The 72,089-nt window shown below is 39.6% G+C and overlaps 1 protein-coding gene across 12 annotated transcripts; it reads left to right on the top strand.

Annotated features, from left to right (window-relative positions):
- Positions 1 to 12,229: 12,229 nt before the first annotated feature.
- LOC148026158 (uncharacterized) lies at positions 12,230 to 58,238 on the top strand. Of its 12 annotated transcripts, none has more exons than XM_087693432.1 (6): positions 12,230 to 14,092; positions 14,175 to 14,326; positions 14,419 to 14,578; positions 19,537 to 19,626; positions 23,651 to 23,725; positions 42,346 to 42,589. In XM_087693432.1, exons 2-3 carry the CDS (start codon positions 14,255 to 14,257, stop codon positions 14,509 to 14,511), a joined length of 165 nt encoding a protein of 54 aa, XP_087549558.1. In that variant the 5' UTR covers positions 12,230 to 14,092; positions 14,175 to 14,254; the 3' UTR covers positions 14,512 to 14,578; positions 19,537 to 19,626; positions 23,651 to 23,725; positions 42,346 to 42,589. The 12 variants fall into 12 exon arrangements, with proteins under 12 accessions (XP_087549558.1, XP_087549562.1, XP_087549557.1 ...); XM_087693436.1 differs by having other exon boundaries at positions 12,230 to 12,773; XM_087693431.1 differs by lacking the exon at positions 23,651 to 23,725.
- The last annotated feature ends 13,851 nt before the right edge of the window (positions 58,239 to 72,089 follow it).

Consider the following 72,089-nt stretch of genomic DNA (forward strand, 5'->3'; position numbering starts at 1 on the left):
CCCCTAGGAAATTACACCACCCCTTGGAACGGTCCAAGTAGCAAATGGAGAGGAAGAAATCAACACACATGTATGACCCATAGTTCCTTTACGCTTGGCTAAAAATTATGTGGCATTGGTTGATCTAATTGCCTTAGATATGGGCCCCACTTGGGTTGTGATTGGCTAAAACAATTTGGGAAAGTTATTGTGGCATTTTCTCAGCTTTACATGGAGTTTGTTATGTATGAACATCTCATCCGCTTAGAGAGAATTCAAGATCATGCTGATTTTCAACTCATTACATCAAAGCAACTCAAATGGGAGTTTAAGAAATCCTCATAGATCTTTATATTGCAACTGAATAAGAAAAAATTAGGTCAACCCTATGAAGTATCCAAGGATTCAGCCTTGCAGGCCCTACTTGAGGAGTACATTGATATATTTCAGATGCCTACAACCCTTTCCCCTAGGAGGCAAGTGGACCATCCACTTGATTTAAAGTCCCGTTCCAAGCTAGTAAAGAAGCCACCTTACAAATTCTCCAAGTGTGAACGTGAAGAGGTTGCAAAGCAAGTTAAGGAGTTGCTAGAGATGGGTTTTATTGAACCGAGTTCTTCCCCTTATGCATCCCTTGTCCTAGTAGTCAAGAAGAAAGATGGCTCTTTTCACATGTGCATCAACTATAGAGACTTAACAAAAGCATAGTGAAGAACCGCTACCCCATCCCACGAATTGATGACTTGCTGGATGAGTTGAAAGGGGCATGCTTTTTCACTAAGATTGATTTGCAGTCTTGCTACCATCAGATCTGTATGAGGAAGGGAGATGAGATCAAAATGGCCTTGAGGACTGATCATGGGCCTTATCATTTTCTAGTGATGCCTTTTGGGTTGACTAATGCCCCTGCCATATTTCAGAGCCTCATGAGTAAAATTCTTCAACCCTTTTTGTTCAAGTTTGAGCTCGTTTTCTTTGACGAAATCCTCATTTACCGCAAGTCACAAGAAGACTACTTGGCACATGTCAGAAGGGTATTTGACATATTGAAAGAGCATTGAATCTTTGCTAAGGAGAGAAAATGTATCTTCATGTAGACATCTGTGGAGTACTTGGGACAAATTGTCTAAACAAAATGGCATACAGGGTGACCCTAAGAAGGTAGAATGTGCTAGGGACTCTCCCACCTCACCCATCACCACTTCATTACATAGCTTCCTTGGTCTCTGTTCATTTTATAGACACTTCATTAAGCACTATGCCACCATTGCAACACCTTTGACTAATTGATTAAAAAAGGAATCATTCTTTTGGGATGCCACTATTGATCACAACTTCAAATAGTTGAAGAAAATACTTAATTTTACCCCCATCCTCATCTGCCCACTCTAATTTCTCTAAGATGTTTACAATCCACTGTGATGCAATTGGCAGGGTATTGGTGCATTATTGCTACAAGAGCATGGTGTGATTGCATTTAAGAGCCGCAAGCTTGATGATAAGGGGATGTAGATGAATGTGTATAACCAGGAGATGTTGGCCATCCTCCACGCTCTCAAGAAATGACATCACTATTTGTATGGCAACCACTTTCAAGTAAAAAGTGACCATCGAGTCCTCCAGTTCTTCCAAACTCTATCCACTTTGACTTCTGAGAAAAGGTGATAGGTTGCAACATTGCAAAACTATGACTTTGACATTTTTCACACTTGGGGCAACGATAATATAATGGTTGGCTAATTCACTCTCTCAGATGTGGGCATGCAAAGTGTCCTCTATTTTAGAGTTGCATTGTGATTGGATTGAAGAGCTTCAAGATGCTTATTTGTTAGATGATAACTTCAGCCACATCTTTCACAAATTACAGCATGGGTTCATAGCTAAAAACTCCCAATATCAGCTCAAGAATGGGTTTATTTTGTCCCATGGCAAGATTGTCATCCCAAACATTTCTCCCTTCACATAAAAGATCATGGAAGAGATACAATCTTGTCCCAATGCTGATCACTTTCCTATTTTCAAAACATATGATAGGATTTCCAAGAGCTTTCATTGGAAAGGCTTATGAAGGGATGCCAATAGAACAAGGACATCACACTCAGGCCCACTGGGCTCTTACAGCCTCTCCCTGTTCTTGAAGGGAAATGGACTCATATCACAATGGACTTCATCAATCGCCTCCCCATGAACAAGAAAGGTTGGAACAATATATATGTGGTAGTTGATAGTCTCATCAAAGCTTCCCATTTTATCCCCACTTAGACACAATACATTTCCTCTCAACAGGTGGTCACCAAGTTTATGGAATATGTTTTCAAGTTGCATGGCTTACCACACATCATAGTACATGATTGAGATGCTATGTTTATGAGCAAATTTTGGCTGACAGTTAGATGTGCTATGGTTATCAAGCTTACTACATCCACAACTGCATACCACCCCCTAACTTATGGCCAGACTGAAAGAGTAAACACATAGTTTGAGACATATTTGTGGCACTTTTTCCACAATGCAATTCGAGATGTAGGGGATCAATTCCTAGTGGTGGTTGATGTCCTGGAGGGGCTAGAGTAATATTTGGGAGGTTGTAGGGGTTGAAATCCATGGTAGCTTGCATAAGAAGAGAGAATAGGAGGGATGAGGCAAAAAGTAACTGAGATTTTTGCCCTCTTCTAACTCCTAAGTCCCTAAACTTGGCCTGGAATCCATAAAATTTTCATGAAAATAAGTGAGAACCTACTATTTTGGCCATTTTACCTCCAGATATGTCTAAGTCTCTAGCCATTAGCTCCTGCTTGTTCCAAAAAGCAGAGACTAATTGTAGTCCCTCCTACTGTACATGTACCTATAACCTGAGTAACTAGGATTTTGGGATTTGAAAAGGGAGAAAGCAGAAAGAGAAAAAGGACAAAAGCAGCTTGATGATCTGATATCACTTGTAATGAATGAAGGTGAGAGGAGAGAGGAGAATGAGTTGAAGAGAGAGGAAGAGAGAAAGAAGAGGAGAATGAGATACAAAAAAGAGGGGAGAGAGGAGGAAGCCATGGAAGTTGAAGATGAAGGTGAAGAGTAAGCTCTTGATAATCACTTGTTTCCTAAACTGGGACTTTTACACCGTATATACACTGATCAGTGTGATTGGGTGTCTAACCCCTAGCTTCTATGTATCCTAGTCATTACTATGGACTGGTTCTAGGAGTCCAATCATGTTCAAAAAACAAGGGAGTATCCATGGGAAGAATGTTTTCATTCTAGTAGACAATGGAAACACTCCAATAGATTGAAGTGTTTATTCACTGAGTTTAAGCATTCAATAAAGGTGCAAGTAGCAAATGGGGATGAGGAAATTAGTACTCCAAATGTGCTTGCAGGTCTACCTATGACTTGCTAAAAATTAGGAAGTACATGTGACTTGATTGTGCTAGAAATGTGCCCTATTGAGATTTTCCTAGGATGCAATTTTGATGAAGCAATTGGGCAAGATCAGACTAGACTTCTCTCAATTGTACATGGCATTTATAAGTGATGGACAACTAGCACACTTAGAGGGGACTCAATGAATATTAGATTTTCAGCTTTTCACCACTAAGAAGTTCAAGAAAGAGTTCAAGAAGTGGTCCCAAATATTTGAATTTCATCTCCATAAGGAATCACAAATTAGCCTAAGAATCTAATAAGGAATGTATCCCTAAAAGCTCTATTGGAAGAGTACAAGAACTTGTTTCAGGTTCCCACAACTCTTCCTCCAAAAAGAGCAGTTGATTATCCTATTGATTTAGAGTCAACTCAAAGGTTATTATAATAAACCCCCTTATAGGCTTTCAAAGTGTGAAAGAGAAGAAGTGGCCAAGTAGATCAAGGACTAAGGAGACAAAATGCGATTTCATTTAGACTAAACTGTACCATAGCTCCTGCCTTGACCAAGGATAACCCAAATAAAGTATGGTGTGTTTGAGATCTTGACCAAGGAGACAAAATGCACTTTCATTTAGATTGAACTAGAGTACTTAGGATACATTGTGAGTAAAGAGTGGATAAAGGCTAACTCAAAGGAAGTATGGTGTGTTCGAGATTGGCCAACACCTACTAATACCACATGCCTCTGGATTCCTAGGTCTATCCTCTTTCTATCAAAGATTTATTAGACACTATGTGACTATTGTAGCACCACTATCAGATAGGCATCTATTTAAATTAGTTGGGGCATTACTTATTAAGCCCCTTTTCCCATATACCTCTTAGCCTCCTTTCATATCTTCTCTAGTATTATTTTTGAAGGCTACTCATGTGTGCCCAAGAAGAGCGTGAAAGCCATTGTTTCCACATAGGAAGTTAACATTTATTATTATATATTTTAGAGCATTGTTCACAGGCATGAAATTTCACTCTATGGGAGTTCTAAAGGCATATTCGTGTACACCAGTTATTTTCTATTATGTTAGGTCCTTCAAAGATGAAAGAAGTAAACATAGTTGATGTTGCTATAAATACATATTGAAGATTTGCAATAATTTTCACACTTTATCAAAGGAACCTACATAAGATCCCGTCGCATCATCGATCTTGTAACTCTTCATATAGCCTTTCACATCGGGCTCACTAAATATCACGCATTTAAGTGAAAGGCCTTAGTCACAAGGATTCAATAAGAAGAGTCACAAAGAAGAGAGAGAAGAAATCTCTAAAAGAAAAAAATATATTTTGCAATATAGAAGTACAAAATATTAAAGACTTACCTATAGAATAGTCTTTGATTCATATCTTGTACAACATACATGAATTTAATTTGAGACAATAGCTCAAGATAAATTCATTGAGACAATAGCTCAACTTGAGACAATAGCTCAGAAGTACCCTATATGCAAAGTATATGCATCAATTCAATTGTTGTACACATGATCCAAAATCAATATAAAGATCCCTTTACTAGGAAAAAAATCCACATATGCACATATTTTATTCAATACAAAGTAGCATGCATAAATCCAAAGGCTTTGTGCTTGAGGTTTCAAAAAGATACTTGTTTCTTCCCAAAATAACCATTACATCAATAACTTCATGATTCAATCAAGAAAACTTCAAATCTTTCCATACTATGTCTCATCTTCGGAAAAGCTAGAGGTACAAGAATGCACCCAAATCAAGAGAGCTCTGACTACTAAAGCTATGGGATGTGGTAGTAAACCTATATAACCTCTATTACATTAGTGAACTATTGAAGAGCAGTCCACAAAAGACCTCTACTTCATTACCTTTCATTGTTTCATTGGCACATACTTATCTAGCCCCTTTGTTCCATTAGGTTCCTTATCATAACACAAACTACTAACCACATATCCAACTATCCTAACTTTCCTTCCAAACTTTTTTAATTATGGAAATGAATATGACTTTATACTGCATGTGCTTGTCTTTAGTCTGAAGAAGGACACACTTCTAAACTTCCAAAAGAATAGAATCCTTATAGAAAGATCTAAGAGAATACACTCCTTAAATTTGTATGTTATACAAATTTAAATCCATAGTTACATGATCCCCCTTACTTTAAGGACCTGTGAATGTGAACCATATTCCACAACCGTGTCCTTGGCATACCACAAGACATTTTACAACCTAAAAAACTGGGAGGCGTTAAAGTTTTCCAACAAAACAGATAGAGTAAATTTGGCTTACATGCTGGTACTCGAAATACATCCTCAACTAATACTCGAGTCCTATGAAACTAGTGTGCCATCGCACAGCTTGTTTTGCTGGCTCCATGACAATCAGTTGACATCGACCTTTAACATATTGTGATGCTTTGTCACATCAAGACAGCCGCGCCTACTGACAAATATGGTGATACAGGCTGCTTCCTGTATATATATATTCTGCAATTATCATTCACAGCTGCCTTCAGAGCATTGACTGGCTGGAAGGCATTACAGAAGATGCCGCCTGGCTTGTGTTGAAGATCACTCTTCTGCTGATCTCGTCAATCACATGAGGTGGAAAAGCGATGATGAGAGAGAGAGTCATATCGAGGACGACGTACTTGGCATCGATCACCTTACAGCTTCGTTATCGGCCTCTCATCTGCAATAGTATAGTGCTCGCTAGCAGCTTCCGCAATCAGCCTGACAGCCATCGACGCTGCTCGACTTCTGCTTTGGTTTTTTGGCTGGCGGCTTGAATCTGCAGCATATTTGTTTTCCCCCCACTCGCTCACAAGTCTGCCTTGTGTAGATGTTGCTGAATTAATGAACACTGTAGCCTTCTCAAGGCAGGCATTGCAAAGAACTCAGTCCCCCTTTGTCTTCTTTCATGCTCCAGCTCCTACCAAAAATTGGTCTCCTCCTGACTGTACTCCTGCTCAGATTCTCCCCTTGAGCATGGCCCCCCTCAAGCTAACTAGATCTCAGATGCTGCTGCTTCTAAAATTCATTTTCTTCTCTCTCAATGGATGGCGGCCTGTGCACGATGAAGATGGAGCTCCCCCGTGCATGGCGTCTTCAGACTGCAGAGTAGAGCTCAAAAACTCATGAAAGAGAACGTCACTTGCAAGTGCTGTTTCCCCGAACTCGCTTTTAGGAAGGCCGTGCGGTTGATCTTAGTCTTTCTGCAAAGCAGCCTGAAGAGGCCTGGTCCAATGGTGTCTGCTCCGCCCCCTCATACGAAGTTTCCTTTGACTTTCTTCACGTGCTGCCTGCATTGCCTTTTTAGGTCTTGGAGATAAGATCTTCCTAGCGCCTTTTTAGGTCATGGAGATAAGGGCTTCGTAGCTCTTGTTCATATACAAGAACAAGCAAGCTCATATAGGTAACCACATATGCACACGACACATACACATATATAACTTATACACAAGAAACTCTAAACCACTTACTATATAGAAAGTTCACATTATAACTAGGAAGATTACTAACCAAACTAGGAAGAATGTAGAATTTTCTAGTTATAACTAGATAATTTTGCCATCACTAGTCTCTTCTAACTAGTAACATCCTTTTCCTAGATAGTATCTAGAAAATTGAAGCCCTATCTAGCAACATTATCTAGCAAGTTATTGTATAACTAGTAATAATATCAACCTAATTAGAAAATTTTACCTTTTACTAGTCATAACTAGCAAGTACTATCCTCTAACTAGGGAATTATAGATATTCTATCAAGTTAACTTGGAACTCATGATTTTTCTAGGTATAATTAGTAAATAAATATTCATTGATTAGACATTTACATTTGTATAATACTTACTCACAAGCTAAGCTTTTCACATTGACACAAAAGCAAGACCACAATTGTTGAAAGGTAATCACAATAACAAAAAAGAAAATTAAAAGAAAGATGTTTAGTACACATGAATAACACAAACTGTGTGGCCCTAACAATAGAGTCATTGCATTTAGCAACAATAACACTTACAATGTTGAGCAAAGTACATGGCCACATTGACCAAGCATATATCATGGCCATGACATCCATCTTATTGCAAAGCTCATGATTATATTAGTGAGAAAAAAGCATATTGCACCAATGGATTAAATAGAAACTCCACACACTAACATAATATTCCCTACTGTCCAAATGAGCAACAAGAGAAAACATTCAAAGTGCATGGCAAGAAAACCACAGAATCATATATACCCCATCATGAAAATTAGATAGCCGTATTAAAAAGGAAAGCACATTACCAAGTGCATGACTATATTGGTCATGGAAGTGCACATGGAAAAAAAAGAACCACCAAGGCAAAGCGCGTAGCCATATTGAGAAAAAGCTAAATTGCATTGCCCAAAACATGTGGCTATAGAAAATAAAGCAAACTACATTGCTAGTTGTATGATGAAATATTATCACCTTTCAAACTAGCACTAAACTTATAAACTTCATGTCTTAACACAAAAATATAAGTACCAAGGATTCTAGTGATTGCCAACTATTGTAGCTAGCTCTATGTGGAAGCTTGCAACATGATAGATGGGAAGCTACTTTAAGGTTCACTATGAGGTGACTTGAATAACAAGAAGGCTACACCTAAATAGCCTTACAAGGGTGGAAGTATATTACCTTTACAAAGAACTAGTGCTCCAAAACAAAGAAATCCTCATCGGATATTCTCATTTTATTAGGGTTTGAAGTTGAGAAATTCCATAGAAAAGTATCGATGGGAGCATATCAAATTCTCACCAATCTCAAAGGTAGGTGAAATAATTCAAACAATGTAGAAACTCTTGCAAATTCTCAATGGAACATTGAAAGTGCATCATAATAAAAGGAAAACACAAGAGGAAAAGAAAAACAAATTAAGATTGGAAAAATTTTGAATTTATCTTTTGAGAAAAAATAAGAGAGCTAAAAGAAAGGCATGCTTTTTGTGCTAAGAACATGCTCAACAAGGCCAATATTAAAATAGAGTACTATAAAAAGCAAGGAGGGGAGGAAAGCATGTTGGGCTATTCTCTCCTATACATCTTAAACCTTCCATGTTGGGTAAAAACCCATAGGTTTGAATCTCTAAAAGAGAGGCTGAACCCCTAGAGGATCTTAATGTACTCTCCGTGACGATTTCAATCATGCTATGCATTTGGCAATTCAAAAATTATTATGTGTGCAATCTTGTGTAGCAACTTCTCCTATAGGCACCTATTTGGCTAGTATCATTTTGTGGTCACAACAAGCATCAAGTGTAACATCCATGACAAGTCTATTTATGCTACCCTCTAATCCCTCCTAACTTGCTCTAGCCCTTTTTCCTATAAGTCAAGCCTTAGAGGTAATTCAAAGCTCCCAAAAATCTTGGAACAACTCAAGAAATTTCATGAGCACTATCATATCCCTTCTCTACCCTTAGAAATAATAGACACATGAATTTTTAGCAAGACCATTCATATATACTTGTGAATATCATATCCCAATGACTATATTTATGGCCCCAAAAAACATTATTACGAAGATTTTAAAATTACTCTATGAAATTATCATTTTGTCTAATTATAACAAATATTTTGAAATTATTCTCTAAATTATTATTTTTCATGGAACAATCTGACAGTATTTTTATCATTGTAGTTCAAGCCATTGGCATTTCCATCCCAATATGCCTTAACATCCTATAAGATGCCAAAATACTCACTAGTGGATTGGGATCCCATGATCTTTTAGGACATAGGTGTTTTTGATTACATGAGTGCTTGAGAAGGCAAAAGGCCAAGTGACCCTATTATATAGGATACCTTTAATGCTGAGGGAAGCTTATCATGGCTCTAAGTTAATAAGTTCCATACTGTGTGTTGTTGACAGAAGTAGTGTAATCACATACAACCCAATCTTATGGGGTTGGAAGCTCACATCCTAGGCTAGACAATTGTTATCTCTATAGGGAGATGGATTTTATACTACTTCATGGAATGGTGTTTTTATATATTATCTTTTGTGCAATAGAATGTTGTTTTCCAAAGTGTTTGTCATGTGCTAGATGTTGTGTTAATGGACCCTATGTAACATGATAATAAAAGGAAGCTGCTTTTTTATGTTGTAATAGTATGGTACCTTTGCTAATTAGATAAGTAAAATAAATCCCATCAAGGAATGTGAGAATACCTCAATCCTGATAACCAATCATCTATGGCTAGATGGACCTAATAATTTGGGTAGCTTTTCTAAACATTAGATGGAGTTATTAATATATGATCCTCCAAATTCAGTAGGACATATATGAGGCTCAACTTCATTTTTGGGGGGCTAATGTGAGATGATGCCTTATCCGCAAGGGGATCAACATTTTATTCTCTTCCACTTTTCACTCTCTTTGAACCAAGTGCCAAGGTCATTCACCTTCTTATGTGCAACCAGATGGTGCGAAGCTACAGAGCAAGAAGGATGCAGTTCCTGCTGTATATGTTGATTGCCTCCAAATTGCTGAGCTGTGCAACCTCATCCAGAGTTTGGAACATACCATACATCCATGAGCCTGTTGACAACAGATTATTCAATGGCAACACAGGTTGGTTGTATCTTTTGAGAAACTCTGCTACAATCTTCACGCTCAAGGTGTGCCACGGCCACGAGGAGGAGGATGATGCCCACCTCAACGAGCTCCCCCACAAGGAACTTTAGACACTAAACTAGATGGTAAATAGCTTTATATCTAGTAAATGCACAATTTTTTCTAGTTAGTAACTAGGATTTTTTAAATTGGAACTAGGTTTTTAATTTTACTAGATAGATATAAAGCTATAACTAGTAAAATAAGTGTCTATATGGTAAAGCATGGCAAATTTCTATATATCACCTAATATAGCCATGTTTATTGGACAAAATTATGAAGCTATGGATCATAGGATAATGTGCATGCACAGTAAATCAAAACAAATTTGTATATAACATCTAATATAGTCAAGCTTATATAGTCATGTTAAGTAATAACACATCACAATTGATAGGCTTAACCATTAGCCATGTAGTCAATCTCAAATAAGACAATGTCAATACACACTTGCAATGGATATGTTTATACACATCCAAAATGTACATGTGTTGTAAGATACATTTGTGCATTTTGATAACTTTTAATTCTTAGTCACATAGCACAAATCGTTTACACATCCACAAATAAAATATCATTTTTAACAATATAAATATTTCCTTATCACATTAAAACAAAGAAGAATCTCAATTCAACTCAATGACATAGCTCTAAATCTTGAAATTCCCCTCAAATCCCCCCTGACGTGTGGGATATACCTAGCATCCATACAAGCACAAATGGTTATCAAAAGTTATTTGAGCCCCTTACAAACTAGATGAGTTTAGAAGGAGAAAGAAATGGAAGCCCCTCTCTTTCAACAGCTCCTTTCTAGATTTAAGGGAAGGATTCAACCTATAGCTAAAGGATGCTTGGAAACAAACCAACAATCCAATGGATAATCCAATGTAGAACTAGATGAGATCCATAGATACCATCATTGAGATTATCAATATGTATGGCAAAAATCAGGATTGACTTTAAAGAGGGTTGCATGTTAGTAGTTAGCAATGTAGGGAGCATATTATTACGACTCTTACTAAGTGTTCTAGTAATGGGATGTTTTATCAACTTCTCAAAGACGTGGAGCATTACATGGAGGATTTGCAAAAACATAAAGGTGAAGTTGCCAAAACTTAGTCTAAGGGAAATGGTATCCTATGGGGTTGGTGCTTCAACTAATTGATTTTATAAATTGATGAAGTAAAAGAAGCAACAAGAGTTCATCACTATGATAGATGATCAAGGAGGAATCGTGGAATTTTTGTGGATGTTTCAATCTCTTTAGAATGTATTTGTAAATGGTCTATGCTTAGGTCCATTTGAGGTAAAGAGGTCGATGTGAAAGGGTGTCTCATTGCCCCATTACTCTTTGCCACCATAATCACCAACCATTAAGAAAACACTTGGTCTCCCAATTCTTTGCCAATAATAACTAACCAATATTGTGAAAGTAGAGAAGCATCTAGTAGATGTAGTTGATGAAAGTGTATGAAAGTTTTCTAGAGCTATCTAGGGTTGTAACTAATGTGAGCAAAATCAAGTTTATTTACGTAGGATTGAATGAGTTAGCAAAGTTGCTAAGGGAGCCAGGCTTCCAAGTAGCATAATTGAAGCTGTAGTTGCTTGATTCTAAATAATTTGGGTGAGGGCAGGTGTGCATCTAGATGACTTTACATTACTATCTTTTCTATCTGCTTGCAGCCGTGCTGGTCTTGTTGTTGAAGGGCAAGGGGATTTGAGAGGCTTTGCTCCTCTAAAAGGATGAAAGAATTAATGAGGAAGCTACTTAGGTTCATGGATAAATATATTTATCCAAATGAACCATTTTTTACTTCTCATGCTCAGGCAAAAAATGGGCTGGACAGTGCATTCGTTAGAAGAGAAACTTCAATACTTGGCCAAAGGGGAAGGCTTATGGAACTTATGGATTCCTATCAATAGTGCAGCACTAGCATCAAAAATATTTTCTGGTAGTGTCTGTTCTCATGCAGAGAACGACAGACTACTTGGAGCTGGCTTGAGTAATCTGGAGTATGCACATCTTTGTGAAATAATGGGCCGCTCTTTATTTGCGCCTCAAATTTTCAACTGTAATGCTCCAGAAATTGTTATTGGTAAAAAGGGGCTTTTTGAATGCATAAAAGCTACAAAAACTGAGAATAGTAAGATAAACACATATAGAAAACAATGGTAAAAGGCTAAGAAAAGGGGGAAGAAAAAGCAACGAATGAGAAAAACAGGGGAAGAGGTTCGAATGTTGGAGGGAGAACTACAAATTAGATGCAACGAGCGGAAGTTGTAGAGGAGACAGAAGGAATCGAAGAGGTGATACAACGGAGGTAGGGAGGGGACGAAGAGGAAGCTGTGAAGTCGAAGAACGCGGCAGCCTTTTAAGGATCATCAAGTGCTGCTTTGAGGGACGTCCAGGTTCATGCTTCTTTGTTGCCAGACTGATCTACAATTCAGTGATGATTACCAACTTTTCTCGGCAGCGTTAAACTAGATTTTCGTGTGATCAGCTGATCATCATCGCGTTGATGACTGCGTGTGGTAGCATCTCCCTTCCTGTGGGTCGCCCACTTCGCAATCATAGCAGACTGCTGGTGCTTCTGTATCAGCATGTTGGCCTTTGCCCCTTGTGCTGTGGATCTGCACTTTTGCTTCGCGCTGCACACTGTAAGACGGGGGAAACACAGACTCAGACATGGATCCGCTGAGGAAGCACCACAAAGTTTGAAGCAGAAGTGATTGACATTCCTCCAACTCCGAGTCATGGTGAAGGAAAGTATGCTGCCTTTCCCTTCTCGAACATTGGGGTTTTGCTCCTTAACAAGTACCTATTGAGCATCTATGGCTACAAGTACCCCATATTTTTTACCATGCTTCACATGTGCGTATGTGCTGTATACAGTTATGTTGCAATAGCATGGCTAGAGATTGTGCCAATGCAGTATATCTTGTCAAAGTAGCAGCTTTTGAAGATTATTGCTCTTAGTGTCATCTTTTCATTTTCTGTAGTGTGTGGCAACACATCCCTGAGGTACTTGCCGGTATCTTTTAACGAGGTCAGGTTTACCAGGTTGGGAAAACAGGTTCAGCTTTCTGAGGGAGAGATTAGGCAGCTTTGCCAGTATTCCAGAGACATCTTTCAAAAACCAAGTTGTTGAGTCCTGTGATACAAGAAGTTTCTTTTGGAGCTGCTTTTGTAGAGCTCTTGGAAGTCTTCAAATGAACAGTCAGATTTGTTTTTCGGGAAAGTAGATATTACATATTCAATTTGTGGAGTCCTATATTAATGATGCAATACAGTTCTGTTTGTTGGTCATGGATGGTGATGCACAATCAGATCATTATTTGGAGTCCTCTGAAAAATTCTTCAGCTAGCTGCTGTTTAGAATCACTTCCAGAGTGGGCTTTCTTGCTTCTTGGAGTTTCATCCAAGCAATGCTTTTGGGTCCTACATCCAAGTAGATACGATCCAAAGCAGGAATGTGCCCCAGCTCTCTTTACAACGATTTTCACTACAGTTGCATTTATATTGGGAGCTTTGACGTCCATAGTGTCGGGATTTTTGGGCATGATGATCGCAACATATACGAATTCTCGCACAACTTTGGAAGCCAGAAAAGGGATAGGCAAAGTATTCAAAATCGCCTTCCAATCAGGTTCGGTGATGGGTTTCTTACTTGCTGCTAATGGCCTCATAGTTTTATACATCACTATAAAACTGTTCCAGCTTTATTACAAGAATGATTGGGAGGGCCTTTTTGAGGCCATCACTAGCTATGGGCTTGGATGCTCATCCGTGGCTCTATTTGAAAGGGTTGGAGGTGGAATCTATACCAAAACTGCGGATTCTTACTTGTGGTAATACTTGGCATGAAGCCCATGATGCAGGGATTCTTACTCTGAGATTTGGAGTTGTGGCCCTCATGGGTGCTAACATTAATGCCATTCAAATTCCCCTTTTGGAATTTGGTGGTAGAGACTGTCTTGTATATATATATGATGTTTGCAGCTATTGTGACTTGTACATTCATAGTCTGTCATTCCTTTGTCAACATGGTGGTCATTTAATTCACTTTCAAAGTCCATGTTTTGGAGGTAGATATATTTTTTTTCTTATGCTATTGAAGAGTTTGTCTTATAGAGTACTTCTTTGAGCACGCTTGATTTTTGAATTTAGGTACTTACCTATAGATCAGTGGTGTTTTGCAACATAGAGGCAACAACAATGGGATCAAGAGTACACATTATCATCAAGAAATGGCTTCTCGTGGCATAGTTTATGATATGGATATTGATCCATACAACAAGATAGCAGTAACTGTTGGACAGGTTGGAAGTTCTTTTCATGGAAGGTTACCACAAGTTTTATATTGAAACATGATTGGCTAATATGTTAAGTTATTTGTCTTGTATGGTTTCAGGATAAGAAGCTGAATATGCTCAATCTTGCTAGTGGGAAGTCTGTAAGATGCTTCAAACCAGAAGGAGAAGTTGGTGAGCCCATAAAAGTATGAACAATGAATTCCTTGTTTTCACCTGCTCAATTTACTGTCAGATGGTGTAAAGAACAGGGAAAAAAAGGTATGTGTGTTTTGATGTTTTACGAATGGTGCATAAGATCAAATTGATGTTTTTTTTAAAAGGATTTCTACTCTCTTCAAATAAGAAAGCTCAATATAATAAGGATTGAACCTTGTTCTTCTTAAGGTTGACCACTTGAAGATAATTGGCAAAGCCACATCTCTTTATATCTCACTTTTTCTATCTGTAGATTTGCTACTTTTGATCTTTAAGACATTGGGTTTGTGTACAATATTTGTCATCATAGTTTCCGATGTCTTTTGCCCCTTTCTATGGTAGGTTCGCATTGATCCTAGTGGGTCATAAGTAGTTTGATCACATTCTTATAAGAGCATGCACATGTATGACATATCAAATGGAAGCATTTTATCCCTGGGGCAAGGTCATGCTAAACTAATAACAGGGATAGCTTTCATGCCTGATTGCAAGCGGCTAATATTGATAAGTTTAAGGTGGCCTTTAGAGTTGTATATATGCTGACCTTGGCTTCTTTACTATAACTTTTTCACTTGGTGATGCTAATTTATGGTTTTCAAAGAGTTCAATGGAGAGAGTTGCATATTTGTTTGGAGGCTTCCTAATCTTATGACTAAGATGATGTGGAAGTGCTATAGTTCTGACTCAAAAGGGCAACTAAACAATACTTCTTTAAACCCCTTGAGACGTGACAAGTCTCAGACACAAGAGTTGGATGCTTCTGGTACTCTTGTTACTACTGGACCTCAGCTTCCAAGCAATACAACTCCTGCATTTAAGTTTAGTGTGTCCCTGTTGCCGCATTGGGCACATGCCAAGGTTGCAGAGACCATTCTAGAAAATGATGAGGGTGAATCAGAAGATTTAAGTTTTTGTTCTTTTGAATCAATATGGGAGACCAAAGTTTGTAGTGCAACATGTTTTTGAAATACTAACATCAACATATACGTTAATAGGAATAAATATGGAAACTCCAGCTGAATTTTTATGATGCCTTTGGTGCCCAAGAAAACATCTTGCTTCAATATGATGGTTTAGTTTGCCTCTAGGATTTCCATATGATGGTTTAGTTTGCCTCTGGGATTTCAAGTCTGCAGCATTGATAGCCAAAGTCAGAGCAACAACTATATCCATGCCGAAAGTGGGATTCATGTTGCTTCAGATGGAAGTTTTTTTGTTACAGCAGGTGCTAATCACTTGAAACATTGGACTATCAGGTCAAATGCAGGACATCAATGATCTGGAATAGGCTCAGGTCTTGTCGTAGATGGGAGAAATGTTAATCTTGGTAGTCTGTGTGAAAATTCTTTTGCGGTAGTAACATCTTGAGAAGATTCATGAGATGGAGATGTCCAACCGGTTTATGCCTTGACCTGCACAGGCATGCCCAAGTAGGCTTTAACGAACTTTTTCTATTTGGCACTGTTCTCAATTCTGCTACTAATTTAGTATAATTAGTGAATTGAGGATTGTGGTTGACACATATGATGTTCAACAAGAATAGTATGCCTTCTACATTGTGAACTTGCATTGAAAAAATGGGTTAATCTTAAGGTATCCTCTGATATGCAAGCAAGGATCTCTCTGTGGTTGCCTATCTGCAAACATAAACAATAGTTTCAGCTACTTGTTGCAGGTTCGACAAGGCCATGGTTTAGCCATTTCAAGTTTGCACATTGCTTTTGCATGCAATGATGGTATTGTGTAGATTTTCATGCTTGAGTCTCTTGCATTTACTGCAACTTTTCCTTGACCAGTGCCATTTGGATTCCATGACTTGACAGATACAAACACATGCTCCTGAGTCCTACCTTGCCACACATAATGTAAATGGGATCTCATATCCTGATGCTGTTGCTTGTCAACTTGCAACATCGCACAAGCTTGATAAGTTTTATTTTGAGATAGCATTAGTGAGTCCTTACATTGAGAAGAAACTTAAAGCTGTTAGGTGTAAAGTGCTTCATTTTTTGTAATACATTAGTCAGGTTTCTCTTCAATCACTATTTTTACATCAAATATTTTGGTTCTTCCAGTTGTTGTATATGTTGATCATAGTTTCTTTGTTTGGGATATTGAGAACTTTTCAAAGGTCAAGACCTCTATTCCGTATTGTTCAGGCCTATGCTTCTTAGAAGTTGTTAAGTTCTCTATTGAGTGGAAGATTAATGGTATCTGTAGCCTCTTTAACACTGTCTCTTTTGTGACCTTGGGAGGGTTTGTAGTGCTATTAAAGAACTTGTAAGTAACAACTTAAAAATGCTTGGGACATCAGAGGACATATTTGAATGCATTGCATGTATCCTCTTTGTCATAGGTTAGATCTGGCATGATACATAGCATGTATCACTTCTCTATTGCTGAAGTATTTTTGAAAAAGGCCATGGTAGTTATGCATCGTAGTTCAAAAGAATCATACTCTATCCTCTGATATGGTCATGTGGGGAATCTCCCCTAGCACACTCTACCCCCCTCCCTTGTTGCTTATAAGCACATATCCCACTCATGTGTTGATGAGTCACCTCCTTCCTTGAAGGAAACAGGGAGTGGAAAGGAATCACCTCATATTTAGACCTAGTCCCACCCTCCCGATTGATCAATGCCAAGTTTGGATTAGTTTTGGGTTGCATGAAAGTGTATCTTCCATGTTGGGTTGTTTTTCACCCATTTTGGGTTGTTTGGGGGCAGATCTGAAGGATAACTTAGTTGTGAGTAAGGGATAGGTGCTGAAGCTCTAGGATAGCAGGGCAACTTGATGTTGAGTAGATTCTAGGGCTGCAAATGACAGGATGCCCTAAAAACGAGGTTATTGACAAGTGTTGGTGCAGAAATTAGGGTTTCAGACAATAGAACCCTAATAACCAGCAAGTGACCTTATTTTTTATCTTTGAAACAACAGAGGTTGCTGTTACAACACTTTCTTGGTAGCATATTGAATTTCTCTCTCTCCTCTACTATGTTCTGCCTCATCTTAGCAAATTTGAAGATATTCAACATTGTTTTGCTGAAATCAAGCCTTATTACTGCTGTAATTAGGGTTTTTTGTTGTCTCAAGAAGTGCACCATTGAATATTGGCCATTCTCAGTTTTGCTCACCTGTTTGAAGGTGGACAACTCTTATATGCTCTTAGAGGTTTGGCAACAATGATGGGTTAGTGGCTTCTTTTGCTTGGCTGGCAAGCATTGGAGAAATATAATCTTCAAGTTTCACTTAGTGTATAGTGGCTCATGGTGCAAAAACAAGTTATAATAAAATATATAGTCATTGGAAGATTAAGCCTAGATAATGTTCATGTAGTAGAATAGGGACAATTTGGATTTCACATTATAGTTTGCTACTTAATTGGCAAAAATTCTATTATTCACTTTTACTTTATTAAAATCACTTTTTAAATAAAGTATTTTTCTATTATTATTTATATAAAAAATATTAAAATGACATTCTATGAGATTTGATTATGTCATTATATGCCTCCTATATGCTAAGTTTATATAATAAAGTTACTACATAAATGTGATATGTTATAATTTCTTATATGGTAACTTTTTCGATGAAGTTACTATATAGATAATGTCTATTTCTGAAGTTACTATATAGTAATTTTTTAAATAAAGTTACTATATAGATAGTTATGATAATAAACTTCCTATATAGTAAGTTAACCAAAAAAAGCTTTCTATATGGTAAGTTAACTAGAAAAATGTTTCTATATTGGAAACTATGTTTCTAGATTGGCAATCTAGTAAAGTTTGATTTTTCCTATATTAGACTCTTTCTAGTTATGTGGAAATCTAACTAGCAAATTCTCTTTTTTTTCCTATATAGTAAGTGGTTTAGAGTTTCTTGTGATAGATCTATAAGACCCACAATAGTCTTCCACCCATACGCAATATATGATCCCACTGATATCACATCACATACATCATGTTTAACACAACAAAAATAAACCACCTAAATACCCACCATGCACTCAAGATTGCAATCACGTCGAGCACATCTTATACGCTATCTACGTACTAGTCACATGTAATACGCCCAAACAAAAAACATGAATTGAAGATATTACTTTAGATGTTACTCTAGCACAATAGGCAACATATGTTTAGATATCCCCCACATATAAAAAAATAAATTACCACTCATCCTTTCCTCAGAGATTGAAGAAGAAGTTACACTCCACCTTCCATCCTCTCAGCTTTCATTGATCAATGGAATTTTATGCCTTGTGCCTCACATTAGTGGCCACTGCACTGGCTCCATCACAATCCCCTATGCTTGTAAATCAAGAAAATGATCATATGCCGTTGATGTACAAATGCTCAAACACTCATGCTCAGAAGAGTATGTAGTTTGTTTGATCTTGCTATGCATATCATACACACCATGCTCATGAGGAAAAGATAAATGCAAAGGCAAACTTGTGTCTCACCTATACTATTGTGCTTTGTGCTAAATGCATATATGCACACACAGTTCCTTTTGGATTAGTTTATGTCCATTACACTTAGGGCCTCTCCCCTCATTCAAAAGAACTATACTCTCTGTCCCCCACTCTCAGCAATACTCAACATAATCATGATAGATTCAATAAAATTATAGAACCCATCTCGCAATGATGGAGACCTACATCACTCTCACAAGCACTCAAGATAATCACAATAGTTTCAATAAATTGTAGAATCCCTCTTGAAACCGATGGAGACCTACAAAGCCCTCAACTCACCCTCACTATAAGGAGATAGGGGCATAACAACGATCGTTTGCGACACAGATCGATGACGTTGCAATTTGTGTCGCAAATGTGACGTAAATAGTGACAGTACTCTAAGAAAAAAAATGCGGGTGAAACCTGAGTGTGGCATTTTGCCGCGCAAAGAGTTTGAGAGAGCGAAAGAGATCATGGCTTTGGGAGGGAGAGGGAGAGGAAGAGAGAAAGAGAGATAAGGAGAGCTTCTCACCACTGTTGTCGCCATTGCCGCAGATCGCAAAGAAGTGGAGGAAGTGCATGAAGGAAGAAGAGGGACCGTCGCGAAGAGGAGACAAAGAATCTATCCTCGGGCCATTGCAATGAGTACATTGTCTCCTCTTGGATTGTTCTTATTCTTTTTTCTTTTCTTTTGTTTGTTTTTCTTGAGAATCAGGTGCATTGAGGGAGAGAGAGGAAATGAGAGAGAAAGAAGAAATAAAAAGGGAGAGAGAGAGAGAGAGAGGGAGAGAGAATAAAGATGAAAGATAACAAAGAAAGAGAGAAAGAGAGACAGAGAGAGAGAGGGAGGGAGAGAGGAGAATGAGTTAGAAAACACGAAGGGATGGAGAGAAACAAAGAGAGGGACCGTCGCGAAGAGGAGACAAAGAATCTATCCTCCTCTTGGTTTGTTCTTGTTCTTTCTTCTTTTTTTTGTTTATTTTTCTTAAGAATGAGGTACATTGAGGGAGAAAGAGAGAAAATGAGAGAGGGAGAAGAAGAAAGGAAAAGAGAGAGAGAGAGAGAGAGAGAGAGAGAGAGAGAGAGAGAGAGAGAGAGAGAGAGAGAGAGAGAGAGAGAGAGAGAGAGAGAGAGAGAAGGAGGGAGAGAGAGAATAAACGTAAAAGATAACAAAGAAAGAGAGAAAAAGAGAGAGAGAGAAGGAGGGAGAGAGGAGAATGAGTGAGAAAACACGAGGGGATTAAGAGAAATAAAGAGAGGGGCAACAAAGAAAGAGAGAGAGAGAGAAAGAAAGAGAAGGGGAGAGAACATAAAATGAAGAGCACAAAGAGAGGTGGATAAATTATGCTAGGGTAGTTACAAAACTGAAGCTACTCTTAAAGGGAAGGGGGTGTTTAAAATTGCCCATGGATTTTTTATACAGCAAAGTGGTCATGGTTGGCCAAGAGAATTCCATTAAAAATCTAAAATGCTAGATTAGTCAAGTTAGGAATGATCGAATGTCAACTATCCTATTGCATCATCCTAGATCCAAATCAATGTTATTTTAGGAGGCCTAAGTTGAGACTATACCTTATTAATAAAGTGATTGATGCATATTACACCCTGTAAAATATTACATGGCACAGCGAACAGAATCTGAGAAAGAGATAGAGAGTACACAACAGATAAGAGGAGAATTAGTAAATTCTTTAACTTCAAACAACTGATACAAAGATGGCTCTGTCCACCCGTGAGTTTTCACTGTGTGAAGCTTAGATGGTGATCTAGACAGAAGATAGATGAAGAGCTTAAGGCTAGCTGGAAGAACAACTCTGAATGGGTGAAAGATGAGTGAGAGATGGCTACGAAGGGGTTTAGCTTTTATAGCCTGCGAGAGTCGTGAGGTTGGCCTGACGGACCTACCATATAAGCCTCCACTAGTTGGCCAGGGAATATTCCCTTTACCATCGGGCCGAGGGCACCGCAACTCGATGCAATGCGCCTCGAGTTGCTACCAGCTTAACCACTCCATCTAGCCCAAAGATTAGACTCACAACGGTCACCTTTTTGCCATTCGGTCACATAGACCTCATCTGATATACAAGTCAGGACTCAACTAATGTCCGGGCTCACATTTGGCTTCTCCTCATAATGGGGGCCTTACAACTTTGAGCACCATGGATCATTGGTAGCACCTAATGAGGGTGGGGCATTGATCATATCTAACACCTCCCCTCAATGTCCACCCATAGGTGAACTATCTCCTCGGCCCAATGCCGAGTCTCTGAAGATGAACTTGAAGCAGATCCTTCGTAAGTGCTTTGGTAAAGATATCCGCTCCATTCTCCTCTGTTGGACAATAGACCAGTTCCACTATCCCATCCTCCATCAAATCACGCACATAGTGATACTGGATCTCTATATGTTTGGTGCGTGCATGAAACACTGGATTTTTGGCAATGGCGATGCAACTCTGATTGTCACATCTCAGCATAGTTGGTTCTTCATCCTGCACTCCCATATGCCATGGAATCCTTCTCAACCATACTGCTTCACATGCAGCAAAACAAGCTGCCTTGTACTCTGCTTCGGTAGAAGACAATGCCACTGTTGGCTGCTTCTTACTAATCCAAGAGAAAATTCCTAAACCCAAAGAGAAACAATAACCAGAAACTGACTTCCTGGAATCACTGTCTCCTGCCCAATCTGAGTCACAGTTCCCCACAAGAGAAGTTTCGAAACTGGATGTGATACCATAGTCAAGATTTTTCTTCAAGTATCTAAGCATCCGCATCCCAGCCTTCCAATGACTCTCATGAGGTTTGTTTGAGAACCTGCTCAAAATACCAACAACAAAACTGATATCTGGTCTGGTGTTACACAAGTAGATCAGACCGCCGACCAACCTCCTATACCTCCCAATGTCTGCCAGTGCTGATGTATCCTCGACGGATAACTTTGCATTCACCTCCATAGGTGTAGCTATCTCCTTGCACTCAGTCATGCCAAATGCCTTCAAGATCTCCCATGCATACTTCTTCTGAGAGATGAAGATCTTTCCTGGCTCTTGCCAGACTTCAATCCCCAAACAATAGTGCAGCAAGCCCAAGTCTATCATTTCAAACTCAGAACTCAAAGCCTTTCGAGTTTGGTTGATCATATCTTCATAGTCACATGTAATAAGAAGGTCGTCCACATATAGGACAATCACTACAGACTTTTTACCATCCCTGTAAAGATACAAGTTAGCATCTGAGGCACATCTTTTGAAGTTTAGGTTTAAAAAGAACTTATCTATCCTATTGGTACCATGCTCTGGGGGCTTGTTTTAGCCCATATAATGCCTTCTTCAGCTTACACACTTTGTTCTCAGAATGGGGGGCCTCAAACCCTAGTGGCTGAGCCATGTACACCTCCTCCTTGAGGTCACCATTTAAGAACACTGACTTAACATCCATTTGGTACACTGGCCACTTCTTGTGGGCAGCCACTGCAAGTACCGTGCGAATAGTGGTCATTCTGGCAGTTGGGGCAAATGACTCTTGAAAATCAAACCCTTTAACTTGTGAAAATCCTTGGGCAGCCATTCTAGCTTTGTACTTTTCTAAGGTACCATCAGCCTTGTACTTTACCTTCCAGATCCACTTGGTGCCAATAACCTTCCGCTTTGCTGGTCGATCCACTAGCTCCCAAGTGTCATTCTTCATTTTGCTGTCATACTCTGCCTGCATAGCAGCCTTCCATGATGGATCTGCAAAGTGCGTCTTCTAAGTCAGTTGGCTCCTTTACTTCTCTCATAATCTCAACCATCAAGGCTATATTGACTATGTGAGTAGAAGCCCTCCTTTGCTCCTCTATTCTTTGAGACCTCCTTGGTCCATCTGCCTTCTCCTCAACAGATGCAGGCATATACTCTCAAAGACAATTTAATCAACTACAAGAGATTCACATCTAGTCTAACTTCACAAAGAGAGCTTGCCAAATCGAATTTATGAAATTTTGTATCTCTAAAATCTATAATCAATCCTTTGGACTACATTAATTTCAACCTTTGCACATTTGCATGTCCAATAGTTCATGCCATATTTCAATGTTTGCAACTACTCCTTTTCATTTAGCATACATAGTAGCATTCATAGCAAGAATTCCAACATCTAAAGTAAACATGCATCCAAATCTATTTCCTCTCTTATATGTGATTTTGAACATGTAATTTTCAATCTAAACCCCCAACAACCTGGATGGTAGTATGTTGCGCCTTCAGCCCCCCAAAGTGCTAGAGTGTATGATGAAAGCAATGTTCCCATCATAGATGAGGACTGTATGCAAATAAAGGGGTCAATATTGCAAGGGATGGAGGTCGGGAGCATGTAGAGGAGGCAGAATCAGGTAACGATGAAAAAAAGATAGGAGGCCAGGAATTCTTTAAGAACAAGGTGAAATCATCCTTTTGTGGTGAACTGTCTATCGACCTTCCAGTGTATGCGGAGTTGTGCCAGGAAATTGATATGCGACCATAGGCTACATCATACTTGCAACATCCACCTACTCAATTCGTTGATGAATCACTTATAAGGGTACTCTAGAATATGCATTTTAAGTAACATCATTTTTTCTAGAGTTATATTACTATGTTTTTCTTGAATCTTTATATTGATTATGCTAACATCACTTTCTATCTCTGCAGGTGATCTTTGATGATATTTGGGGAGCACGATGAGTCAAAGGATGAGCAACAAGGAGTTACAGGAGATATTCACATGTATGTCTTCAAATCAGATGGCTCAATTTAGAGTTATGGTAGACTAGGAGTTGTCTTAGACACCATCAGACCATTTTGTTAGATCTACTTCGGCATGTTTTCATGCTTTAGTTCTAGTAGATGAGTTGAATACTCCACACTTGGACCGAATGAAGGGAGTGGTTCAAGGGGATGCTACGGAGACGTGCATGCGGTGAGCTCCTAGTCGGTGGGCTTGAGATACAAGTGCTACTCCTCGCTCTTGTGCAAGGTTCGAGAGAGGGTGGCTCATTTGGTTATTGTGGAGGCACCGATGCAATGTCTCTATCTCGTCCTTCTTGCATAGACAACGTGAGAAGGTGGTAGAGATACGCATGGTTATATTCTAGGAGGAGCCACGTGCTCCTGCACAGCCAGTTGGACAGCATGCAGTAGCAGTTGGTAAACATGGCTAGGGTATTGGACCCGACCGTAGAGCCTACCGTGAGATGGGGTCTACTAGAGATAGATGTCCACCTGATATATTTGAGCCCTCGATGCATTATGTCTTGGTTACAGATGCAGGAGATCCTCTTACCTATGATGAGGCTATGCGAAATTAGAAAGACCTTCTTCACAGACTTCAAAAGGATGGCAATGGTATCTTCATCATGAATGGGTGTTTGAACGGAGGCCAACTATGCCATAAGCCCCTTCATATGTGAAATAAACTTGGTGAGATCTTCTCCCTATTTATACTCCAAGCTAAAAAACTCAATCTCTAGAAAGATCTTGAAGTTCTTCCCTGTAGCTCCGTAGAGCCTTTCAAGTTCATCCCACTTCTCCTTAACAGTGAAGAGTTGTTCAATATGATGAATTAAAGTTTCATGCAAATGAATTATGATGATGACCTAAGCTCTTTCATCATCTTCTACATCAAGGGGATTGGATGGGTCAATTACTTTGGTCCCTTTTATGAAGGGTCAGTAGCCTCGTTCCATCATTTTATATTTTACGAGAACTTGCCAGGGATGGAAATCTTTTCCATTGAGCTCACAAATTTGAGGCCTTACATCTGCATAGGCCATGGCCATTATAGGAAGGTCTTACCTATTGCCTTAAGCAATGGCGGTGTCTAGTCCTTTACAGGGGGCCAAGTACAACCGGATAGCAAAACTGATAGCCTTACAAATTATAGCCAACTTTTAAAGTTGTAGAGTTGAAAAAGGTTGGAAATCATACATATGCAATATCTCAAGATAGGATTTAGGAGGTCATGTTCTTCAAACAACCCTTGATTTAAGCTTTACTGTTTTCCTAGGTTTCAATAAGAAAGGTGAGAAGGATCGAAGCTTGCACTAGAGAGCTATGGCGGGAGAGCAAGAGCAAGAAAGAGAGAGACAACAAATGGAAAATCCAACAGTCACAATGTGTGACCGGGCCTTCCTTTATTCAAACTGTCACTAAAATAATAAAGAATAAAGTGACAATGATGGGCGCCCGCCGCCACCTGTAGTGTGCAATGACAGTGACTATCAGTGTAGTAATACACGGACGGCTAGGCGAAGGTGCCTTTACCCCCCAACAATCTCCCACTTAAAGGTGAATCTGCCATAGTGAGGAGTGAAAAGAAAAAAGAAAAAGACAGTACAACATGTACACATGTACAACAGGATAAGGAAGGGCATCATCTCATCCCACGCCCATCAACCTCCTAAGGAAGGCAAAGCGCTCTGTAGAGAGGCTTTTTGTGAGCAGATCTATAGGATTCTGATCAATCGAGATCTTGACAAGATCAACAAACTTGTCCTTGTTAGATATGATCAATGCCCCACCCTCATTAGGTGCCACCAATGATCCATGGTGCTCAAAGTTGTAAGGCCCCCATTATGAGGAGAAGCCAAATATGAGCCCGGACATTGGTTGAGTCCTGACTTGTATATCAAATGAGGTCTATGTGACCGGATGGCAAAAAGGTGACCATTGTGGGTCTAATCTTTGGGTTATACGGAGTGGTTAAGCTGGTAGCAACTCGAGGCACATTGCATATTCCCTGGAATATTCCCTGGTCGACTAGTGGAGGCTTATATGGTAGGTCGGTCAGGCCGACCTAACGGCCTTCGCGGGCTGTAAAAACTAAACCCCTTCACAGCCATCCATCATTCATCTTTCACCCAATCAGAGTTGTTGTTCTAGCTAGCCTTAAGCTCTTCACCTATCTTCTGTCTAGATCACCATCTAAGCTTCACATAGTGGAAGCGCACGGGTGGACAGAGCCATCTTTGTAACAGTTGTTTGGAGCTGAAGAAGTTACTAATTCTCTTCTTATCTGTTTTATACTCTCTATCTCTTTCCTAGATTCTGTTCGCTGTGCCGTGTAATTTTTTACATCGCATCAGATCCCAGGGGGCTCTAGAGATCGGAGAGTGTGCAAGAGGCAAAGGCTTTAACAGCAAAGAGAAACTATGTCGACTTCCGGAAGCGGTTCTGGCGCATCAGGAAGCAGTGCAGGAGGTGGTGCTGTTGTACCGTCTATTCAAACACTAAGGATTCGTCCACCAACCTTTAGCAAAGGCAAGTTATGTGGTACAAACTACACCTTGAAGAAGTTCAAAATTACAACTATCCTTGATTCTTATGAGCTTCTGGAGACTGTGCTGTTGGGGACTGACGCAGAACCACAGCCTACCCCCGACCCATCAAATTCTAGTGTGATGATTCCTCCGAATGCAGATCTTCTACGAGCTTGGAAACGAAGGAATGCAGATGCATTGTGTGCCTTAGTTACAAGATGTTTTGACAGTGTTCTGACTTTGATTCAGTATATAACCAAAGCGTCAGAAGCTTGGAATGTAATAAGGAGTTAGTATGAAACACGAAACCAAACAAGGATTCAAAACTTGGAGAATCAACTAGCAGCAGAGAAGTTTACTGAAGGAGAGATAGTTGAAGCATTTATCACTCAAATTAAGAATCTGCGCGACTAGATGGCTGGCATTGGGATAGAAAAGACTAGCGAAGAGCTAGCTCGGAGGTGTCTTCGGATTTGTCCACAAAAGTTTGATGGACTAGTAACTGCCCTTAATACTCAGGTGAGACCTCAAGCTTTGACTTTTGAGGAGTTTTGTGCATTATTGATGGAGAAGGAGTTGAGGCTGAAAGCCCGAGAAGGAAGCAACAATGGAGATTCTGCATTCTCAACCAATGCAAAAGGAAAGGGTGGTTCCTCCACCAAAAATGATGGTGACAAAAAGAAAAAGGACGGTTTCAAGGAGAGTGCTTCTACTGCAAGAATAAAGGACATGCAGTTGCAGATTGTCATGTCAAGAAGGCAGATGAAAAGAATGGTACCCTTAAAAGTAAAGGGAAAGAGACAGCCAATACAACTGAAGCAGAGTTGGAATTATTCATGGTGACCATTGAGGAAGTGTGCTCCTCGACGCAAGAAGAATCTACCACTGACTCATGGGTGTTGGATAGTGGGGCCTCCCATCACATGACCAACAAGAAAGGTCTATACAGTTCTATGCAGCGTCTACAAGAATCCATCACTGTGACGGTTGGAAATGATGCTAAATGCCTTGCTGCGAGCACAGGTACTATTTCTTTTATTGCTGCAAATGGTGAAGTCAAAAAGCTTTCAAATGTGTTGTATATTCCCGAAATCAGGAGAAATTTGTTATCAGTTTTGCTTCCATAACTGATCTTTGTCATGAAGTGAGGTTCAAGAAGAAAGGTGCAAAAATTCTTGATAGTTCTGGCACAATTGTTGGCAAAGGAGAAAGAAGGAACAACCTGTATGAGCTAAGTGCTCTTACAGCCACCACTGGAGTGGGCACAAGTAAGCTTTGGCATGAAATGTTTGGACACATCGGATTTGCAGTGTTGAAGGAGATGCAAAAGTAAGGTATGGTTGCTCACCTACCTACAATAACTGAATTGAAGGAACCATGTGAAGCTTGTATGATGGGCAAGCAACAGAGAAAGGCATTTCCACAAGAAAACAAGAATAGAGCATAGGCTCCTCTAGAGTTGGTGCATGCTGACTTGTGTGATAAGATGCCTACATAGGCCTTGGGGGGATCTTCTTATTTTATGTTGATTGTCAATGACTATAGTAGGAAGATGTGGGTGCACTTCCTTCATGATAAGGCTCAAGATTTTGGTAAGTTTAAAGAATGGCTAAAACTTGTTGAGAGTGAAATAGGGAAAAGTGTGAAGAAATTTAGAACAGATAGTGGTGGTGAGTTCAACTCAAAAGAGTTTAAAGACTTTTGCAAGAGCAAAGGGATCAAGCATCAATTGACGACGCCTCACACACCTCAGCTGAACGGTGTTGTGGAACCCAGGAATCGCACCATTGTGGAGATGGCAAGATGCATGCTAAAGGGCAAGGGATTGCCTAACCATTTTTGGGTTGAAGCTGTTAATACTACAGTCTACATTCTAAATCGGAGCTACACAAAGGCTCTCAAGGGAAAAACACCTCATGAGGCTTACAGTGCTAAGAAACCATCTGTCTCACATTTCAGAATTTTTGGATGTGAATGTTATGCACATGTTCCAGATGAGAAGAGAAACAAGTTAAAACCAAAAAGCAAAAAATGTATCTTCTTGGATATAGTGATGAGAAGAAGGCTTACAAATTATATGACCAAGAGGCAAAGAAGATCATCACGAGCCATGATGTGGAGGAGGAGCCGCATACAGTGGAGGAGGAGAAGGCAAGTTCTTCCACTTTATCATCAAGCAAAGAAGTAGTCCACTATGAACTTGTCCTGAGAGCTGTCCCTATCCTTAAGGAGGAGGAAGCATCATCTTGAGATGATGAGGAAAAAGTTCACCAACCTGACATCACCCCACCGGAAAAGCCATTGCCGCGCTAGGTGAAGCAGCTCTATGACCACAATAATCCTATGCCTGCATCTGTTGAGAAGAAGGTAGACGGACCAAGGAGGTCTCAGAGAATAAAGGAGCAAAGGAGGGCTTCTGCTCACATAGTCAATATGGCCTTGATGGTTGAGATTATGAGAGAAGTAAAGGAGCTAACTGACTTAGAAGAAGCACTTGCAGATCCATCATGGAACGCTGCTATGCAAGTGGAGTATGACATCATAATGAAGAATGACACTTGGGAGCTAGTGGATCGACCAGCAAAGCGGAAGGCTATTGGCACCAAGTGGATCTGGAAGGTAAAATACAAGGCTGATGGTACCTTAGAAAAGTACAAAGCTAGACTGGTTGCCCAAGGATTTTCACAAGTTAAAGGGTTTGATTTTCAAGAGTCATTTTCCCCAACTACCAGAATGACCACTATTTGCATAGTACTTGCAGTGGTGGCTGCCCACAAGAAGTGGCCAGTGTACCAAATGGATGTTAAGTCAATGTTCTTAAATGGTGACCTCAAGGAGGAGGTGTACGTGGCTCAGCCACCAGGGTTTGAGGCCCACCATTCTGAGAACAAAGTGTGTAAGCTGAAGAAGCCATTGTATGGGCTGAAACAAGCCCCCAGAGCATGGTACCAGCAGATAGATAAGTTCTTGTTAAACCTAAACTTCAAAAGATGTGCCTCAGATGCTAACTTGTATGTTTACATGGATGGTAAAAAGTCTTTAGTGATTGTCCTATATGTGGACGACCTTCTTATTACAGGTGACTATGAGGATATGATGAACCAAACTCGAAAGGCTTTGAGTTCTGAGTTTGAAATGACAGACTTGGGCTTGCTGCACTATTGTTTGGGGATTGAAGTCTGGCAAGAGCTAGAAAAGATCTTCATCTCTCAGAAGAAGTATGCATGGGAGATCTTCAAGGCATTTGGCATGACCGAGTGCAAGGAGATAGCTACACCTATGGAGGTGAATGCAAAGTTATCCGTCGAGCATACATCAACACTAGTAGACATTGGGAGGTACAGGAGGTTGGTCAGTAGTCTGATCTACTTGTGTAACACCAAACCAGATATCAGTTTTGTTGTTGGTGTTTTGAGCACGTTCTCAAACAAACCTCATGAGAGTCATTAGAAGGCTGGGATACGGGTGCTCAGATACTTGAAGGAAACTCTTGACTATGGTATCACATACAGTTTCAGAAGTTCTCTTGTGGGAAACTATGACTCAAATTGAGCAGGAGACAGTGATTCCAGGAAGTCAGTTTATGGTTATTGTTTCTCTTTGGGTTCAGGAATTTTCTCTTGGATTAGTAAGAAGCAGCCAACAGTGGCATTGTCTTCTACCAAAGCAAAGTACAGCAAAGTACAAGGCAGCTTGTTTTGCTGCATGTGAAGCACTATGGTTGAGAAGGATTCTATGGCATATGGGAGTGTAGGATGAAGAACCAACTGTGCTGAGATGTGACAATCAAAGTTGCATTGCCATTACCGAAAATCCAATGTTTCATGCACGCACCAAACATATAGAGATCCAGTATCACTATGTGTGTGATTTGATGGGGGATGGGATAGTGGAACTGGTCTACTGTCCAATAGAGGAGAACGGAGTAGATATCTTCACCAAAGCACTTACGAAGGATCTGCTTCAAGTTCATCTTCAGAGACTCGGCATTGGGCCGAGGAGATAGTTCACCTATGGGTGGACATTGAGGGGGGGGTGTTAGATATGATCAATGCCCCACCCTCATTAGGTGCCACCAATGATTCATGGTGCTCAAAGTTGTAAGGCCCCCATTATGAGGAGAAGCCAAATGTGAGCCTGAACATTGGTTGAGTCCTGACTTGTATATCAAATGAGGTCTATGTGACCGGATGGCAAAAAGGTGACCGTTGTGGGTCTAATCTTTTGGGGGCTGGGGGGTCCCAGGGGGGCCAGCGGCCCCCCTGGCGGGGGTCCGAGGGCAGCGCCCCTAGCCCGATGGTAAAGGGAATATTCCGTGGCCAACTAGTGGAGGCTTATATGGTAGGTCAGTCAGGCCAACCTAATGGCCTTCGCGGGCTATAAAAGCTAAACCCCTTCACAGCCATCCATCATTCATCTTTCACCCATTCAGAGTTGTTATTCCAGCTAGCCTTAAGCTCTTCACCTATCTTCTGTCTAGATCGCCATCTAAGCTTCACACAGTGGAAGCTCACGGGTGGACAGAGCCATCTTTGTATCAGTTGTTTGGAGCTAAAGAAGTTACTGATTCTCCTCTTATCTGTTGTATACTCTCCATCTCTTTCTCAGATTCTGTTCACTGTGCCGTGTAATTTTTTATAGTCCTCAACGATCCCACGTATGAAGTGATACCTCACCTCAATGTGTTTTGTCTTCACATGGAAGACTGGATTCTTGGCTAATTGAATAGCACTCATAGAATCCGAATATAGTGTAGGGGTAGCATCAATACCAAGGTTAGCAACCAAACGACCCAACCAAATGGCCTCCTTGCAAGCCTCAGTGGCTGCAACATACTCGGCCTCTGTAGTAGAAAGGGCCATGCATTTCTGCACCCTAGACATCCAAGAAATAGCACCTCCAGCATAGGTGAAGACATAGCCAAAAGTGGACTTCCTACTATTTTCATATCCTGCATAATCAGATTCAGTGTACCTGCAACTCTTGTATCCTAGCTGCCATAGCATATGCACATATTTGCAGTGCCTTTCAGGTACCTCATAATACCCTTCACGGCATCCCAGTGCTTCTTGCCAGGTGTAGCCATATAGCGTGCCACAACACCAACTGCAAAGGCGATATCTGGACGAGTGGCTATCATGGCATACATAAGACTGCCCACTGTGGATGCATAGGGAATTTTGGCCATCTCGGCCCTCTGCTCATCTGTCTGTGGATAATCAGCCTCCTATGATACCTTCACATAAGAAGGCAATGGACACCCAATATGCTTTACGTCCTACATGCGGAAGTGCTCAAGGACTTTATGAGTGTACTCCCTCTGTGACAAGTAGAGGAGTCCTTGATGCTTGTCGCGTCTAATACACATACCATGTGAGAGGCCTGTCCCATATGTTTTATCTCAAAGCTCTTCTTGAGCTGAGCCTTAAGAGCATCTAGCTCATCATGAGCTTTCCCTAGTATCAACATATCATCCACATAGAGTACCAAAATCAATAAAGAACCATCACGGGCTTTCTTCGTGTAAAGACACGGATCCATAGCACTCCTATTGTAGCCCTGTGACTGCATAAAGACATCAAACTTATGATACCACTCCCTAGGTGTCTGCTTCAAGCCATAAAGGCTTTTCTTCAATTTGCACACTAGGTGCTCCTTGCCAGGTTCTGCAAAGCCCTTAGGCTGCTCCATATAAATCTCATCATGCAAGTCCCCATGTAAGAAAGCCATCTTGACATCCATCTAGCATAAATCCAAGTCAAGCTGAGCAACCAAAGCCAAGACTAAGCGCAAGGTGGTCATCTTAACCATAGGAGAAAAGACCTCATCAAAGTCCACACCATGCTTCTGCTTAAAACCCTTTGCTACTAGTCTAGCCTTGTATGCCGGCTTGGGGTATCCAGGGGTACTTTTCAGCTTGTACACCCACTTGCATGGCAAAGCCTTCTTGCCCTCAGGCAAGGAAACCAAATCCCAAGTCTCATTCTTATGCAAGGAGTCTATCTCAGACTACATAGTCATCTCTCAGGAGTGAGTGTCACCCCTGCGCATAGCCTCATCATAGGTGAAAGGCTCTCCTGCATCTGTAACCAAGACGTAATGCATCGAGGGCTGAAATCTATCAGGTGGATGTCTGTCTCTAGTAGACCATCTCACGGCAAGCTCTGTGGCTTGCCTAGTTACATGTCTAGCACCCTGACCATGAGCATCTACTACAGTTGTAGGCTATCCAACTTGCTATGCAGGAGCCCTCGGCTCCTCCTGAAATATGACCCTGCGAATCTCAACAATTCTCTCAGGCTGCCTATGCATCTTGTCTTCATGGAAGACTACATCATGACTGGATATGAATTTCTGCGCCTGCGGATCCCAAAGATGGTAATCCATCTCGCTTGCATCCCCATAACCAAGGAAAATGCATTTGACACACTTAGGATCCAGCTTACTTCTCTCGTCCCTGAGCACATGGCAAAATGTCTCACATCCAAAGACACGGAGATGCGCATAAGAGGGAGGTTTTCCAGTCCATACCTCCTCTGCAACCTGGAAATCCAAACCACTAAAAGGTGATCTGTTTATGACATGCATAGCTGTACTAACTACATCAGTCCAAAAGCTCTGTGGTAGGCCTGCATGGCTAAGCATACTGCGTACACGCTCCTGGATGGTTCTTTCATCCGCTCAGCCAAACCATTCTAGGGAGGGGTGTAGGGGGTGGTCAACTGATGCCTTAATACCCCTCTCATCACATAACTGCGCAAAAGCATGTGAGACATACTCACCCACATTATATGTCCTTAGGCATTTCAGCCTATACCCAGACTGGTTCTCAACAAATTCAAGCCATCTCTGAAACACAGCCAAGACATCGGATTTCAACTTAATGGGATAAGCCCAAACTTTCCGTGAAAAATCATCTATGAAAGTAACAAAATACTTTGCACCACCCATAAACTGACAATACATGGGCCCACAAACATCCGAATATACCAATGCCAAGGGCTCACTCATGAGTGGCCTACCAGACTTCTTATGTGTAGACCTAGTCTACTTGCCATAAAGACAATGCTCACATGAATCAAAACATGCATAATCAAGGGGCAGTAAGTAGTGCAAACCAGAAAGCATTTTCATTCCCTTAAAAGATATATGGCCCAAATGAGCATGCCAAAGAGATACATGTGGGATATAACCCACATAAAAAACATGATCAAGGGAAGAAGCAAATACAATCAAGGGATAGAGGCTTCCAGCCTTGGCACCTCTCGCAATCACAAGTCTACCACGAGTGATCTTCCATGCAGAGTCTCCAAAAGATACATGATAACCTGCGTCATCAAGCTGTCCAGCTGACATGAGATTGCGTGTCAAAGCAGGTACATGATGTACATCCTGCATAACAAAACTGTTGCTAAAAGGAAACTACAGCCTAACATCGCCAATGCCCACAATTTCAAGAGAGTTGTCATCACCCAAATGCATAGAACTCAAAACAATATGATATGAATGAAACCACTCTCGGCAAGGTGTCACATGAAAGGACGCACTTGAGTCCAAGAGCCAACACTATGCATACATAGAGTATATCTCTGTCATCTGCGAAGCACTAGGAGAAGCTGCAAGGATATAATCATCATCATCAACATCCTCAGGCTGCATAACATTGATCTCTTCAATTTTAACACTGGACTTTGCAGGCACTATGCTGGGATCAGAAGACTTATCGTGCACTTTGTCTTTCCCCTTATCTTTGCACCTTTCATTGCACAGTTCATGGCATTGTGGCCTAATATGACCCTTTTTCCCACAATGGAGACAAGTAACATCTGCATTCCTGCCACGAGATTTGTTGCGTGACTTCCCACGAGAATTGGACCGAGATTTCTGAGAATCCCATCCACAACCACTGCCACTGCCATACTTTCCATATCCATCATTCCTGCCTCTAACTATCATAGCATGCGACACACGAAAGGCATCGTTAACCTTTTCTTGAAGAAGAGCACTCTCAACATCAGATAATTTCAAGGTAGCAGCAGAGGCACATAATGCAGTGCGAAATACATCTCATGACTCATTAAGAGTACCAAGAAAGAAAATATGAGTGACATTCTCTGCAAAAGTGATGTCCTGCGAAGTCAAGTTCTTGAGTATAGCATGGAATTGGCTCAAGTGAGTAGACATGGTCACATTCTCCTTCATACGCAGATCCATAAGCTGCTCCAGCCAATACATCTGACTCGCTGGACTTTTCTTGTCATAGAGATTCTTGATTTTATCCCACAACGGCCATGCACTCTCTTCTTCCTCAAATACATTGTAATGAACCTGTTCTGTGTGAGAGATAATACAATAGTGGACTTGCATAACTCATCAAGCTCAAATCATTCCTCATCTGGCATAGTTGCAGGCGGCTGCCTCTGCTGAACCTCAATGGTTTGATCTGCGATTTTTGCACCAACACCTACCAAATCTGGCTCTTTCAATAAGATTAATTCGTACCATCAAGCTTAGTGATGTTGAAAATAGCATGATCAGTGTACGAACTCGCCATAATGCAAGCTAAAAGACTACAGACAGTTCGAAACTGCTTGCTGTTTATTGTAGAAAATGACCAAAAATCAATCAAAATCGAGAGAAAATGGCGAGAAAAGTGTAACCCCAGTTGCTACCCACCAAGTACTAGTGAATATTTCAACATGAAAAATCCATGTCAGTCTAGAGTTATATGCTTGTTATAATAAATAATAACAGGGTACTGTGAGAGTCAATTGCTGACCAAATCACTGCACCAAGTCAATAAATGATAGCCAAGACATGACCAGCCATAAACGGGCATAAATCAGCACCAAAAAGTCATCAAGACCCTGAGCAAACACCCAAACATGTCAGCTAAGCATCCGTCAGTGATGAGTAGGCATATCCTCTGGACAGTAGGGCAAAGTATACATAACACTAGCAAGACCTAACACCAGTAGGTGTATGCCCACAAGAGTGCAAAGCCCAAGCTCAGGTCAAAATCAACTCCAAGATATTAATGCATGAACCATGAAATATTTAAGTGTAAGAGATCCCAAAGTCTCAAGTATTTGCAAAATGCTCAAATAGCATAAACCTCCTACTCAATGTCGATCAAGCATACAAGATGCTCCCACTAGCACAAAAGGCAGATAAACAAGCTCAACAGCTCAATCAAACCAAGTCAAAGTACCAAAGACAGGTAACCAAGACAATGCCTCAATAGCGTCCCAAGAGCATGACGGCTACAAAGCAATTGTAGGTAGCATCCATGAGCAAGACATACATCCCAATAAAAAATCTTTGACAACCAAAATGACATCCAATACAAAATCTGGAATAACAAATGAGAATCCAAGCCAAGTCTTCAGAGAGCACTGAAGCTCAACAAGTACATGGTACACTGTGCCAAGACAAATGCATCAAGCCGTAGGCGTTGGGTAAGCATGTACCCAAGGAGCATATAACTGTCAAAGCACTGACCACTGTCAAGTATAGAACGATGTCAATAAGTGCGGGCTGAAATAAGCTCAAGCTTCCAAAAGTATCCGGATCCAATGACAAGCTCGAAGTCGTCCCTCAATGATCAAGACATCATAGCATAACCCAATACATACACCCGGAACCAATAAGCATATGTCAAAGCATGAAAGATAGCTTCAGCCCAAAAGTATTCAACATGCATTTATAAACTAAGTATTTCCAGCTCTACAATCAGGCCAAAATCATAGCATTACATGTAGCTTCAATCCCCCAATCAATCGGGATGCAATAGGCATCAAACCGGATATGTAGTCATGCCCAAATAAGCATAGGCATAAACTGTGAATGTAGCACTAGCATCAAATGTATGTGGACTATTTATAATAGTCCTAAAACACTATTTTCAGCCACCAACCAATACCTAATCCCAAAGGATCAATGCCAAACATCAATACATGTGCAAAAGGCCTGAAATGGAGCCCCAAACAAGTACTTAATGCTAAGCTGGAGCTAGGGCTGGAGTGACTGATGTGTTGCTGTCCACAAAATAGGTGCAAATCTGTGTGGAGTTGCTGCTGGTCCTGTTGGTCCACGTGGCAACTCGGGAGTGGTTGGAGGGCTCAAACATGAGCCAAAGGGGCCTGGGAACAAGCCTCTAGCAGCCCATAATCGGGGGCAAAGAGATATGAAGGTTGGAAGATTCAATGGTGGTTGCCCTATTTTCCTAGACCTATGGACTGAAATAAAACTCTTAAATAATGAAGCAATACCTCAATGTCAATGCCCTGATGGTGCCTCAATAGGTCGGGAAGAAGCTCAGGAAGCTGGGGAGTGACGGGAGCTCAAGAGAATGAGCTATGGCTGCCGGGAAGCAGACCCAATGCAAGTGGGGAGTCAATGGGAAGATGAGAATGTCACGAGCCAAGCTCAAGAGTCGGGAAGCCATGCTCTGATACCAGTTGAAAGGTGAGAAGGATCGAAGCTTGCACTCGAGAGCTATGGCGAGAGAGCAAGAGCAAGAAAGAGAGAGACAAGAAATGGGAACTCCAACAGTCACAATGTGTGACCGGGCCTTCCTTTATTCAAACTGTCACTAAAAGAATAAAGAATAAAGTGATGGTGATGGGCGCTTACCATTTGCAGTGTGCAGTTGGTGGTGACTGTCAGTGTAGTAATAGACGGATGGCTAGGTGGAGGCGCCTTTACCCCCAACACAATTAGGTGAGCTTTGAGTAGACTTCAAGCTCCTCATGATAATGTGGCCTATTAGAGGAGTTCTTGGTGGCCCATGGCTTATCAATCAACTCTATGCTATTCATATCTCTAATTTACCAGCAGCAAACAGTACGGATGATTAGTTGAATGCATCAATAGTGTTTCTAAGAAGCACTCTTACCAACATCCATTCTAGTATTCATAATGTAGGTTGATCTTTACAAGATTAATATTGCCCATGGATTGAGAAGCACTCTGCATTTAAGCTCCATAGGGCAGGAACAAATCTTGACAAGTGTTTTTCATTGATTAAAATCATTGTTGATAATGCATAGGTTGAGAAAAGTTGAAAATGAGTGAGCTTGAAGCTCCTAGCTATGCCTGCCAGAAACCCACAATTAGGATTTTTCAAATTACTATTACAAGCTTAATATTACCCATGGATTGAGAAGCACTCTACATTCAAGCTCCACAAGGTAGGAACAAATCTTGACAAGTGTTTTTCAGTGGTTAAAATCATTGTTGATAATGCCCAGGTTGAGAAAAGTTGAAAATGAGTGAGCTTGAAGCTCCCTGGCTATGGCTGCCAGAAACCCATAGTTAGGGTTTGGCTCATAGCCACCAACACAGAAGGAATTTCTTCAAACCCTCTTAGAGGGAGATGGCCCATTGGGGGGGCTTTGAAAGCCCTATGGTGACCCCCATGATTACGCCTTCTACAGGTCGTGCTTCAGCTTGTATCAAGCCGCCTGCAAATCTGTGCCACATTTCACAATTTGTGCAATGCTGCCCTCCATGACACCTTATGTCAACCTCTAATGTGCCATGCCAAGTCGCCTTGAGCTTAGGAGAATATCTCTAGAAGAATTCAAGAGCTGAAATGCTCTCCTCTGCTCTCCCCAGGTCCTCCAACAGAGGTGGGTCAAGCTGGCTATGGTGGAAATGAGGGAAAATGAGAAGACACACTTTCTTCTTGTGCACTTAGGTGTGCAGAAAGGTTGAGGGAAGTTGAGGGATCAGAGATGGCTCTGATACCATGTTGAAGATCAGAGTTGGAATCATGACAGAGTGTGCACAAGAGGGAGAGAGAGAGAGCTCAAGTACACAAATAAGATCTTGCTTAGTCAGTTGTTCAAGGTACAACTAGTACACTCTCCTCATCATTGAGTGTGTACTTTAGGCTATTTATATAGCCTCTGGAGGAGTTAGAGTTAGGATTTCCCTTTGTTTCCCTATCCTCTAGTCCATTTATACCTAGCTACCCTTATCCTCTCCAATATAAGGAGAGTTCCCATGCTTACTTCTCAACAGAACGTTATAGAATATCCTTAGCTACCCTCCAACACCTATAAAAGGAGCTACTTTGCCATATAACTCCTCAGTCCTGCCAATGCCAGTCTTGGGAGCTCAAGGTCAAGACCTCCAAGTAAGTAACTTCGAGTTCCAATTCTAGTTCTTGTCTAGTCATGGTATCTAGTGTTGTCTTATCTTTCATTATACTCCTGTTGTCTTGTCACCTTGTGATGTCGTAGTACAAGATCTTGTCTAGTATTTTCTTGTATCTTGTTCATTCTCATTGAGGGAGATCTTGTAATTATGATATCTTGTATCCATACCTATGGTCTCTGGTTGTGGGATCCTTCATATCCTATCAAGTCATGTTTTCTATACCTACGATCCCAGGTTGTGGGATTTTCTGTATCTTGTTAAGTTATCATTGTACCTTGTGCCTGTACGTGGGGATTAACTTGTAATCAAAATTATTGTAAAAAATCTTGCATCTAGTGTAGTCTCTTGAGCATAGTCTAGTGCTCCCATAACACTATGAAATTATAAGATGTGTATAGTAATCTAGTAATGTTTGTCATCCTATCAGGATGCCTTTGATTGGTTGATATATCTATACTTCTTATGATTCATTGATGAGTAAAATAGATTTGAATGGGTTTATCCCCTAAATCTACAACTAGGACTGTATATGCGTCTTTTAACTATAGTTACATATAAACCCTGAAGAGAGCACATGTCTAAACTTTAATATATTAATCATGCTATTTCTTTCTTCATGATACCTTGAGTCTTAACACTCGGGATTTTTAATTCTCAACCCAAAGTTACCCCACAAAGAATCAAGTGTATATAAACAATGAATAACAATGAGTGCCATATGATTTTCATTCTTTCTAAAGTGAGGATACTTACACATCACCCCCAGTTATGTAAATGATAGTATATCTTGAATTTTGCTATTGAATATGCACATATATATAGAGTTTATCTTATGAATCCCTCAAGGAGCGCAACTAGAAGAAACCGTCTATACCACGTGTTCAAAGTGTATTAAAACTACTCCTTTACATAAATGTTATAACAAAATAAAATGACCCCTTTTCCATAAGAAACTAGAGTCTTTTCTCAAATTGCAATAGAAATGTCACTCTATGAATGTGATGCTTTAAATTTATTCAAAATTTTCAAACTAAATAGCCCTTCTATTGATTACGAGTGGTTCATGTAAGTTATTCAAAGGTCCACCCCCAATATAAATGCATGGAAATAATGTAAGAGTTCTCTATTTTCTGTGTGAATGGTGCATATTTATTTCTTTTGAATTTTGACATATATAATTTAGTTTTGTTCTTTATGCTTGTTTCGAAGTAAAATGAGAGATTCATCATTTAATCAAGTTTTTTTGTATTTATTCTATAGGGACAACTTGTGAGCTTTATTACCTTATAATAACAATGGTCTTCACACATGTGCCCATACACACATACAAAAGTATAGGCTTGTGGGAATTGGCGTATTTAATTTTGAAAAGGCAATGTTATGAGATGGTGCTATTTAGGATGTGTCACATAATGGGTTGGATGGTGCATTATATTAGTCAAGGAAGAATTCCAAACTTGTTGGATACCATACACATGCGTCTGTGAGGAAAGAGATGCACATAGAAACTTTTTCAACATAAATGCCATAGTTGTAATTGAAAATTCGTAAATGTGGATAGAGCCTAATGGTGTCAAGTGGCGAAAATTATAAACACTACTTTGCGACATCAACTCTATAAAAGATTATTTTAAGATCAAATTGTATTTTGCAAGAATGATAATGTAAGTTAAGATCATCAATGGAATATTTAATGTATTTCACCTAAGAAAATACTTACGTGGCATCATCACCATTGGAGATATACAAATATATCAACTACAATGCTTTATTTGAGCTAATTTTGTTATTTAATAACAAGTCTATGGTTTAGGGAAGTTTTGAAACATAGTCAGTGTGAGTAATAAATGTGGTTTTGAGGCTTCAACAATCTTAACATTGATGTCCTCCTTTTGACAAAAAATAGAAGGTTTAGTTCACATACCTTTCATCATTTCATAAAACGTTTTTGGTCAAGGAGAGCAAGAACAAAAGTGAGCTTAAGTCAAGGAGCTCTCAATATGTATGTCATTCCTTACAAACTTTATTGTAAAGTTCTTGATGTACATGTACTTAGGGAAACAATGTTACTTATGATGAATTAAGAAGCTCCACTAGAACCCAAATTTGAAAGTAGGCTACCTTTCACATCATGATGCGACTCGCCCATTAACAACTTCAGTTGATGCTAAAACTAAAAGTCCTTATGCACATCAAGGATGAGAAAGCTCTTGCATTCTTGTTCCCAAATTGGTAGCCTTATTGTTAATCTTAAGGTTGACGTGGGGCTTGAATCATATGAGTATAGCATGCATAAATACACTTATGTTCCCATGGTTTTGTTTGTGGTCTATGTAACATCCTCTTTCAAAAAGAACTTTTAGTGCAATTGGGCCAATTCTTGGTCAAGTTGCATCTATTAAGTGAAACTTTTAAGACCATTCAATCATCCAACTATGACTCTCAATGATTTTATTAGGGAATTTTTTAAGACCATGTAGTCCGTGACTCTAAGTGAATGATTGAACGTGTTATGTGATCATGGTGGCTCTCGGGTTCCACATTCTTGTAGATATAATATAAAATTTGTTCTACAACTTGCAAAGGTGGATTTGGCTAGAAGGTTGATAGGGTCTTAGGATGTTCAGCAAACATGTAACAACAATGTTTTGAATGTGATGGCTTAGTTGTTAAAACTTAGGCTCGTAGTTGTGATGTTGTGCGCTCAAGTTTTACTAGGGTCCCAATGAGCTTAAGCTTCGTTCTTCATTCAACTTGCAACTTATGTTATTTGCACAGCACATGCACAATGCAAGGGTGGCTCTTTCCCACTCTCCCAAGCAACACCTGGATAATGTTGTAAAATATCATGTAATTGCGTAAGAGCCTTGTCGCAGTGGGCTCCCGTGAACCCCACTCACTCTAGATGTGCAAGTGGGGCTAGAGGAGGAATAATGATTTGCTTTTTCCTTGCAATTATGATGGGGGTCATCTTCAAGCAAACCAATTCATTTGGTTGACATCTTTGTGGCCCTAGCCATAGCCTAGGCTGCGTTTAGCACTCTTGGCCCTAGTTGGTGCTGGTGTGACATGCCTTTAAGGGAACGTCCACTCAAAACAAATCAAATGGTATGGTGGTACTTTAATTGAAGCCGGAGAGAAAAGATCGCTTACTTTGATCTCAAGCCGGAGAAAACAAAAAAGGCATGCTTTGACGAATCTATGCATTCATGCATGCGTCACCTTCTTTGCTATTATAGATTGTGGGTTTCTTCGACGCTACTGCGAAGGCAGGTTCACATACAATGTATTCTCTCTCTCTCTCTCTCTCTCTCTCTCTCTCTCTCAGAGGTAAGCTCAGACCGATCATCTTGTAAATTTTAATCTCTGGCTGATGACATATTTCTCAATGGCATAGCGCGGAGAGGTAAGCGGCCTGATCTTCATCATTTCCACATAGCTTTAGCATTTCTGCAGCTCACGTTTTCGCATAATAAGCATTATAAGCTCCTTTTACTGTCCGATCAGACATGTCCTGTTACAACCTGGCTGCCCCACACAAGGCGCGCGTAGTTTTCCCTTGCACTCCACAAAATCTTGATTGTGCTGATTGGCAAGCGATTTTTCAGAGCACAATTGCTTCTTTTCTTCCCCTTGTTGGCTTTACGAGACATCATCATTACCACCTAGCCTACTGCCAAGAAAGCCACAAAAGAGAAGTGCAGCAGGCTGAAGGCGCGCTCCATCGTTGCTTTATAGGGAAAAGCACATTACCTGTGGCTTGAGTCGAAAGACCATAATCTCCTGTGTTTCTTTTTAGAGGTTTCCATCATTCTGTGTAGTTGGGGGCTTTAACCTTCTGTGTTTTGGGTTGTCTAGCGCTCTTCCATTACTGCATCTTTTACCTTGTGGATGTGAAATTATAATCTGCACCTTCCATGTCAGGTGAGATGAGCAGCTGGTGGCATGTAGAGTGATCAGAGAGACCCAAAACAGATACCAAACGGCGCATACAAGGCACTGCCGAGGAGCGGTTGCGATGTCGCCCATGGCTGATTTCAGCAGCAGCAGCAGCAGCATCAACAAGAACACCACCACCACCAACAGCACCACCACCACCAACAAAGGCTTAAGGATGGTGATTTCAAAGAAGCATGATGCGGTGCTATTGACATCGTGCAGCGCATCGTCGCCGTCGCCACCGCCACCACCCCCACCATCGCCGTTGGTGGCACTTCAAGAGATTCTCAACAGCATATCTAATCAAAGGAACCAGATATTGGGCATCATCAACGGCATCGACCCAGGCTTCCTCGCAGCGAGCAGCCCCAAATTGATGGAGGAGCACAAGCTGCTGAACCAGATCACAGAGCTGCAGGTGAGGATACTGGGGGTGAGCGAGGAGCTTCGCCTGATGAGAGGCAAGAACGCACAGCTGGAGCACCAACTGGCCTCTTTCCATGACAAAAGGCCAGCAGTCAGCTAAGGCACATGCTCTCTCTCTCTCTCTCTCTCTCTCTCTCTCTCTCAGCTTGAGTGCCCATTATTGAAGCAATTAGATCTCTAACTAGGTCTTATTGGGCAGTAAAGCAGTTCAAGTGAGTTATCTGTAACCATTCTATATTTTCTAAACAGTCTATTATTTACTGTGATCAAAGGCTAGCTGAGGCCCTTCGCGGGATGCCTGACTGGCAACATTTAATTGACGTATCCACAACGAATAATGAAAAGCGCCATCCTTTGCATAACCAGCAGGCCACAAACTAGACACATCTGATTTTGTTAGCCATAGATCAGATACATCTGATTTTGTGCTTTTGCATGTCTTCTAAAGAATCACGCCTCATGGAAGTGGTCCGGACTCGGTCCACGCTCTCGATTAGCCTTTGCTCTGCACGGTGAGTCGTTTACCCTGAGACTCCCTGATCTTTACTGGTTTGTTAGGGTTTCATCGATCGCTCCTGCGTAGGATCTGTCTTGTATCGGTCACATGCTCGATTTTGAATCAACTGGTGCTTCAACACTGCCTTGCTATGCTTCTGCGATTCCTTGCCAGGCGTCTTTCAAAATGCTATCCTACATGAAATAATTCCCTATTAGTAATTACTGGCGCTTCGTGCATAGGCCATGCCCCGCAAAGCATGGCGTCAGCAGGTCGGTGCTTTGCACCAATGTCACTACTAACAGTTACAGTTTGGGCACTTCGTGTCTCAAGACATGCTCCATGCGGCAAGACGCTTCACACGTAAGTATCTTATTTTAACCCTATAAATTGTCATACATAACATCAAAACATGAAGATTTACATCTTCATCTTATACGCCCATAACTATCCATTCAAATGTGATGAACTCCACACATAATAAGTGTGATTGGGCGCTCTACGTGTATGCCTCTCATGAGTCACTTACCCACCTCTCACATGTACACCTCCCACCTCCTATTTGTATGCCTTGTGCCTACCCATGCCTAGCCTATTGGGGGTCGGTTTTAGGGGTGGAGAGAGAGGGAGAGAGAGAGAGAGAGAGAGAGGCTCTTTGCATGGTTGAGAGAGGGAGAGATGATGGAGAAGGGAGAGTTTTTTTTTCTTTGGGGGGACAAGGGTTTTGCCAAGTAGTTGTCACAAGGCACATCAATAAGTTTTTGTGAGAGGTGTAGGAGGTAGACATGTGGCACCTCTTACAAAACCTTTAAATAATGTACATTGTAGAATTATAGACGTAGATATATATAGATGGGCCATTAGACCCCTTTTTCAATTGTCTATATGTAGTGCAATTGAATTGGTCCATTTCATCATGCTTTCCACTCAAAATACATCACCCTTCATCAAATTTTGATGTTGGCTAATCTAGTACTACAATTTCTTATGCTTTTCTATGGTGGCCATGAAAGTGTTGTGAAGATCAATTACTTATATTATTATGGCACAGGTAATTGTTGACACAGGCACATTGTTGTTATCATCAAACCCATCCTTGCTTTTGGGCAATATTTACCCCTCTCCCATGCCTTGTTTACCATCTAAACTCTTTCCATTGTTGTTATTATGTCACAGCTTGTTACCATAGGCACATAGTTGTTATCATCAAACCCACCCTTGCTTTTGGGCAATATTCACACCACTCCCATGCCTTGTTTACCACCTAAACTATTTCCATCTCTACCTTTGCTTGCTAACTTGGAGTTTGAAAATATAGTGGCAACATTACTTCTTGTGGTACTTGCTATACTCTTTTTTCAATTGCATCTATTGGTTACATTGATTGTCATTTCTTATTGCCTTTTGCATGGGATAAATTACCTATGTTTCACTTTGCAACTTTAGGTATACACAAATGATCCATCGAATCTCAAAAGGTTTTTCCCCCTTATAGTGCATCTTACTTCTCATGCTTCATGCCCTAAGGTTCATAATAGCGAATGAGTAGCCTTGACTAGTTGAAAAAGATTGATGCTAATATTGACGATAACCTCTTTGAGCTTTGAAGCCTTTTTTATTGTGGCTACCTATACTACAATTTTCTAATGGGGTTCTAAATGCGATGAGTAATTGTGCCACTAGCATCTTCAAGCATAGCCTACGTGGTTCTTTCTCAATATGCATGGGTATTTTAGTTGCTTGTATAAGAAAAAGATCCACGCTTAAAAATGTCATTATCTTTGATTGGGTAGCCTTGAAGTCAAATAATTGGAGGTAATATCCTATTTGTATGTGAAAAGCTACATGTTGCACATCTTATAGTTTCCATATATTGAATAATTTTATAACTTTAAACACCAAGATACTGGAGGTATTTGTCCATGGAATATGACATGTAGTCTTAAGAACATATGAATACTTCCATGCATTAATATCCACATAGTGTATGATATTTACTCACAAGCACTTCTTTAAGCATGTATTCAGCTTAAGAATTAAACTTCCTTTCGCATGTGCTAACATTTTCTTGTTTTGTAGCTTTACTCTTTATGTGCTAAAGTTTTCTTGTTACGTAGCTTTACTCTTTATGTGCTAAAGTTTTTTAAGTTTAGGCTTCTTATTTGCCTACCTTCCTTTACTATATGTACTAAAAATTATTGGGAAAGATGATTGGATAGTAGATTATATATTTGTTCAGATGTCGAGCTCTACATGAGTTGACATCCACTATGTGCCTTGGCGATGTAGCAGGATATAATTCATTAGCATGTTAGGTTATCAATATGAGGATATGTAAGTGATTCTACAGCGAGACCACTCACATAATCCATCCTTGGTTATGATACATTGATTGTGCTATCTCTTCTTTCCTTGGGAGATTTAAACTTAGTGATCGCATGTACTTACATTATGATACTTTCATCTTAGTCTTTTATTATGTTGTAGACTTAGTTCTTTTGTGTGGAAGAAGAAGAAAGAAAAAGAAGAAGATTTCACCTCTATCTTTTTATGTGCTCATCCCCATTGCTTTTATGTGTGTGCTCTTGGTTTCTTCACCTTTCTTTCCTCTTGTCTATTTTCATGGTACTCATCATGATATGAGAGCTAAACCCATGGTTGCACGGAGCTTGATTGAAGGCCAAGGTGAAAGTGTTGGAGCACGAAAGTAAGCAAGCAAGCAATAGGTAGGAAGCTCTTTCACCTTACTCAATTTGCCTTGGATTATAGCTACTAGAAGCTCCTAAGGGTAGCAGGGCTACAGTATTCAATTGTAGTGAACCTTGTGAGTAGGAAGAAGAATGTATATATTGCATATAGGTCCTTTATAGATTTTCTATTGTGATTTTTGGCATATGAGGTTATTTTTGCCTCTATTCTAGACTTGCAAGTTGTCTCGATAGTCATTTTTGGGTATATTGCAATTTTGGCTGTATTGGCCACTTACAGGTGCATAGGTTACAAATTTCAAATCCTTAAGATTTCAAGTGTTTATTGGGGTTGCAGACAGAGAAGGTATATGTATACAAACGGCAGATTGTGGTTACTGTTATGCAATCAATGAAAACGGTTGCATGTTTAGTTGTGGTACACCTAGTATCATCTTGCTTGCAGATTGCAGTTTTTTGCTGCAAGGTTGTCTATTTTGTCAAAATGCCTGATAACTTGAACCATCTTATTAGTGAGAAGCTTCATCGGAAAAATTATAATACATGGAAGTTCAAGATGACAAATTTCTTAAAGGGAAAAGGTGTTTGGAATCACATTGAAGGAGACATGGCAATAGTACACCCAAAGTTTCTGCACAAAGTATTACTAGAGAACATATAAATGTTAGAAAACATTAGAAGTAGACACAGAGTAAAGTCACGTATTAGTTGTTTGTCAATATCACATATAGCATGATGGGCTATTTCCAGATATCTGATACTTCCACTATTATATAGAAGAATCTGGCAAGTTTATTTGAAGTAAACACAAAGGCCAAAAAATTGTAGCTCAACTCAGAGTTGGAACCAAGTGAAAAGAGAAAACCTATTTATTAATGATTATGGCTTAAAAATCAAGAGTATTGTGAAATATCTTTTATGCATGCAATCCTCAGCACACTTGTTGTAAGAATAGGACATGCATTGCTTGTATTTTCTACAAGCAACCTCCCTTGAATCTACGTTTTGCTATTGGGCAACCTCCTTTCTGCTGCTAGGCAACACTATTCTCTCTTGGGCAGCTTGTTTACAGGTAGATAGCATCCTTTCTCAATTGCGCTTCAAATTAGGTAATCTTTTTTTGCAATATGACCTTTTTTTTGTACTGGTCATCTCATATCTATGAGCCTTAGTCGAAGTTAGATGAGGATATTAGGAGCTCTAAGATTGTCTTTGTCTATCATTTTTTGTATTTTAGACAGTTTAGATGGAGAGCAGATTAGTGCATTTTTTTCATGCACTTTTGACTATTCTTTAGGGGTTTGACCACATTTAGGATTTTTTCTCTTTTTCATTTACATATAGGCAGTCTGTCCTCCCACTTTCATTATCCATTATCTACCATTGATCATTTGTGATCAGCCAACCCTTCTCATTCTCCCACCCCCTACTACCATCTGGCATCCACACTAACGTAAAGAGTTGTGTGTTGGGGTAAAGAGATGCATGTTGGGGTTGACTATTGCAGCCTTGTACCTTCAGCCATTGTAGTCACATTGTTTCTTCTCTCTGATGCATTCTTTCTTTGTCTCCTTCTCTCCTTGTTCGCTTTTCTCTATCCATTGTGCACTCTCACCCTCTCACGAAGATTGGTTTAAAGAGATGCATAATCTCGAGTCTCCAGGCTATGTGGAGACAAGGGATGATACAATTCACTCCATTACTCATGTTGAAAATATTCCTTTGAGTATGTAAAATGGTAAAACTAAGTACTTGGCTTATGTGCTACATATACTTTATATTATAAAAATTTTGATTTCTATTGGTCAAATAGTAGAATAGAGATTATAGGTTTGATTTACATCTAATGGTTGTTATGTAAAAGATCCTAAAAATGATTGCAAGTTTATTGCAAAAGGGAAATGTGCTAGTAGATTCTTTACACGTGATGTAAGTCTGCCTAAAATGGATGTTGTCATGTTTGCATAAGGTTTAGGCGTTGTAGCTGATATTAAAATTTGGCATAAGAGAATTGGTCATGTGTGAATGTGTAGTGGCTGAAAGATATGCAATCAAAATAGATTGTGGATGGTTTGCTGAAGTTTAGAGTTCATGGGATGTATAAAGTATGTTAAGCATGTCAATTTGAAGACCAAGAAAGGCATGCATTTCCACTGGAAAATCATGTATGCAAGAAACCACTTGAATTGATACATTCTAATGTATGAAGACATACAAAGATTGCAACTTTAAGTGGTTGAAAGTATTATGCTTCTTTCATTAATGATCATACTCACAAAGTATGGGTTTGCTTTATGCATGAGAAAATAAAGATATTGTCTCACTTTTAAAGCTTTAAGGCTTTGGTTGAGAAGGAGAAAGAGTTACATATTAAACACCTAAGGTCTGATGGAGGGGAAGAATATCTTTCTAATGAGTTTTCTAATTTTTGGTAGAAAAAAGGTATACAAAGGCAATATACATATAAATATGCTCCGTAACAACATGGAGTTGCTAACTGAAAAAATAGATATATTACAGAAGTGGCTTGTGTATTGATGTCAAACAGAAACTTTCTTCATTACTATTGGGTTGAAGCTTTTGCTATTACTATATACATAATGAACAAGACACCCATTGGTACTATACATGGTATGATAGCCAAAGAGAATTTATATGTAAAGCCAAATCTGCCCCATATAAAAGCATTTGAATGTATAGATTATGTGCATATCCTTGATGAGTTGTACAATAAATTGGATCCTAAAGCAGAAAAATGTATATTTATGGGATATTCTCTTAAACAAAAAAGATATAGATGTTATAACCTTGTTACACGTGAGCTCGAAGTTAGTAGAGATGTTTTTTTTAATTAAATGACTAACTGGTATAGTAATGTACAGAATACAATTGGAACTGATGAGCATGAGAGTGAGACTATGTAGAAAACAAGTCAGTAGTCAGAGACATTAAGTGGACCTCAAGAGTCTCCAAGTCATGATTTTGTTAATAGACCTTTGAGTGGTAGATTGAGGTCACATGTTACTCCACCAAGTAAATCTTGGAGACTCACCTATTATAACAGATGTATCATCAAATTTCTCTCATGTTGATGTTGATTCAAATGACTCTGACTAGATCTTTGATGAGGAGTTTGAGATTCCATCTATTAAAACACTTAGTGTGTAGAAGAAGGCACAAGAGGATGCCAAAGTACCTGGTAGTGATCCACGTCCACGCCAGTCAAGTAGAGTAACAAATCCAAGTCAACGATTGACATATGATAGCTATGTAGCTCAACACTATATGCATACATGGCTAAGATTGTGTAGAATATGGAACCCACTTGTTTTGAGGATACAATGGATAATGAGTATTGGGATTGTGGTATGGATGAAGAAAATGTTGCACTTAAGGAGAATGGCACATGGGAGTTTGTGCCTTTATCTAAAGGCAATAAAGCTATTGGCTACAAATGGGTTTACAAGGTTAATGGATCTATTTAGTGCTATAAGACATGACTGGTTACCAAAGGGTATGTGGAGACTCATGGTATAAATTATGAAGAGACTTTTGCTCTAGTGGCTAAAATGGCCACTATAAGAAATGTCATAGCAATGGCTACATCTAAAGGTTGGATCGCGCATCAAACGGATGTGAAGAATGCATTTTTATGGGGGGACAAGAAGTTTATGTGGAGCAACAACATGGTTATGTGGATGAGAGTCATCCAGATTATGTATGTATGCTTCATAAATCCTTATATGGGCTAAAGCAAGCACCAAAGGCATGGCATGCCAAGATTTCAAAATACCTTGTCAGCATTGAATTTCACAAAGCATAAGCTGATCACTCATTCTATGTATGTGAGAGTGATGCATGTATTGTGGTCATTATTATATATTTGGATGATTTGATCATTGCGAATAATAGCGAGATGGAGATTGAGTATGTGAAGGGTCTCTTCAAGACTAAATTTGAGATGAAGGATTTGGATGAGTTGCACTATTTTCTTGACATAGAGATAATCAAGACTCCAGTGGGTATATGGTTGTCACAAAGGAAATATGCATTGGATATGTTGAAGAAGGATGGTATGGTCTATACCTTTGGATGTTAATGCTAATCTCAATACACATTAGGGTGACTTCATTGAGAATGTCACTATGTATCTGAAGATTATGGGAAGCTATCTATTTAACGATCACTATAGGCAAGACCTAAACTACACAGTTGTTTTGGAAAGTCAATTTATGCAGCTTCCAAGGAAGCCACATTTTGATGTAGTGTAGTGTACATTGTACTATGTCAACTCCACATTGGATTATACCTTATTCTATGATGTAGACATACAATTGGACTTGCATGGTTACACAAATGCAAATTGGGCTTGTAGTATTTCAGACAGGAGGTCTATTGATGGTTCTATGTTTTCCTTTGGTAGCGTTGTTATTACTTGGAGCAGCAAGAAATAGCCGATAATTGCCTTATCTGGTATAGAGGTAGAGTACGGAGGTTGATGCATGTGAGATAGCTTGGTTACGCAATCTATTTGGTGATTTGGGAATACATATGGACAAAAAGGTTATCATTTACTTTGATAACCTTTGTAGCATTCAATTAGCTACTATACGAACCCAGTGTATCATGAGCGGACCAAATACATAGAGGTCAATTACCATTTCATTCACGAGCTAATGCTAGGAACCCAATATAATATGCATGGAGTTCACGAGCTAATGCTAAGTGTCAAGATTGTGGGAGAGAAGGAAAGAGTCTCACTTGAAGCTTTCTTGCTTGCACAATGGGGGAATACACACAGAAGTGGAGGCTGAAAACAGTTTTCCTCTTCTTAGTTGTGTAAGCCAAAAAGAAGTCAAGTACAAAGAAATAGAAGAACCCTATATATGGCTCTCAAACCAAACTCAACTAACTAAGGTGGCATACTAACTGAGCCACGAACTAGAGTAGATAAGGATAGCTGCCATGTAGCTATTATTCATGGGCGGTGTACCAACCGCATCTACAAACTGACAAGTCAGTGACATAAATGCACAACGGTCACCCTGGCATATCACGAGTGGAGCTCGATATCTCAACACTCCCCCTCGAGATCAAACTCAATTCCTGCACACCAAGCAGGTCTCTGAACTTGCGCAGCTTCTCTGCACCCAATGCCTTCATAAATATGTCAGCTACCTGATCCTCTGTGCTGACATAAACTAGATCAATAAGACCTAGTAAAACCCTCTCCCGCACATAGTGATAATGCACCTCAATGTGCTTTGTCCTAGCATGATAGACTGGGTTATTTGCCAAGTGTATACTACTCATGTTGTCACAATAAATGACAACTGGCCCATCTGTAGACTGATGCATACCATAAAGTAGCTTATGCAACCAAGCTACCTCACATGCAGCCATTGCTACACCCTGTACTCAGCCTCTGTGCTCGACAAGGCAACTGTAGGCTGTTTCTTGCTGCTCCAAGTGACTGCAGCACTCCCAAAAGAGAACACATACCCACTAGTAGATCGTCTATCAGAAATACTACCAGCCCAATCAGCATCAGTGTATCTATGCAACTGTATCTGAACCCCAGTCTCATAAAATAGTCCATACTGCAATGTGGACTTCACATACCTGAGTATGCGTCTAGCCGCATCCAAATGCGATTTCCTTGGAGCCTGCATAAACTGACTTACCAATCCAACAGCATAGCTCAAATCTGGCCTGGTAATAGTCATATAAATCAAACTTTCTACTATGCGTCTGTACATAGTAGGGTCTTCCAGAAGCTCACTTGCATCTGCGCTCAGCTTCACATTCTGCTCCAAAGGAATTGAAATAGGCTTACAGCCTATCATCCCATATTTGGACAGCATGTCCAATCCATACTACCTCTGAAAGAGCTATATCCCACTTGGTGATCTAATCACCTCAATGCCCAAGAAATAACGCAGCTCTCCCAAATCCTTCATCTCAAACTTCTGCTTCAATAGCATTTTCACATGAAGGATATCTTCATCACTGTCACCTGTCATAATCAAATCATCAACATAAATGACAAGTAGCATAATACCTTTCTCTGTTTTTCTCACATAAAGTGAGAAATCTGCCTTGGAAATCTGAAAGCCAATAGTGACAAGATACTGTCCTATCTTGTCAGACCATGCTCTAGGTGCTTGCTTCAAGCCATACAAGGCTTTCTTCAACCTGCAAACAAACTCAGGATGAACATCATGCACATAACCTGGTGGCTGCTCCATATAGACCTCTTCTTGCAAATCACCATGCAATAATGCATTCTTTACATCCATCTAATGTAAAGACCATTCCTTTGATGCAGCCATAGCAATGACTGCTCTTACGGTTGCCATCCTTGCAACCGGACTGAATGTTTCTTCATAATCAATGCCATATGTTTGTGCATACCCCTTGACTACTAATCTTGCCTTGTATCTATTCACAAAACCATCTGCATTGTGTTTCACCTTATAAACCCACTTACAACCAATTGCATTCTTATCTTTAGGCAAAGATACCAATTCCCATGTAGCATTTGCTTCCAAGATATCCATTTCTTCATCCATGGCTTTCTCCCATTTTTCTTTTCCCATGGCTTGCTCAAAGAAAGTGGGTTCTGGTTCCTGTATCACTTTGACCATATATGCGTAGTGAATGGTTGTAAATCCATCATATTTCAGCCTATCCACAGGATACGTAGCTCTGGTAGACCTACGCAAAGTAGGTTCACTCCCAGATGCTCTCAAAACATCCCTGGTCTTCCTTACTCCAGGTGTAACAATAGAAGGAACACCCAACTCATCATCAATGCTCTATTCTGAGCCACTGGATTCACCATCCACATAAGAGTGACCTGCATTCACATCAAACATGGGCTGATCTACTTTCTCTTTTCCTTTTCGTGATACCTGCATACCACTATTTGCACAACCTTGAGAAGATTCTCCCGATCTCAATCTACATGTCCATGGCAAAGAATGTGAACCACTGCTAGAGGATGCTCTAGGTCCACTAATATCTTGTGACTGCTGCTGAGAATTCTGTGCAACATTACCATTTTGTGCATCTACATTATCAATCACATTTACTAGTTTATACCAGCTACTCATCTCATCAAAAACAACATCTCTGCTTACTGTAAACTTACGAGTAGAAGGGTTATAGCATTTATACCCTTTTTGCTGCAAAGAATAACCAATAAAGATGCACTTCTCATCTTTTGGATCCAACTTGGATCTCAACTCATCTGGCACATGAACATAGGCAATGCATCCAAAAATTTTCAAATGAGAAATATCTGGTTTCCTACCAATATACCTCTCCTCTGGAGTCATGCCATGTATTGCTGCAGTGGGAGTCCTGTTCATTATGTAGACTGCTATAGCAACTGCCTCAGCCCAATAAAAATCTGGCAAGTCTTTTTTGTTGAGTATGACACGAGATACCTCTCCAATATGCCTGTTTTTTCTTTTTGCAATTCCATTTTGTTGTGGGGTATGACTGCATGAATATTGCTGCTTTATGCCATGCTCCTGCACGAACCTTGCAAACTCATTTGAGAGGTACTCTCCCCCTCCATCTGACCTTAGGCATTTTATCTGCAGGCCTGTTTCTTTTTCAACCATAGCTTTAAGAGTTTTGAAATGCCCAAAAACTTCACTTTTCTTTTTCATAAAATACACCCAAACTTTTATGCTATAGTCATCAATAAAAGTGACAAAATAATAACAGCCTCCAAGAGATGCAGCTTTAGTAGTCCACACATCAGAGTAGATTAATTCCAATGGCTTCTTACTCTCGTGAACATGTCTAGGAAATGGTTTCCTTGCCTGTTTTTCAAAATGACAGGCTTCACATACCTTATGCATTTATGCAACCTTGAATTTAGGAAATCCGGCAACAATATTTTGGGCCTGCATTGATTTAAGTTGATGTACATTAACATGACCAATGCGTTTATGCCAGATATCAATATCTGCAACTACACCGGTCCCATATGCAAACATTGCTGCACTCAATTCAGGCATGTGTGCATCCAATGTAAACATTCTGCCCTTCTTCTTTCCTTTTGCTATCAAGCGACCTTTATTTTTCATATCCTCAACAAAGCATCCATGATGATTAAATCTGACCTGCAAGCCCTGCTCAACCATTTGACCAACAGAAACCAGATTCTTGGTGATATTCGGGACATGAAATACATCTGACATGTATTTCTTTTTCCCATCCTGCATAAACAAAGGAATTTTTCCAATCTGCACAATAGGATGTGCAGTATCATCACCAGTCTCCACAAATCCTGGTTTTTCCATTTTCCTTCCATCCTCCATCCATTTTGCATGACCTGTCATGTGGTTTGATGCACCTGAGTCAACATACCACACTTCGTTGCTTTCTTCTGCACTTGTCACAGAATTGTTCATGTGCTGCACCATAAACAAATGCTCATTTCTGTCATCACCCTGTCTACTAGAAGATGCATAATTTCCTTATTGCAATTTTCCATTCATGATGTCATTCTGCTTTTTATAGCAATCTTTAACCATATGACCCATTTTACCACAGTAGTAGCATTTAACATTGTTGTTTGCATTTTGGCCTCTTTGCCATCCACCACGACCTCTTTGGCTCCCCCTGCCTCTAGAGTTACCACATCCTCCTCCATAGGACTGGTTTTCTTGAGTCTGCTGCATATTCTGATTTCTACCACGGCCTACAAATCGGCCTCCTCTACCTCTGCCTCTACCTCTTCCAGCATTTGAGTAGAAGACAGTTTCTTTTGAAGTTCCTCCTGAAGAAGATGCACCACCATTTCTTTGCTCCTTAGAAATTAGAAGAGCAATCAACTCCTCAAAATTAGGAAATCTTTCACGAACTGAAATGGATGTCCGAAACTGTGCATAATCCTTTCCTAGACCATTCAAGGTCACAGAAACTAAATCATCATCTTCCACTGGTGACCCAATGGAAGCAAGTGCATCTGCAATCTTCTTCACCTTCATGTGATAGTCATTGATGCTCATATCTTTGCACATTATGCAACTCTTGCTTGAGCTGCATTTTCTTGGCTTGCGTATTCGTGCTATACATTTTTGACAAAGTATCCCATGCCTCCTTTGGAGTACTTGCATCCTGAATATGCACAATCATAGAGTCTGAAATACTGATAGACAGCCAGTACATAACTTTCCTAGCCCTCTCATGCCATGCTTTGAATGCCTGCATTTGTTGTTGATTGGGAACATCAAGAAGAACTAGTTCTTCTTCATTTCCTGCAACAAATTCCCAATATCTTTTTTCCATAAGGAAATTCGTCATTCTAAACTTTCATGCTTGGAAGTTGTTCTTGTCAAGCTTTTCAGTTACAATCTGTGAAAGAGAATCAGACGCCATTATAGAATACTGCAAAAAATTCTGTCATTGCAAAAAACACAGCTTCACCCTCACAAGGGCAAATCTGCAAAACTGGCGAAAGTGGTATTTGACCACACAGTCACTTTCTAGTGACGATTTTGCATAAACAGGAAACAAGGATGATTCTGTAACTCCCAATGTCTCTGCACACAAGCATACAATGCAATTTCTGTGGTAACTTTTCACCGACCTATAGAACAGTGGTCGCACAGCATAAAACAAGGCCTTTTCCTGAGTGTGTGCAGAAAAATTCCACCTCTAAAACAGGCCCCGAAATGGCCTCAAATCAAAAAAACAGGGTCACCAAGGGCTAAAGCCCTTTTCCCGCAGCATATACTACCCTGTTGCTTCACCGCGAAGGGCATCTCAACCTAAGACAATGCACTCTTGCAATTTCCGGTTGTGCTACCTACAGAGATCTGCTCCCAAAATAGAAAATGAAAGCAACATTGCTCCTCTTACCAGAACACCGCGAACTTGGCTTGCTTTCTTGAGCTCCTTACCACGAACAAGGCTCTGATACCATGTCAAGATTGTGGGAGAGAAGGAAGGAGTCTCACTTGAAGCTTTCTTGCTTGCACGATGGGGGAATACACATAGAGGTGGAGGCTGAAAACAGTTTTCCTCTTCTTAGTTGTGTAAGCCAAAAAGAAGTCAAGTACAAAGAAATAGAAGAACCCTATATATGGGTCTCAAACCAAACTCAAATAACTAAGGCTCCATACTAACTGAGCCACGAACTAGAGTAGATAAGGATAGCTGTCATGTAGCTATTATTCATGGACGGTGTACCAACCGCATCTGCAAACTGACAAGTCGGTGACATAAATGCACAACGGTCACCCTGGCATATCACGAGTGGAGCTCGATATCTCAACTCTAAGTTGGAGGGGGTGTTGAGATGTTGAGTTCTACACGAGCTAATCCACTATGGCTCTTGGTGACGTGGTAGGATATTACTCACTGGCATGTTAGATGACCAATATGAGGATATGCTCGTGAGTATACATTTGGACTACACCCACCTAGTCCATCCTTTGTTGTGGCGCATTCATTGTGCCACCTCTTCTTTCCTCAAACAGGTTTCCACTTAGTGACCATGTATGCATACATTTTGGTACTTTCATATTAGTTTTTTATCATGTTGTAGACTTAGTTCTTTTGTGTGGAAGAAGAAGAAAGAAAAAGAAGAAGATTTTAGTCCCCCTCTCTCTATGTGCTCAAGTCTCCATTGCTTTTTTATGTGTGCTCTTAGTTTCTTGACCTCTCTTCCCTCTTATCTATTTTCAATATTATTTTTACATAACATTGCAATTAGTAAGTTTCTTTTCTTGCATGATATAAAGAATCTTAAGCATTTTATAATGGTGTGTCAATTTTCATGTCGTGGATCGTGAAGATATGATTACGTTTTTGTGATATGGAGATAAGAATATGTCATGAACTTTGGGATTTTATGTGAATAATGTTCAAATTGACCTTAACCAGGTGGAAGTCGCAATGTTAATCAACTCTTTGTGCCTTTTATATACCTCGGTAGTCCATTTGGACATGGAAAATGTCCTCTATAAATGGAGGATCCTAATTGTATTTGTTACTATTTTAGCTTCTAATCAAATCTCTTGGGGAGTGTATCATTTTTGGGTGAAGAAATGTCTTACAAGACAAAACCTCAAGAGTAACCTATGCATTGATCCTCAATGGATGGTTTCGAGAATCATTCAATGAGGCATTTTTCATTCTTTGTATAGAGACACTTATACAAAAATAACCAAAGCATGTGATAGACAAGATCTCTTTTGTTCCAACACAATGGACTAATATCTTAGTGTGGGAAATGTTACTTTACGATTTGGTGGTTGCTTGATGCTAATTGGACTATATCGTCCTTGGCTAGGAAATTTTAGTTCATTAGTTTCTATTAATTATTAGTTTAAGTGTGTACTTTAATGTCTTTGTTGTTGCTTACAAGTTGCATTTAATTTCATCATTATATGTGTAAATTTCTAGGTCTTATATTACATTATGTTCAAATCTTATATGCATATAAATATAATATTTATAAAAATGTCTACATAATACATACACATGTTAGTGCAAGAGTTAAAAGCCATCGATCTCCTGATTATTCTTCTATATTTACTTGTGTATTTCACAATCCTTTCATGTCACATGCATTAGGTATTCATTAACATTATACAAAAGATTAGAAATCAAATCACCTTATATTTACAAAATATTTATTGATTATAAATTTTCACTTAAATGCAAAAATAAGTAGTATGTGTATAGTTGTTGAAATGATGAAGTGATAGCATTTATATGTGATTGCATGTGTTTTGATTTTTAATTGCACTTAACTTTGTATATTTTTTGTTGAAGTATAAACAATTGATTGTTCCATGGTTAATTTTATTGCTCATTCATCTATTTTGTACTATTATGATCATTTGATGTGACTAGTAGTATAACACATCAGTGATAATTGATCCCTCACTTATTAGCTCTATGTGCATTGCAGAATCTCAGAATATGAGGATACAAATTTCCACACTTTCAAAGATGTCCGATGCTTCTTCCTTTGACAAGTATAATGCAAAGTTAGGTCCTAGATTCAAAAATAAGACACAAAGGATAGAGCGGCAATTCTCCAAAAACTTATAAGGTGGATATATGCATTGATGAGAGTGTAGTTTGCTGCACTCTCGAGAGTCTTGGTGTGTATAACCAAAAGACATTGGTTATCATGAAAGAAAAGCTCATACCATAGAGATATTAATTTTTGAATAAGAAGATGATGAAAAGAAAGTGCAATTATAGGAAACAAATATACTTCAACATTAACTGTAGCTTATGAATATTTCATATAAGCTTGTGTCCAGATTGCATACAACATATACATTAGCCCCATACATACATATGAATATTCTAGAACTTATTCAGTTTATGTAGACATTGTAATCCTTGTTATGGGTTACCAAAATACCTCTCTTTTAGCCCTAAACATTAGCCTTCCAACCCATGATAGCAATGATTCTTTTAAAAATTCAATATAGTCCACTATATCTCTTGTTTTGGGACTACCAAGTACATAGATTTAAAGCAAAACTTTATGAAAATAGTGGGCTACCTGAATGCCATTTTTGCATCAAGCATACATCAATGCCATGTTTGCATCAAGCATACATCAGTCCAAAATCAACCCATGTTCAGCCCTAGGCCATCTCTTTTAGTTTTGCCTTGATGCAAGTTGAGCATGCCCTATATACTCCCAATGTTTTTCTCTTTGTTGTGCCCTCCACAAGAAGACCTTGATTAACATTCTAGAATAGCTAGCAAAATAGTGCAATTTGCACTAATTCTCTGTCTTCAATCCACTCTAGCTTAGCCCATAAAACCCTTTCTAAAGTATACTTTACCTTTGTAACTTATTCTCAACTTAATTCCAATATGTAGCAAGTTCATACTTCAATTTTTAAGCACTCCAAGTCTTCTTCATGCAAGAGAGCATAGGATGTCTGTAAAGACTTCCAAGTCCTATCTTGTGTGATGGTTATTGGCATACATATCTCACACACTTATTTCAATTGCAAGAGAGTATTTTAATGTCTACCCTCAAAGCCACATGGCATCCACTCCCTTTAGACCTACATCCTCCTACATGCATGATCTCTTACAATATTCAATATATTCAAGCTCTCAATCTTCATTGCCTTCTTCATCTTCGAGATTCTAACGTATGCATGGTCTTCTCTCTCTTCTTCATAGACACAGGCATCCTTTATTTTGAACAACTTGATCTTGTGCTTGATTTAGAGTGTATGAACTAAACTATCTTTTTGTGAACTTTCTTGAGAGTGATACGCTGATTATCTAGACTTCTATCATAGACTAGCACCCAATTACCTTCTTCCACTAGCTTTGAACAAAGCCTATGCTTCTTGTCAAACCTACCATTGTGCTTCAACTTGGCTTCTCTCAATCACATCATTTCAAGGTCAATATCTTTAGGTCTTCTCTCTAATGGCCATAGATGTAGAGCAAGAAGGACTTCCCTACTCATATCCTTCTCCCAAGGCACCACATTTCAAGTAGTAGCAACATCTTCAATATGCATGATAGACTTTTGACCATACATCAATTCAACATGCATATATCCAATGGTCGCACTATGTGTAGTACAATAAACCCATAAAGTATAAGGAAGTAGTTTAGGCCACTCTAGAAACTTCCCCTTACATGTTTTACCCAAAGCCTTAATGATAGTTGGGTGTTATATCCCACTTTTTCATCGCATTTCGGAGTATAAGTTGTAGCAAGAGAAAGCTTGATCCCCATCTCTGAGAAGAACTCTCTTAAACACCATATTAGATAATTTTGAAATCTCCCAAGTCCCACTTTCAAGTAAGGGGTAAAGATTTGGCCATGTATTTAACCCATGCTTCAAAGTGGGACTTGGAAAGACAACCTATATAGTAATTAGTGTAGAGTCTACTTTCAAGTAGGGGGACAATATTTGATCATGTGGTTAAATATTAACTATATTGGGAATTTCCAAACTATATGAGAATTCCTAAATTCCCTAATATAATGTTATTATCTCATTTACATCCAACTCTCCTCTATTTCTAGTCACTTTTCCAACACATCCATAGCAACATATCATGTCTTCTAAAAGAAATCTACAAATAACACAAGTAGTCCTTGTTCTTAAAGCTTAATCTTCAACCTAGTTTGTGAGATCTTCTCTTGCAAGTGCAATGTATCTCATTTACCATTGACCCACAAGCATAGTCACTAAGTCAACCACTCATAGTTTATAGCTAATTTTGTCGATATATCAAATGTACACCATTATGATGTCGTACAAAAGTATACATCTAATACATAGCACAAGTCTCAAAAAATTTCATGACAACTATGTACATGCTTTTCCACTAGTATGTTTCTTTTATATTTGTGAATGTGGTCCAAAAACCTCTACGACCAATCCATAAACTCTCATGAAACTCTTTCATAATATGTCCACTACTCTCAATGAAGTCCCACTCCTCTAACTTTGATCTTTTCATCAAAATCCATTCTTAAAGAAATACAAATATTATTTTATTCAGATCCTCTTAAACTCTTGCTCAATCTACCCTTCTTGCTTTGTCAAAGTGCTCAAATAATGACCAATTTGTAGCCATTCATCCTCATGGATCTCTTCTCAAATGAGGAAACATAGCATACAAGGGCAAGTGTTGCTCTTATACTCTCAACTTCTTCACCATCTAAAACCATATCTTTTTCATATTCATACCTAGTCCTTGATAGTAGTATGTTAGCAATTGGATTATCTTATCTTCAAATATGACAAAATTATAAATTTGATGACTTGTTATAAAAATCCATCAAAGCATAGGAAAATCTGGATTCGAGCAACTAGGTAATCATGCCAAGAAGTAGCACAAGCAATCTATCTCAACAAGAACTAAAGCTCTAATAAAATACTCTTTATTGCACTTCGATGCAGAAATCACTCCCCATAATCTTCTTTTAATCTAAGGATACTTTCTTTGGCATGGATGTAATACTTTTGCTCCAAATCTCATATCATACCAATTTTCTTCCTTGTCGTCCTATCCAATAGCCTAACATATCCTTGTAGCACTTGTATCAATTCTATTAATAATAGGTCTTCAACTTTTATAATAAACCTTTCTCAATGTAGATGGTATTAGTAAAAAAGTATTTTAGCTTTCCCATTGCTTTTTATGTATCTCATTTTAGCCTTTTTCTCAATAGCAACTAATAGGGTACATCCACAACATGAGAAAGGTATGGAATATATATGAGATGGGATACACAAGTGCCCAAGAATCTCCATACTTCTAAGATTGATGTACAAACTTAATTGATTATTCCTATTGCATCCACCTTAGTTGGACATCGCTATCTTCCAAACGATCCACAAATATGGCCCACAACCAAGACACCTCTAACCCCAAAAACTGAATTTTGTCTTAAAAGAGTAAGATTCACCTCTTCCAATATGGTTAAGCTTTTCTCATAGTTGGCTATCTAATCTACAATAATATTTATACGCCCTTTTTCATCCACTAATTTGTCTTTTGCCTAGACTTCCTTCCACCCTTTTATCATTGAGGGTTTACTATATGTAGACTCTCTATATCACATGTGGTGAAATACCCTTCTTGTAATAAAATACACCCCTTTTCTATTCAATTTGTAAATGACCCTTTTATTCTATATTTAAAAAATATATAAGAATAATGTTTTAAGAATCCCTTCTTTTGAGCCCACATGATATGCTCACACAAATATGAGTGAAACCCCCCCTCTCTCTCCTCCCTAAGCTTTTATTGGTACATCATTAAGAAAGTTGTAGTGATCTACAATATGTAATCCCACAAAACCCTATTCATGGCATTCATCATACATGCAACTAAATTGGTTACTCCTTATAGCAAGATACACATCCTTACCAATTCCAAAGGTCATTTTCATTGTAATTAGATCCATACTTTCAATGGCCAATTGAGTTTGATCATATTGAGAGTAAAGATCATTCTATGAGTAACCTTGCACGTGAAAGCTTCTACGAACTCACCTAAAGTTGGACCAACCCTAACATTTTCGATAGTCACTTAGTTTAGTAGTTGTATATATTATACGAACCATAAAGTTCCATTCTTCTTTGGCATAACAAACCACCTATTTGAGTATGGAGAAAAAGATGGCTCCAATATACCCATTCTAATCTTCGTGATTCAGTATTTCAACCAGCTTTGATAAATGAGTTTTTGGCATGGAAATAGGTTGCGAATTCCAATGTACATTTAGAGGGATAGTGAAAATAACCATCAAAGCAATAATACCAAAATCAACACATCTAATTTTATGTGCCTAAAATGAAAATGGTTTACTATGTTTTGTCAACATGTCCATGAAACATTCTTTGTCTATATGAGTTAGAAAATCGTCACAACCAATCTTCAAGTCTTTTAGAGATTCCATTTCTAAACTTATGCCCAATTCTCTTTGGATCTCTAATATTTGGCTAACAAGAAGCCAACTTAATAATTTTTCCTACATTAGAAGACAACCAAAAATCCATCTTTGTATCAATTTGTTTGATACAAAGCCATCTTTGTATCAGTTCATTTGAAAATTGAAGCAGTCTTTGCTCTTCTCATTTTTTTTTGTGTGTTCTCTACTTCTTACTTAGATTCTATCCGCTATGCCATATAATTCTTACAATTTATGCTTTTTTTTCAAAATCTGCTATCATTGTGAATGTACCAAAATAGCACATACTGATAATATCATTACCTATGTGCAACCTAGATTCGATCACATTACCAAACTATGTTGTAGTATTGACATAATACAACTCATCAAAATTCCTAGAAATAGATTCATCAAACTCAAGCAATCCATTCTATCTTAGCTTATCTTGAGCCTTACGAGCATATTTTCTTGAATTTTTGCATATTTTCAAGTTTCTAAAAGTAAACCAAACCCTTTGTTGAAAATGCCACAAACCTTGTAAAAAAAAAGAGTGTGTACCTACAAAAAAAGGTGACAACCTTTTCCCTTCAACATCATTGTACTCCCACTTTATAATGGCATCTCTACTTAAAACCCATCTTCTCATGGTACTCTTTGAATTCTTTAGAATTCAAGTGTAAAGGATACTCAAAGATATCATAATTTCTCTCATGGTTTACACATACTATAAGAAATTGAGCATTCAGCTTACCATCATAGCTTCTTACCTTAGCATAAGTAGGTCCATCATCTAGCACCTTTGTTTCTATGTGAACAATAGTGATATATGTCTATCCAAGAATCATAGGGTATGTACAAACATCCTATATAAAGAAGTGGTGTTCATCCTATAAATCTTTAGTAATGATTTTAACATTTGGACATGTAGCATACAAACATTTCATATAAAGAAGTGGTCCTTATCCTATAAATCTTTAGTAGTGATTTGGACATTTGGACATGTAGCATATAAATTTCCTAATGCATTATTTGGGCCCATATCCTCCATCCATGCTTCATATCAATTGGCCATCTCCCATTGTGATAAAGATTTCTTATCATAGCAGATTTATTATCATCTATATTAGCCCTAGTGCGAAGAAAGAAAAAAGAAAATTAAAAAGATGCAGGGCAAAGAAGAAAAAGACAGTCTGACTAAAGAAATAGGAGGGAAAAAAAGTCAAAAGCACAAGGATAACCTTGAACATTCAAGGCAAGCGCAAAAGAGAAAATGTGCATTTTAAATATAAAAGTGCACTCTAAATCTTTGTACAAGTGCGCTAGGCTCCCTCCTGTGCAATTTGTAAATGTAGATGGGCATGGGTGAAGGAACAATGTAAATAGGAAGGGAATAGGAAAAGAGGACCTAGTTTAAAATGGTTGGTCATGTAAAAAAGGGATGGGTGCCCAAGGGGAGTAGGGCATGTATAAAATGGAAAAAGTAAATGAAGAACCTCATTCTTGTGTGTGGCCTCTTCTTCTCCTTCTTCTTGGTCTTGCTTGCTTGAACTTGTGCTTGTGAGAGAGGGAGTGTGAGGGAGTGAGTGTCTGAGATTGAGGGACCATGGTGGAGAAGCTCTCCATATATATATATATAGAGAGAGAGAGAGAAAGAGAGAGAGAGAGAGAGAGTGTGTGTGTGTGTGTGTGTGTGCTATAGGGCTAGAGACCTGCTTGATGAACTTCACCACCATGCCTTCAAGCCCCTTAGGTAAGCTCTGAGTGTGCCTTCGTGTTGGATGATTGCTCCCAAGAGATCGTAGATGAAAGATTAATCAAGGCGTATGAGTTTTAGAAAGATTTTTTTCATTCTGGAACCTTCGAGGGCCGCCCTTGATCTATAGTTGTCCAAGTCCTACCACAAATCGAACAATCCGAGCCCCTAGTCTGCTCGGATGAACCATACCAATCCAAGTCCTACACTCAAACTCGAAAAATGTTACTTGACCTCGATTGGCCTCAGATGACCACTTGGCCTTAGATATCTCTGAACTCGGTCTCAAACAACCAAAAATTGAATACCCCAAAATAGTCCGTTCGGACTCATGCATATTTTGCCTTGAACATCCAAGCGCCCGTTTATTAAAACTTCTTGGACTCAAACATTCCAATTCAGGCAACAAGAACACTATAAATCAGACGATTTTATAGGAGGACAATTTTGGCACATACATCCTACCCTAGGCAGAGCCTAAGCCAAAGCTAGCCAAAACCCTAGTAGACCTCCAAATGTGTAGAACAGCTCATGGAGCCGACTGACTCAAGAATCATGACTTGACAATCCAAGTACGGCTATAGCCATTAACCACTAGTCACTTATCCCTCTAGAGGCTTGGACTGACTGACCATATCTACTATCTCTCAGACCATACATCTAGAATGCCATAGAGACCAAAATTAACCATCGAGAGTGGTTGTCACCCACACGAAGAAGCTGTAGTTAGTGGAAACCTATTGGAAAGAATGTGATCTACACTATACTATTTCCGTTGAATTCGCACACTGCATCAATTGAACATTTGGCATGCAGTAGAAAAGTTAAAAGATTGATTTCGCACGATGCACTTTGAGGAGTACACTACTAGCATTTGAGTACCTGTAATATTGAGGATTTTTTTTAATAACAAGGAACTCACCCAAGATAAGACAAGCTAAACAAACCCACTAGTAGAAGGAGACTCCCAAATATCGAACTGTGGGCAATGACCCCAATCCTTGAGTATTGGGAGACTTGAATAGTCAAGCCCCTTAGGGAGCAACAACAACAAGCATGATTGGGAATGGAGCTCTACCCAGCCTGATCAATCTGATTGACACCCTAGTTTCTCAAGAAACCAACAACATTTTAGAAGCTAGCACCAACCTGGAAAATGAGGAGCTTGACTTCGGAGAATTCCTAGTCATCTAGTAAATGATAAGCCGATATGACATGCAACCTAAAATGGAGCATTATGGTAGACCAGCCAAAGACATCATAGCCGATCTTGAGGAAGAGGAGAAGTTGGCAAGGAAAGTGATGCAAGGCATAGCTACCTACAACCAAAAGCAACAAGCTCAAAATATGAGGCAAGATATAGAAATGTGTGAAGTCCAACGCCTCTTGGTGCTCGCCAACTGAAATAGAACAAGACCAAACGTTGAGAGGAAGAGAGCACTATAGGCCGAGCTTACACTGAGTGAGCTACTCACAAAGAAACTATTAGATAACATGGCTATAGGATAGACTGAAGTAGTCATGGCAACTTTATTGCTAGTAGGACTAGGAATCACCCCAAATTCTAGAAGCCAGATAAAGATACATGTGGTTGCTAAGAAACTCGACAAATATCAGCCTAACAATGACTTGTATAGATTTATGGAGTGATTTGAGCAAGCATGCAAGGAAAATGGCCTCATGGACCTTACTCAATGTCATGCACAAGATTTCAGACTTCGCCTAAGAGACAAAGGACGAATGTGGTACACTAGTCTAGACAATGCGAACATAATAACTTCAATAACCTCAAGATTCTCTTCATCAAGAGATCCTCTAAGATAGGTTTTTCTAACAACCTCATCATTAGGTTAATGAACATCAATCAAAAGGACAAGGAGAATGTTTGACACTATGTCATCCATGTGTGGAGTCTCTTTAAGAGAATCCCAACCGTCATGCAGAGTGACCTAGCAAACAAGAGGTCTCCATTGTATTCATAAGCGGAATCCGAAGCAAAGAGCTTTACAAGGTCTTGGTGAGCAACTCAACCCTACAAAGGAATGTGCTAGATAGGGTCTTCAAAGAAGCCATACAAGTGGATGATGCGCTCAAGAAGAAGAGCTCAAGACCCACAACCCAAGACATCACGGCCTCTAGAACCTTAGAAAGAGCTAGGACCATTAGTGAAAGATCTAGCCAAAGTATAGGAGACAAGGGAAAGAGTATCAAACAAAGCCAGGAGTCGGTGGATGTGAAGCTATAGTTGGCTAGGCTTCAAGATATGATGAGAAGGCCCACACAACCTCACATGGAGTGCGTGCATTGCGGAGGAAACCACCTTCTGGCAGCCAAGTGCATGAATCCTATATCCAAACCTATGTCAATAGCAATCGGTTTGGCCATGATGTATTGTATTTCCTACTATCGAGGCGATTGCCATACTCACAGCCATACAATTAGCCTTATTGCCCAAGGAATAGACTGCAACCTTTCAGAAGGGGGGCTCCACTAGCTCTCCCAACACCCAATTATTCAAAGCCAGTCATCCCTAGGATGGACATCAACCGCACAGGGATACCTAGACCACCTAGACCCATCGTGACCCATCCAGTGAGTGATGCTCTGATACATTACGTAGAAGAGCCAAACAAGGATGAGGCATACATGAATCCTTATGTCTCGTACCATGAAGAGGGAAATCCCATCTTGATGGATTTCAAACTAGTGTGCCAGTGATGGCATTAGGCAAGGGAAGAGGTAGAGGACTAGGAGGACAGAACGAGGAACCCATCATATACTAGACTTGCAATCACCCAAGACACAGCTCATATCGATGCCCCAAAAGCAAGCAAGTCTATCAAGACGAGGACCTAAGATGTCGTGTGGGATCACACACTTGTACTCCGAGTGCCCTAACTGAAAACCTACCACTAGTTCAGGCATCTCGCCATTTATACCATTAGGGTTGTTTGGAGTTGAAACACTTAATGGTGAAGCCATGTCAAACTCAATGAATGTCATGACCCGAGCACAAGCAAAGTAGGCTAGTATTTCATTACCTTGACCTAGCAACCTCAACACAACTTCAATAGGGAAGAAAAGCCATAGAAGAAGGAAAAAGAGGGTTGAGATGAAGATTATGCTTAAGAAGGATAGTGTCACCATGTTACCAAAAGGGAAGCAAGTCACAAAAGCAAAATAAGAGACGTCTACTCCTAAGACAACAAAAAAGGAAAGTGCCAAGGTTGGAGAATATCTCGATCCAAGGCACCAATTAGAAGTGGTGGATAAGGTCAAGAAGTGGGTGAAAGAAGCCCAAGTGCACCTAAAGGATGCGAAACCCATTATCAAAGATGAGATCAATGAGCTCTTTAGTGTGAGCACACCGCTCTCACTCACTCAGTTTTCAAATCAAGAGACGCGTATGCACCCCACGTAGCACCGCATAGATAGAGCCTAGATGCCATCATAGGTAGGCAAACTAGCCAAGATCATTGGCAAAAGAGCATAGAGCCCAATGAAAAATAGGTGATTGGAAACTTTCTCTCAAAAAGTTGATATTGGCCCCTATAACTTTTCTTTTGGGACAACTCCTTAGGTTTAACCTTATGGCAAGTGCTAAAGCAATGGGTGGAAAGACCAAATGAGCTTGGAGTGACCAACCTTCCCAACCACAACGTAGCCACGTAGATACTTAGCTTGACCATAAGCTCAATGCCTAAGTAATTACACATGAATGCTTTTTGGGAAGGCATGAAAATGCACACAGTCCTACCTATCATAGAATTAGGGGACACCACATGAAAGGGGATCGTAGACATAGAAGTAGGAGTCAATGAACTCAACCATGGAGTCCTACAGGCTTGGGGTAACCCACTTGTGGACAATACAAGGTTTAAAGGCATGCTAGCCACCCAATAGAAAAAAAGTTAGGCCATTTGGGGTACTGAAGGATTGGCCCCTAAAGATAGCAAAAGTCCAATTCTCAATCTTCAATGTTAGAACCCCTTTTGAACATTTTCATGACACTACGCATCCAGCGCTACAAACCTGAGGGCAGAGTTTTCCCAAGGAATTTGAACTCATTAACTAGCATCATTAGGAATTTGTTTTCCATTGTGTGTCTTTTTGTTTATTTTTCAATTTAAACTGTTAGTTTGAAAATTCGATTGTTTGGTTCCATCCTAAATTTTTTGTATTCGTTGAGTAGTGCTCAATTACAAATGACCCATGTGTATGTGTGTGTGTGTGGTAGCTCATATGAATGCTTGCTTGTGTGTCTACATTGTTTATGTATCCAAAAATGTCTAAAATGATGACAAAGGTTTTTAGTGTATGCAATTTAATGTCAAGACAAGTAGGAATGCTATATTTGTACAAGATTCTTGTGACCATACCAACTCTATATCTAATCCAAAGTCAAGAGGGCAAGATATGAAGAGCAGTTGCTTAAACTAAAGCAACATCTTGGAATGAATCTATCAAAAACCCGGGGAGAAAATATGCATATGATTGATGTCATGCGAAAGTCCTCCATGTGAAAGCTCTGGATGTACCCTATGTTGGGACAACTTCAAGATGATGTGGCATCAAGAAGTATATATTAGCATTTGGGAATCCATGTCTTCATTTATGAGCTTTCCTACCCTTAGGAAAGGGTATCCATTGACCTTAGACTTGTGTGCAATCAAGAAAGTGGAGGAGAAAGAAAATCTTGTTGTCTTGCCTTGTGGAATATATAGAGGATACACAATCTTAACACCTAACTTAAGCTTTACACAAGCATGCTTTCAGTGCATGCCTCTAAGCCTAATGGAAAGAGGAGGTTATCATTAGATGGGAAAAAGGACATGTTGCTAGATAGTGGGGGGAGTTAAAGATAACCTTATGATAAGGCTAATTTTGGGGCATTCATGAAACAATTGTCTCCGCAAAAGAATCATTACTTCCTCCACAAAAAATTGTTGCAGGCTCGAATTGTGCTCCTAGACTATAGCAAACCGGCATGTTTCTTTTGCCACACAACCGTCGCTTCCTTCGATGTATAGAGTTAGAGCATTGACTACATCTTGGTGATCAAAGCCGACACTTGATATGCTCAACAAAAAAACATGCAAGCATTAAAGCAAATGGTAAGAGTGGTCTCTTATGCAAAGCAAAGAACGCTTGAATCCGAGTGCATGGAAAAGTGTGCTGCATTGCTGCCTTCAATTTTGCTGCATGACACACTCTTGGAAAGATCAAGCCTTCCAGCAATTGTATTTGACCATAAGCAATAATGGTTTACTGTGAAAGCAGAGCATGAAAGAGGCATACATCTAGCTCCGCCGACCATTAACTCTTTGTGAAGTTGCAGGAAGCATTAGCATGCTCAGTGAAGTGTACATAACTGTAACTTTAGAGATCAACTAACACGGCCCTTGACCCTCTAATTTATCTCTACAAGCAGACACTATCTATCAAATAGAATCACGCAAGGACAAAGGGCAGAAGTGCTAAGGGTGATAATGGAGAAGCTCCTCCTCGGCACTCTCTACTTTCTCTCTCAAAACTTGAAGGAAGAAGACGAAGGCACAAACCTTCTTCACCTGCCTCTTCACCACGAGCTCTATTTCCTAGGCCAACTCAAGCCACCTAGAAGAACACCAATTGGCATTATTATTGTCATGAAGTTGCAATATTCTTGTCATCTTGATGCCTATATTTTTCCCTTCTTCTTGGAGAAGTTAGCACAACCATCGATTACTAGAAGGATTGCAAAATACGAGGTTGATAGGAGTTCATGCTTGTGAGTTGCAAACACCATCCTCAGCATACAAATTGAAAGCAAGTTCGTCTACAAGCTGTTGAAGATCTATCTACTTGGAGAACTTGGCTTGGATTCTTAAGGACAAACACTTAGATTCCGGATTTATTCATGACTAGAAACTCTTAAACTTCTCTAAATACTTGACTTGGTATTTATGGTTATGGATTTAGCTCTCTTGATTGAGCTTTGGTTTTGTAATCTCACTTTGGATTTGTACTTGGAATAGAACTGCAATAGACTAGACCTTTGTCATCAAATATGTTATCTTGAATCGATCCTGATATTGCTTCCATCTCGCGTAGCATCCCTACGATGAGTGACTTTTGTGAACTCCCACAGACATCTAGTGAACTCAACATGAAAGCATCACTTCTGTTCATTGAGATGGGAAACCCGTTGAATAATTCACCTTCATCATCATCTATTGTTTCTTCCTTTTTTGACTGATGAGATGAAGAATTTGTTACAAACTCTTTCTTTAGCCATTATGATGCAAAATCAGCAAATGCAATTATGTATGCAGCAATAACAATTACATCAGCAGCAGTTGGATCAACAATGACTATTGCATCAAGAACAGGAGCATACGCTTGGTGTGACCAAGACAATCGATGCTATGGTTAGTGAGAAAAAATATTTGATGGCCAAAATATTTCAACCTACATTAAGACCTTTGAAAGCCAGACGCACTTCTTCGGAGTTCTGACCAACTGGAGCAGCTATTTCTTATGAATTATCACGCCTGCTTTGCGAGTTAGAGTGAAAATCTGTTTGTACAGGACTCTAACTGGAATGCTTTCAAGAAAGTGCTCAAAGATGAATATTTTGTGGATGATTACTGTATTGCTATATGAAGACATTCAAAGAGTGGGTTTATCTTCCCAACAAAGGACTTGTTGCCTCTGAATTGTTGTGGGAGTTTGAAGAGCAATACAAGTAGTTGGATGCACTAGAGCAAAGAGATCTGAACCTAAAGAAAGTAGAGTTATTCTTACAAGTGTCTGATCCTACACTTTAGGATGAGTTGGGAGAGCTTCTAAAGGACCATACATAGCCTATGGGATTGAAGACGAATTTGCAAGACATTGTCGATGCGGTTTCTACACTAACAAAGAGGCAGAGATAGAAGGCTCACTTGCAAAATGGGATGCAGTCGCCACTAGTGATGTCTTCTCCTACCGCCACTTCTCGTGTTTCACCATCCACTACTTCTCCTATTTCTCAATCTGTGTCTATGCCGATGCCTATTCCTACTACGGCTGTCAAACCAACAGCAAAGATTTACTATCAAAGATATGGTGGAGGAGATATCAAAGAACTTACAATGCCTACAAATCAAGATGACTAGAATGGAGCAGCAACCGCTTAGTCTAGCTCATGTTGCAGCCCCAACTTCTTCTACTCGTGCAAATTCTTCCAAGAGTGATCGTGTCCATCTTTGCATGTGGTGTGACAGTCTAGATCATGAACAGAAGGATTGTCAAGATTTTGAAAAGGCGAGAAGGCTGAAGTTGTAGTTTGGAAAGACAAGATGATATGCTTTGGAGATACAGAGCAACCGATTAAACCAAATTTTGGTAAGGGTAGTATGAAGAAATTGTTAGAGGATTCTCTTTTGCACTCTTCTTATATGATGCAAGAGGTGGAAAGAGAAGCTGATGCCTATGGCCTTCAATTAGAGCAGTTGTTGCCGAAGGAAAAATCTCCTTTATGGTTCTATGCACTGCATGTAGAGAAAAAGGGGAGTGCTTCAACATCCAAACTTTCATCCATAGGTGATGAGATCAAGAAAGGGACTAGATGGGATGATCGAGTTGATGTCTTTTCTATCTATGCCTATATGGAAAAATCCCAAGGATTCAAAGAACTTGTTGAGGAGAAGCGAAAAAGAGATGATGATCAGCCTAAAGGTTCAAAGAGGATGACTAGAAGGAGTGATCTAGTTTCTCAGCCTTCTTCTTCATGATTAGAGTAGAATATGGCTGATGTTCAAAAGCCAAATGTACAGAAAGATCAAAAAGCCCTGAAGACAAAGGATCTGAAGGTGAAAAAAGTAACTTGGATTCAAGCTACTTTCCGACATTGAGATGACTATGGACTTGAAGAAGGTGCTTGAGATTG

This window comes from Lygodium microphyllum, chromosome 14 (assembly GCF_053477565.2).
Source record: "Lygodium microphyllum isolate KBCC chromosome 14, Lygodium_microphyllum_v1.1.10, whole genome shotgun sequence".
Lineage (NCBI taxonomy): Eukaryota > Viridiplantae > Streptophyta > Polypodiopsida > Schizaeales > Lygodiaceae > Lygodium > Lygodium microphyllum.

Coding starts and splice junctions, on each gene's coding strand:
- LOC148026158 (XM_087693428.1), top strand. CDS start 42,440: ATGTCGCCCATGGCTGATTTCAGCAGCAGCAGCAGCAGCATCAACAAG.